General features: G+C 36.4%; 1 protein-coding gene and 2 long non-coding RNA genes across 3 annotated transcripts; all 3 read left to right on the plus strand.

Annotated features, from left to right (window-relative positions):
* The first annotated feature begins 20,504 nt into the window (after positions 1-20,504).
* LOC134669673 (uncharacterized) lies at positions 20,505-41,843 on the plus strand. The gene is made up of 2 exons (XR_010098933.1): positions 20,505-20,564; positions 41,780-41,843. It is a non-coding gene; the product is annotated as an uncharacterized LOC134669673 (long non-coding RNA).
* LOC134669264 (uncharacterized) lies at positions 26,237-26,505 on the plus strand. The gene is made up of 2 exons (XR_010098890.1): positions 26,237-26,276; positions 26,335-26,505. It is a non-coding gene; the product is annotated as an uncharacterized LOC134669264 (long non-coding RNA).
* A 4,670-nt stretch (positions 41,844-46,513) lies between the features above and the next one.
* On the plus strand, positions 46,514-48,744 carry LOC134669367 (putative nuclease HARBI1). Its single transcript, XM_063526884.1, has 7 exons — positions 46,514-46,798; positions 46,956-47,166; positions 47,431-47,561; positions 47,644-47,842; positions 47,955-48,099; positions 48,193-48,439; positions 48,526-48,744. Exons 2-7 carry the CDS (start codon positions 46,957-46,959, stop codon positions 48,659-48,661), a joined length of 1,068 nt encoding a protein of 355 aa, XP_063382954.1. The 5' UTR covers positions 46,514-46,798; position 46,956; the 3' UTR covers positions 48,662-48,744.
* The last annotated feature ends 23,345 nt before the right edge of the window (positions 48,745-72,089 follow it).

Genomic DNA, 72,089 nt, shown 5'->3' on the forward strand with positions numbered 1-72,089 from the left:
CTAGTTAGTGTCCATGTTGCATAACTAAATTAAGACAATTTTATTGCGTATGAAAGCAAAAAGTTGGGGTAATTTACATAGCTGTTGACACGGACGAGGGACAGTCCGATTTCTTTTACTTACCTAAACGAATCCGCCCCAAACTTTATTGCTATACGAAGAAACGAAATTTGCTATTTACTCTGAACCTTTTATAAAGAATACCATCTGGAAAATGATTACATCAGACAATCAAAAGGCATTCGTTAAGCCTCCCAGTTTCTTGTTGAAACAAAAGCAAATAACCTGAGAAAAGGGCCCAGAGTATTTACGAGCGGCATATTGCGTTATAAAAAATGATAGCGGTTTTCTCGGAGCTGCCTCGTTTGCCGCTTATCACCCCACTGACTGATAATGCAGACCGTAAAAGGCACCGACTTGACGAGATATATACTTAGGCTTATCTATTATTGATGAACTACACAGAAAAAATGCCTCTAAGAAGGATGGCTTCTTTGCTAAGCTTAAATTATGAAAAAGTGGAAATCTTTGCGGTATATAGGTACTTAAGTTTATCTCGCGTTCGCGGCCTCATACTCCCCCGTCAAGAAGGCATAGGGCGTTATGAAGGCATATTTTTAGGGTTCCGTACCTCAAAAGGAAAAAACGGAACCCTTATAGGATCACTCGTGCGTCTGTCTGTCCGTCCGTCTGTCACAGCCAATTTGCTCCGAAACTACTGGACCAATTAAGTTGAAATTTGGTACACATATGTAAATCTGTGACCCAAAGACGAATATGTAACGTCAACAAATGAATTTTAAACATAAGGGCTACTTTTGGGGGGTAAAAGATAAAATTTAAAAACAAAGTTTTGCAAACTATGTCGTGTTACATATCAAACGAAAGAGCTCATTGTGAGAATCTCAAATATATTTTTTTTATAAATTTACAATAAAAAATGTAGAAGTTATTCAAGAAATAAGACAAAAAATGACCATTCCCCCCCCTCTATCTCCGAAACTACAGGGTCTAAAATTCTGAAAAAAATACTCATAATAGTCCTTTACCTAACGATGACAGGAAAACCTGTTAGAAATCTACAGTCAAGCGTGAGTCGGATTTAAGAACAAAAATGCGGTTTAGGTTTTTTAGGGACACAGCCGCAATGGTTTAAGTGAAACGTGATGTAGACAGCTATTTGCGAAGGCCCTAGGCCGATATCCGCATAAGGCCGAAGGCCCGAAGCGTCCCGAAGAGGCGTGCCATTCCGACTCACGCTTGAAGCTAACTTCAAGCATGAGTCGGAATGACGACAAAAAATGCGACTACAGTTAGACCGTAAAAAGTCTGCAGCGATTTTGATAGCCCACGCAGTGCAAGTGTCATATTAAACGTCAAACTTCTATGAAATTATGACGTATTATTAACACAACTTACACTGCGTGGGCTATCATATCCGCTGCAGACTTTTAATGGTGTGACTATAGGCTGTATCTGGCACACAGCCGCATTGGTACAAGTGTAGTACTGATTGATTAGGTTACTATTGTTACGTGTTTTAAAAAGCACTAAACATCAGGGTGGCCAAAAATTAACTAAGTGTATTCCCGTTGCCAAAGTGCAACCCCGAAGTTGCGAGGAAAATTTGGCTGTTTCATACATTTTGGCTGGTCCGTTTTCTACGGGAGGATACATTTTTTTTCGCGATTTCGGGGTTGGGGTCCCATAGTAAAAGTTGTAAAGCTCAGTATAATCCGAAAACCTCCCCGGCTACGGGAATGCACTTATTTTTTGGCCACCCTGTAGGTATTATCTCTCTTCGGCCTTTTAAAACACTTGCGGAAGTTGTAGGAAGCGTGACTCGTCGGACGCTCCGAGCTATCAGCCCTAGGCGGAGCTCGGTCTTCAGTCTTCGCATTTGGACACCTTGTACTACTGTTCGGCATTTAATCTTCCTATCTAAGCTACATTGCATAGTTGCAGAGATAATATAAGCCACCACGCCAGAAAACTTCATGTTAAATCTGGTTTTTCAAGACGATTCACTCACGTCACGTTTGATGTACAAAAAAAAATTGTTGAAAATTGTGTGATGTACGGAACCCTTGAAACGCGAGTCCGAACTCGCACTTGACCAGTTTTTTTATTTATTCAGGCATTCTCTTCTATTATTACTGAGCTGAGTAAAAATAAGTTGGAAACTCGTTAATTTATAAAGAGAGGTGGCTAATAAAAAAGGTCATAAACTGCGTTTCTCAATGTCAGTTAATAACATTTTTTTCTTTTAATAAGTACCTACGTTATGTTTACACCGAAGAATTTTCATCTAACTGCCCTAAATAACGCATGCATTGCCAAGAATGCAAGAATGCCAGTGAACATAGACAGAATAAAATTTGATTACGTAAATTTTATTATTATTACGTAGTAATTATTTGTATCAAAACTCGTAAACAAAAATAAAATATTATATAATGATTTCGAATATAAGCAGTAGTAATCCACCCGCCCACGGTGGTCGGCGCGCCTTGTAAAGGCGGCCATAATTAAAAAAAATGTTAATTATCGTTGTTTTTTTTCGGGAATGAGTATATGATGTAACGAATATTGTTTTTAATAAAATAAAACACTTGTTTCAGTATATAACATGATAAGTATATTAAACTTTTCTCCATTAAAAATCACATCATAAAAAACCTGAAGTCTTTGTTAGTTTTAACTATTAATACATACTAAAAATGCATAAGAAACACTAAAACAAAATAACTAAACTAATACAAATAAATACCTAACCTAAAAATTGCCCCGATTCGCTGTCCGCGGGCAAAAAAAATTAAATACTAAATGGAAAAATCAATCATAAAGATCGAGTATACTTCTATAGAAAAGATAACAGTAAAGCAAACGAAAACAATAAGTGAAGCATTAAATTCTATTCAGTACTAGTTAATAAGCTTAATACGTTACAAGAAAGTGTAGTTTTTTTTTTACGCGGCAATTTCCTCTTGGAGGTTATTAATGGATCCGAGTTTAAAAGAAGCCTGTGAATAAGGTCTTCGTTGGTGTGGGTTCGTGACATTTTTCTGGTATGGTCTCGCCTGAACATCTTTATATTTTTATTTGTTGACTCAGCTGCCTCTTCGGACAGCTCTCCAATAGGAACTAGAGCGTTTTCTATAATGATGGCACCATGTATAAGCACTTTGTGTACTGATGAAGGCAAAGGATACCAGCCATATGCATCCATGAGTTGGCCAGCCGTTTTTGTGGCATATTCTTCAAATTTTCTTACATTGATTGTATAACCAGACGATATGCACTCCAAAATAGTTCCACACTGTTCAATAAGGCTTTGCTGGATACCTGTGATTTCAGCAGACACATCAGAGTGCTTAAAAAATTTCCTCGCAGTATTTCCATCGTTGGATGTGCCACTCCCTCCACTTCGTGGTTTGTCTACAATTAGACCCAACTTCTGCCGAAACTCATCCTGGATTTTTTTCTTTCTCAAAGCTATGTGCTTTTTATCCTCCTCTGATGTAGCGTACCATCTTTTTGTTTCAAGTTTGTACGATAAATGAATAAAATATTCATAAAACCGAATCCACGCATGCAACGGCGAGAGTCCAAATTCCAATTTACTAAAATCAATAGGCCTTTCTATGCTAGAAGGAACGTCTCTCATTTGAGTTGGCACAGCTTTACAAAGGGTGCACGTTGCATTGGAAGTGCCACTGAGTGCGGCACATATTTTCCCATCAAGCATGGTGAGTTGCAAACAGTGATTTATGTTTATTTCTTTGCCGTCTCCGTACTTCACTATCGTAGGCACAAGCTGCTCAATTTTTTCTTGAAAGTATGTTTGTTCGTTAACAGTCGAATCTTTAGTTTCTTTAATAAACTGAAATCGAATTGGCCGGCAGTATCTAGTCGACGATGGGCGCGGGTTTTTCCAAAGCAGCACGGCGTCATCCGATGATGAAGTGGTTGAAATCAATCGAAGAGGTACATACGATGTTACGAATAGGCTTCCGTCTCCGGTCACATCTGAACTGGCGAAGTTTTGCTTATATTCACTATGGCCAGTGCTTCCATCAAAACCCCACTTTCCTATTAACGTAACATCACCCATCGATTCCTCTGGTATAGTACTTAAAACTTCGTTTTGTAGTTCTACTATGCGAGATGCAGTATGATTCAATAAACTCTGCAATTCCACTTCGCCTGCTGATTCCGTAACTCTGATGATTTCTGGATAACATTTCTTCTTTGCTTTAAGAACTTTTTCATATGAAGGTAAAACAGGATTTTTTCGCGAGTTGATAAACTCACGCAGTAACAAATATTGATGCTTGGTGAGCTTAGCGCCTGTCAGAAGGGAAAGCACGTCGTCAGGGTTTATTTCTTTGGTCTCGTTGTCTGATGCCTTCGTTAAATCGCTGACCGCTGATCCATCAAGATCAGCTAGTGCTGCTAATCTTCTGCGTTTTGACCGCTTGCTACAAGCAGTAAACTCTTTTTTAGGTCGTCCAACTGCAGATGAGGTTCCCGGCGATGATGATTCTTGAACGAATTGAACAGTTGAGGACTTATCGGCCCCCGATTTTATTTTTGGCATATTAACACTTTGCTTTTTATTAAGCCACTCAGAATGTTTCTTGAGAACCGCAGACTTATTTCGCGAAGCGGATTTCCAAATAACTGTAATTCGTTCACAAATATACTTTATGATGTTATCCAAATTGTTGGTGTCCACGTTTTCAGCATCTGGTATCATTTCTATCACATGTTGCATAATTTGAAGACGTTTATCTTTGTCCGAACCACTGAAAGATAGCCAGAGTTCAAATATGAAGCCTCTTGTAAAGGATCCCACGTACTTATCATCTGAAAATAAAAAAAAAATAGTGAATTTCGTTACGTATTATTTTTGTAGCACTGCTACGAAGCCGGCTACGCAGGCGTAGCAGGCTTTTAAAAACTAAATACGCAAGTTTACGCAGCAAGACTTTCATGATTATAAATCTAGAAAAAATAAGCTTTAAACTGGTATAAATCTTGTCATTACGTTGGATTAATAAAATAACTAAAACTCCAAGTAAAGAAATAACATTTAAAACAAATCTCATTACAATTTGTCATGGCGTAGACCCTTTATTATTATTATGTTTTTCTAAAAAGAGTGAAAGTTAGGGTGATAAACAAAACTACATACCTGATTCTTGAAGCTCCATATTCATAATAATCAGTAAATACACAAATTCAGCAGAAATTCACCACTAATGACCGATCACTTAATTAGTTGCCGATAAGAGAGCGCGTACAACCGGGAGTTCAGTTCACTTTCGACGTTAATTAGAGAATGAAAATAATGAGTTATCCAGGATCTATTTATACCTCCTTAAAGTACATTTATTAGTGAATAATACTAATGCATTTGACACTTAAAAATAACACATAACATATTTTGAATTATGGCCTAGGGCCAGACCACCGTGCCGCCCCACGGTTCTATAAGAGAAATTATGCTAATTACGTTGCCCTGTACACAGCACACCTGTGTCGATAAGGTACCAATAGCTTAATAATTAGTAGTCCATAATTGGCAACACATTTGCCGCCTACGGTGAACGTAATAGATTCGGCAAAGCATACCTAATTAATCCGTCGGTCGGGGTTTTAACAAAGAAGCTATTTATAGTATTTATACTTACACAATAGTTTTAATACTACATTTTTTCCGAAGTTAGGGGGCGTTGTTTATAAAAAGGGAACTATCTAAGATAAATAGGTATCTATGAAAGCGGGTTTCATAGTGTTTTGGCAACTCTTTTTGATTAAATTATTTGTTTCTGCTTCCTACAGGTTGTCTGGAAGAGATCGATCTTTGGCGATTAGACCACCTATTGTCTGCTTCTATCTTTAGTTAATTTTTATTTATAAGAATTTACATTTGACGATTTGAAGGTGTGCCTATTGGCAACAAAAAAAAAATGCATTAAATACCCCATAAAAAATGATAATAATATTATTATTGCAATTAAGATAAATATTGTATCATCCTGTGTATATTAAGCTCACGCTATTATGTATTTCGAGGAGGAGGCCTATACCCAGACAGGGGTTCCTATCAAAGAAAACGACAATGAAGCAATTCAACAATAGTATACTTAATAAATAACTTATGTGATGGGAAATAAATGGCTTATAATAATAATAATAAAAAATGACGCCTTATAAATGACAGGGCTCGAAAGACCCGAGAGTTTTAAAACGGAGATACAAATAAAAAATAATTATGTATTTCAGAAGTTAATATATTATCATTTGCCATTGAAAAAAGAAACATTATAAATAATATGTAGTTACTGATAATCAAAAACAATCCCATTACATATTCTGCCCAAATAATCCAAATATAGGTATCGGAAACACAACAACTCACGAGATTATTATCCGAACAGATGTCCCTTATGTCTCATTTCAATCGGTCAAACTATCAAAGAGACTTTCGCATTTATCACATCAGTGAATAGCGATCCAGAATGCCCATCGAATTGAGTGGGCAACGATAAAGTAAATAGCTTTCTAACAAACAATAACAAACTCCTCTCTAGTCGTAATGGAGCTATTTCGTATTAACTGGATTATTTTCTCATTTCTCGAATTATTCGGATACGATCAATCTTCCAGACGTTTCGATTTGACTTTACCTCTTGATTTTTAAGACCGACATCGTTTAAGATTTGTGTACGTGCTTTTAGAACTAAATGGCTTCGTCACTTCGGAAAACTTTGCAAAGAATAAGGGGAGAGTTACGGTCTGATCTGAAATTTAAGATTTTCTAAAGACACGATATGGATCGGATATATCAGAGGCAAAAGTGGCGTTATTGGTTGAAGAAACATTGCAAATTTTTGACATTGGTAACTTAAAGTTCGAATCAGGCCGTTGCGCGTTGGTCTTAGCGCAAAAGTTATTTTTTTTAATAAATCGATTTCGGTTATTTACTCATTCAGTATCACATTTCTTACTTAAGTTGGAAAACTTATACAAAAGACAATACTTATTACAGGTACAAACTCATCAAACAAAAACGATTTAAATCAACTTTACGTTTTTTTTAAATTCAAATAACAACTGTGGCTGTGGCTCCAATGTTGACGAGCTGGGCCACCACGGCTTGTCCTGCCAGAGAAGCGCGGGCCGCATCTCTCGCCATGCCTCCCTGAATGATGTCATCCGGAGGGCGCTTGCTTCCGTTAGCGTGCCGGCCATACTTGAGCCGAACGGTATCGCACGTGACGACGGCAAGCGGCCCGACGGAATGACACTTATTCCGTGGAGGCTGGGGAGGACGCTTGTATGGGACGCCACCTGCGTTGACACGCTCGCGCCGTCCCACCTACAGGCGACCTCCGTCAGGGCGGGAGCTGCGGCTACAACCGCAGAACAGAACAAGCGGCGCAAATATGCTGTCCTCGGTGAGGGATACATATTTGCGGCATTTGGCGTAGAGACTTTGGGACCGTGGGGCCTGACGCAAAAGCCTTATTTAAGGAAATGTCCCAGCGTCTCATCGACACCACAGGTGACCAGAGGGCTGGCAGCTACCTCGGCCAGAGAATAAGCCTGGCCATCCAAAAAGGAAACGCTGCCAGCCTCCTGGGCACCATAACAAACGAAGGTGACCCCGGGGAGCATTTTTTACCTATAAGTTAATTTAAGATCTGTTAAATTTTAGTTTTAATTTTAATGTTGTTTTTATTATCATTTTATTTGTTATTGGTAAATAAACCATTATAGAATAACAACTAGGTTGTTTCTATAAAAACTGCACTAAATGCGTTTCGTCGTAAAAACGAAACGTATCAGTGATCGAACACTCCACTAGAAATTGTGACTGTTTTTCCCGGCGCCTCTATGTAAATGAAGTACAGTTCGATACTCTTGAATATTTATGAAATGCTGAAATAGTAAACAAGTAGGTAATAGGCGGTTCGGATACATTTACACATTGTCGATAGCGCGTTTACCATTAACCCGTTAGCTATATCTCTGAATATTATGAATATTATTGTAAGATCACCAAGGCACCGTGCGAAGACTAGTTTTGACTAAAAAAATCGTCGTTTTAACTACGTTGAACCAAGAAACTATGTGATAACTAGTTTCGTAAGATTTAAAACAATTAATAATAATTAACGAAAATGATTTCTAACCAAGGCCAATATACGCTGCAGACGACTAACTTTCGGTAGCTTAGTTGTTCGGACGGCGGCCTTATTTCCAAGAGATGCGAGTTTGAGTTTGAGACTTAGAGCATTTAGTAACTGGAGACGTCATGGCTGTCATTTTCTGTTCAAAACAGTCTGCCAATTTTTGCGGGGGTGGGGGGGGGGGGGGAATCAATGTCAAATGTATTGCTATTTCTACATGATTTGTACGTAACGCACAAATGGCCATGTCAGTCCCAACAAAAGTTTGTACAATTATTGTGCAAAGTTTTCGGCAGAAGCTCTTAAAGGCGACTCCGGTTCCGGTTAATGCTCTAAGGTTTGAGATATTGAATTTGTCACTTTTTTCTTTTATTTTCTAACATAAACAGTTGATGTTAAGGGCCCCCCCACATATGGCGTCTTTCGAGCGTCGGCGTCTACAAACTGTTATTTATCATGCAATGTTTGTATGTAATGTGTGTTTTTATTAATTACAATTACAACACACATTACATACAAACATTGCTTTAAATAAACTGCAATAATAATTTCTGTAGCTACAGTATAATAGTGAACATAAACCGCAGTTCATCGCAAATACACATTAAATAACGTTGTCTTTGCTTTTATTTGCTAGCAGTTGTTATAATATAATTCACATGAACTTAAATTCTAATTCAAGCTTACCTTTTTATAAAAGTCTGAACGATGTCATATTGTTATTATTCGCGCGTGCGTCTCGCTCCCGCTAACACATGTCCGAACATGTACGAGTGAAATGCAAGCGCGAATGATATTATTTTGACTTTAAAATGTAAGTTTGAATAGGCTCGTTCTAGTAAAATGAGGTAACAACGTTGAAAGGTAACGGCACAGTGTGGTTTCTGACATATCAGGTGTTTTATGTAACCGGAAAATAGAAAATATTAAATAAATTGCGGAAGAAACTCTTATGCTCCAGGCAATATCAGTAGTTTCTCTTGTGTTGGAAAGTCAGGTTAGTTGGTTGGTCAGTTGGTAGATTTTGGTAGACATTGCGGCAGTAATGCCGCGCTGCAAAATCGATTTTTTTTATTATTATGAATGGGCTTACTCATGGCCACAGACTAGCCGAGGCGTAGACGTGGCCTACGATGGAGTGAGTTTGCCCAGAAGGTGCCTGTTCACTCTTGATTTGAAGGTTGCCGGGTTATAAGAACACGGAAATATAACGCCGGCAAGGAATTCCATTCCTTTCCATTTTACGGCAACAAGGTCCTACTGTATTACTGCAGCAGTAATAATAAATGAAAATCTTTATTTCAGGCAACTAGTGGCTCATAAATACCTTAAAACTAGCATACATAGAATGGTGGTATAGTCTGAATCCGAGGTCAGATGGCAGTCGCTTCCGTGACAATTTGTGCCTACGCTAATTCTCAGGATTAGTTGCCATTGAAGCAGTGGTGGCCGAGTGGATATGACGTCTGACTTTCAATCCGGAGGTCGCGGGTTCAAATCCTGGCTCGTACCAATGAGTTTTTCGGAACTTATGTACGAAATATCATTTGATATTTACCACTAGCTTTTCGGTGAAGGAAAACATCGTGAGGAAACCTGCATACATCTGCGAAGAAATTCAAAGGTGTATGTGAAGTCCCCAATCCGCATTGGGCTAGCGTGGGGACTATATAGCCCAAGCCCTCTCGCGCATGAGAGGAGGCCTGTGCTCAGCAGTGGGACGTATATAGGCTGAAATGATGATGATGATGATGAGTTGCCAAACGGACCCCAGGCTCCATGAGTCGTGGCAGATTGCCGGGATAACGCGAGGAAGAAGATGATGAGTCTGAATCCGAACGGTACCTTTACTCGTCACTGTACATAATTTCCTTATTGTAAGCATATGCGCCGAAAAACTACAAAAATATGTACTTTTATTAAAAAATCCTGCAATTATATTCTACGATATAGGTACTCGTGTAATAACACGTATTCGAAATTTTATTCACGTTAGCTATTTTTGTTTCTCACCCACATTATTTCTAAAAATAAAAAAAACAATCCGCACCAAACGCGTACCTACCTACTCTACAAATTAACGAATATTAACTACATTTTATCTTTTGCAGACCCTGCGTTCAATTCCTAAGGCCATTTGAATGCCAAGCTAAATATATCTTGTACATTATCTTCATTAAAACTAATTTCAGTTACCCAATAAACTTTAGCTGGCCATGAAGCCAATTCTATTTCAACAATTCAATAAGGTTTTCGTCTTATTTTGATAAGATCTTCGGTCATGTCGCCAGACACATACGGCTCGATTCGGGAAATGAATTAGACACTCACTAGATATGAAATAGTAAAGATATGTGTCATTCCACTGCAAAAGGTACCTTATAGCGGCTGGCGCCGCGATTCGGGAAATGAATTGGAGAGTCACTAGATAGGTATGAAATAGTAAAGATATGTGAGGTTCCACGGATAAAGGTACCTTATGGTGGCCGGCGCTTACGTCGCATAGCGCCGCAATAATATTGGAGCGGCGTTAATAATAGCGTAAGCGCCAACCGCCATAAGGTACCTTTAACCGTGGGACGACATATATCTTTACTATATCGTATCTAGTTAATCTCTAATTCATTTCCAGAATCGCGCCAATATTACGCACAAGTGCTAGCGAGATAACTTGTGAAACGACTCCTGAATGTATTACGTGAGGATCAATAGGCGTTAGCGGCTTAAGGTGCCGTTCGGATTCAAACTACACCAGCATTTTACTGCAGCAGTATTACAGCGCGATATTAATGCAGCAGTAATGCCTGTAGTTTGAATCCGAACGGTACTTTACGCTGAATAATGCTGCTGGACACCGGGAATGCACGCTCCGAGAGCGTCACTAGCGTGCAGCACTGCCATGTTGTGGCTAAACAGCGTATCTTATTACATAATTTCGTAGGTTTCTAGATTCTAGAATGCGTTTCTTGGCCCTGGGGTCAAGGTCCTATAATAAGATGAAAACCATATCGAATTGGCAAAACATAATCAGCTTCCATCTCAAGTTACAGGTTAGAATGGAACTGTTAATTGACTGTGGGCCCGATTCGGATTTTGAAATAGACATCTATTAGATATATTTTAGACATCACCAAGATACGATAACGATATGTTTAAGATCTAACTTGTCAAATTTGACATTTGCGCGATTCTGGAGATACTCTTGAACGATTTCCACAGGATATGACTTAGAGATCCGATTCACATCTAATAGACTCTATCTAACGTAAAAGTGACATTGGTTGCCCGAATTACGCTGCAAAAGAGAACTATTTGATGTCTAAACTATAACGTATCTAGAATGGATCTAGTACGTGTCGTCTCTTGTGAATCTCTTGAAGTTCGAATACGGCAGTGTAACGGTTTTCGAATTGAATGTCTGCACGTTAGACTATTAGTTTACAGAGTTCCGGTCCCGTGATGAATTAACTGTGTATGTTAGCTATTCAATAGCTTGTCAGTCTCAATGCTATTTGATGCTGTACAGAGCATATGATTCGGTCAAATTGTGTTTTTAAAAAACAAATTATAGCCAGCATTTGATGAATGTAGTATGATACCTTTGGGTATGGTGCTTTACGCACACTAGTGTCCAATCCCCCCCTCCTGACGCTACCCCCCTTTTTAGCATGAAATATGTCCCATTTGATAGTTTTTTTTATTTTTTGTCGTCGAGAGCCAAGTTCAATACAAAAATTATGCTTGGCTGTGGGGTTCGCCGCAAAAAGAATGGAGATTTAAATCTATTTCTTTGCTTTATTGGATACCTATAACAATTGCTGTTATTTAAAAAAAAATGTGAGATCTTAAAGTAGGTTAGATTTGGCTTGGCCAGTTTTTATCAGAATTACAAAATATATATGTTGAATAACTTTATAAAATGACTGATGTAATGAAAACTGGCCAAGTCAAATCTAACCTACTTTAAGATCTCACTTTTTTTTTGTAAATAACAGCTATTGTTATAGGTATCCAATAAAGCAAAGAAATAGATTTTAATACTTGTTTATAATGTTATTTTGTTCCTATAAATACATATTTGGATTTTGCATAGAACTTGGCACTCATTTAAATCTCCATTCTTTTTGCGGCGAACCCCACAGCCAAGCATAATTTTTGTATTGAACTTGGCTCTCCTTTTTTACATTTATGTTTTTGATGGGATAAAATAAAACCAGCAACTATTGTAATCTAGATGAAATTTAATAGGTATTCTAACTCTAACCACCCAATTCGCAGACGTATTTTAACTAACTTTAGCAAATAAGTATTATTCCTTGTTCGTCAAATAAGTTCAAAGCGGTCAGAAAAAAACACTAACTTTTATTAGCCTAAAATCGATAGAGCTAAATGGATTTAAAACCAGCCTGGCTGGATCGCAAAGGGACCCATTACTTACCCCGCTTTAAAACTCTGCCACCGACATGATTTATACAGCAATCGTAGATTGTTTTTCACTCTTTTACTCGCCCGTCCCGTCTATTTTGAAATGTTGCTCGCATTCCGTTTGACCGTGAAAACGTACATTAAAAATTGCCGTTGGAAGTTGGGTCGGTGTTTTTGGTAACATTTTTATATGGACCAAAAAATACGCACGGCTTGGTTTTAATTTGACGCCGGCTATGGATTGCGGATTGATATGACTTGTTTTTAGTTAGTTGGTGTTTTTATTGTTATTGAATGTAAAATTTGATTCAAGGATTCAAAAATTAGTAGGGTTTTTGTTTAAATACACCAAACCAGTTAGTAAAAGGTTAAAATATAGGTATATTTTGTACAACGGTCAGCATCAATGTTTTTGTTTTAGTTTTAAAGTTATGGTTTTTTTTTTATAAATGAGCAAGAATACTTTGGTTAAATACTTATTTAATATTACAACTTTGTCGTAGCTAAATTACGACTTTGTAGATCGTCAATAAGCGTTTCAGCTGGCCTAGCCAAGGTTACAATCGTTATCGCTTCGACAACGAAAAGTATTATGTCTCTCTATCACTCTCCCATATTAGTGTGACAGTGACAGTTGCGTTTCGATCGCTAGGGAGCGTAAGCGATTGGCATCTTAGCTACGCGGCCAGGTATTACAAAGATTCAAGACAAAACAACCTATTGATACTCGTCAGAATGAACTGAGAATGCGATCCCATTAGTCTGAAAAACTCACTTATATTCAACGTGGTACCTGTTCCCTACAAAGACGGGAATCAACATAGACATTGATCAAACACAAAGGCAACTTGTCGATCTCGGTCCCCATCTCGGTATTTTAATGTGGAAAAGAAACTGATTTTTTAAAAGTAAATCCTATCATTTTTGTGCACAGGTGGTACGTGGGCATTTTCACCTAAAAACTTTTTTACGAAAATCTATTAACTTTTTGGCTATTTCTACTAAAAGAAAAAAATGTTTCAAACAAATTGCACCGTTAGGTACATAACTCACACCCAAAATTGGAATGAAAATCTGGGGGCACTTTATCTTTATCTCATTGGACACTCGTGATTCTGAGTCTAAATAACCCAAAAGTTAGTGGTTTAATTAAAAGTTAATGTTAGCATTTCTTCTGAAAATCCACTCATACAATCCACATTTTGTACAATAATTATAATAAGTTGAGAAATTATTAATTATGTGCAACAATGATTTTACAATCAAAATCAGTTAAATTTGGATAACAGAGAAGCGTTACTGCTGGGTGCATCGCGTGACACTATCAATTCTTATGATGAATTACGTGGCTTGTGTTGCTGCGTTATTCTCGCGATTGAAACAATTCGTTAGACATTTTATCACGGAGATTAAAATCACTGTTGCTCGTTTCTCTGAATGCTGCATCAGTAAATAAACAGAAAAATAAAACGTGTGAGCAACGATAAACAAGATGTCAAAAACCAAAATCCTATCGTAAATCACCACTATGTAATGACATCTTTTGTTCTGAAAGCCTTTGTGAAAATATAGTGAAAATAATGAAATTTTTATCGCCCGAACCTATGAAAAAAATGTTGTTTGTCAACGAAACCCGATGCGGGCCGTCGTGTCATTCGTTTTGTTAATCCACAGTTGTCCAACGTCTGATTGCAAAATTGTTTAGTCATAATATTTGTAAATTCGAAAAAAGATAATTTCATCCAATTCCGCTACTTACTTATTTGTAGTGCTGTGTTCCTGATGCTAAGTAAATTCCCCACCGACCTCAATGATGCACTGGGTTAGTTAATATCAACAAATATGATAGGTATAATGGGTCTCAGGACGGTATAATGAGGGGATAGCATTTTATTCTTTAACATCAACATCATTTCAGGGTTCATGCTTAAAAACAATTATAATGTGGTTTTCTGTAAGGTGCAGAAGGTACATCCTAAGTTGGGTTGCTCCAGATTCGACCGAGTTGACATTTCGCAATGCCCTGTGTCTCTTTTGCCTGGGTTCAAAATCCCCAAACGGACCGTACGCCTATTTGCCACCGTCTCGATATAAAAAACTGGAGCCTAACTTTAGAAGTTGTAAGTTTTATTACCTCCGCTTACTTCCTACTACTCCCTAGCGTATAGGTAGTTTGGCCTGTATCAATGTTTCATTAGTGTATTGGGTTTTTGATTACCCCGTGCCCTGAGGACGCATACTATCAATACTAATCAATTTTTCATTTTGTGGCATTTCGCTACATGTTTAACTTAACAACGTGAGTCATTTTTCGTTCAGCTGCCGGACTTACATTTACGCTTGTAACGAAACAAAAACAGTGTGAAAATAGTCGATAGTGAGCTGTGCGTCATGCGTTAGATTTATATCCGGGCCGGGTTTTTATTAAAAACGGCATTTCGTATACGTTTAGAGTACGAAATGGGTTTGAGTAGTCGTAATCGGAATAGCATTGGGGTAAATTGAGCTGAGTCAGGCCTCTTTGTTTCGTACGTTAGTCGATTACGATACTAGTATGTTGACATAGATCTGACTCTGTGGAATCGTATTGAAGAGTATTACATACTTTTATAGCCTTTTTATGATTAAAATTGTAATGGATTTGCTTATTTATTTTATTAACCATATTCTTAAAAATTTACTTTAGCTATGATAGAAAATTATTTAAAGAAACTAAATAACAATTCTATTTATTTATTTTTAAACTTTATTGCACATACAAAAAGTACAACAGGCGGATTTTACTGTTAAGCTGAACTAAATTTAATAAAGTAAGATTTTATTTAATGAACTCGTACCTACATGTACCTAAATTCACCTCAGGTAATCCTACTGCATTAGCATCACTTTGGTTTTAGTTTTTGAAATACAGGCAGAAAATGCATAGTTATTACAAACTTAAAACAAACAATTATTAAGTTAACAAAAAAATATTCAGCTTCAAAGAATAAACTAATTAGAAATTACCTTTGCAAATTAACTTTACAAGCAGGCTTCACATAATCCTAGGCAAAGCAAATTAAATTGAACAACCTCTAGGTTTAATCAGAGACGGCAGTTAAGGTACCGTTTCGCATTCATGGCTTAGTCAGAGGAACCATTCTTATAATGAAATTCCCCCTAACAGTCCGCGGAATTGAGACCCGGTGAAACTGCGAAATCTTCGCTAATGGCGCGAAACCGCGTAACCTAATGTTACGTGGCGAACGTACGTAGTCTGCAGGCATAACAACAGTTCCAGTACGTTGACTTCCTAAGTTCTATATGTTAAACACTAAAGCTCTCTCAATCGAGATTTAGTCAAATAAATAGAAAACGTAGGTATTTACACTTTTAGGTGGCCACTGACGAGCCTTCAAACAGTCCAATTAGCGTCGCTGTAATCCAAAATCGGTCCGTGAATGTCAAAAACGTACAATGTTTAATAATAGGATGCCGTCCATTTGGATGCATCCATCGTAACGGAATCCATTTGGAAGGCTCGTCAGTGGCCTGCATTTCAGTTGTTAACATATGATAGCTTTGACAGTTCGACATGATGTTTCAATGGTTTGAAACGTCGTGAGTGGTGTTAGTGTGCCTCGAGCGGTCTCAGCCTCTCATTGGTCATACTTTTTCCCTGCCTAATCATATTTTTCTACAAAACTATGACCGAAACATTTCTTGCGTGTTTTGATATCATTAAACTTCTTCCAGGTATTAAGGAAGAGGAAAAATTGAACAAATCAAACGTTTATCAGACATATTCTACGCAAGCACTAATATAATATTATTTTCTTTATTTATCTTTCTTCTTAGGCTAGGTCATTTTATAATATGAATATAAAAGTAAAATATAAAAACATGATGCATTATGACACAATAACAATATAAATGAGTTGTATTCTATTCACAAATTAAGTCGGCTTTCTTAAGGATTAAATTCTCTTTCGGTCTAATATAGAAGCTTAAAATTGTAATAATTAGTTCGGATGTAAGGTTTTTGTTAATTTTACCCTTTTATTTAAAATATTGTCAGACAATGTCGAATAACAAAAGAAATTGAATACGATACATTGCATAGTTAAATTACTGCATAATGTATAACTACAATGTGATCTTAGAGTTCCTTCGCACAGGCTATACGCTACGCACACTTTCACAATTAAATTTCTCGGAAAGACCCACGATAAGAGCTACTTGGAATCTAAAAGAAATAAAAAAACAAAATGGATAGCGATTATTGGTGTTGTGGATTTGTTCTTTGGTTTTTCTTTTGCGTAAAATTATTTACTTATTAGGGTTCCGTACCCAAAGGGTAAAACGGGACCCTAAAATTACTAAGACTTCGCTGTCCGTCCGTCCGATAGTTGAAATTTTCACAGATGATGTATTTTTGTTGCCGCTATAACAACAAATACTAAAAACAGAATAAAATAAAGATTTAAATGGGGCTCCCATACAACAAACGTGATTTTTGACCAAAGTTAAGCAACGTCGGGAGTGGTCAGTACTTGGATGGGTGACCGTTTTTTTTTTGCTTTTTTTTTGTTTTTTTTTGCATTATGGTACGGAACCCTTCGTGCGCGAGTCCGACTCGCACTTGCCCGGTTTTCGTTTTTAAATAGCGAATTCAGTTTAGTAAATGAATATTATGAATAAATTTGACTTTTTTTTAATGAATAACTTTGGGATTTGATATGTTTTTGCCAACCGAGCGAAATATAGTCTAAGGATCGAATAGAGGTCCACTTCTCATGTTGGTTAGTTCTATAGTTCTCACGAATCGAAATATCTCCCGAGATCTGCGTTCGGGTTGTTTTGATTTCTTGTTTAACTTATGAATAAGTACAAGATTTTCTTCAAATGACAATACTTTTAATAGTTATTTGTTATACAAGGGTGCAAAGTTGTATTTTAACCGAGTGTGGAATTGAAATACGAGCTAGCGAATGGATTCTAGGGTTGAACTACGAGCCAGCGAATGGATTCTATGGTTCATAAATAGAATCCTGAGCGAAGCGAGTGGTTCAAAAATAGAATCCTGAGCGTAGCGAGTGTTGCAACACACGAGACATAAAATAACTTTGCAGCCGTGTGTAACACAAATCTTTTCACCTCACTAATGCGAGGAAAAAAAAGAAAAACAACAGAAATATGTAAAATCAGACTAACTAGAATCTAGTTAATAAAGTCTGATTTTACATATTTCTAGTTACTAGAACACAAATCGGCAGGAAATCTCATGTAGGTACAGTCAGCAAAACCATTAGCTAACTATTAACAGATATGTAGAGTTGGACCAAGATAAGTCTGCAACGATTTTGAAAGCACACGCAATGCAAGTGTTATTTATACGTCATAATTTCATAGAAGTTTGACGTTTCAAATAACACTCACTGCGTGGGCTATCAAAATAGTTGCTGACTTATCTTGGTCTAACTCTATGCGGGGATAATATGGATAGTTAATATATTATAATATAATAGGTAAAATAATTCAATTATTGCGGAACAGACATTTTAGTAGGTATTTATGTATTTAATTAAATATCTGAACTTTCCCTTCGTCCCCTGCGGGGGCGTAACGATAAAATTGTGATCTGATAACCACAATAAAGAATAAAATGTCAGATTTTTAATATTAAATTACATAAACTAATAATAAAAGCGTTTTGTACACATATTCAATTACACAAACGGGTCTACCGCGATATAATTTCATTGTTTTTACCTTTAATTCCGACGTTTCAGCAATAAACATTAAACTTTAACGGGTAGCTGCAATTTCTTTGGCTACCCCGAACATTTTTATAAACTAATTTCGGGTAGTTTAGTGTTGTTTTATTAATATCTCCGTTGACATTTGTTGGGACGTCAGTCTTACCGTGACCACAGCTGGTGCAACTCAGCTGAAACGTCGGAATTAAAGGTAAAAACAATGAAATTATATCGCGGTAGACCCGTTTGTGTAATTGAATAAAAGCGTTTTTGTTCATTTTAGGTATCGTTAAACCTTTGAAGTACAGTCAAGGAATTTAAATTCCGACCCATTTCGTACTTTGTCACAGTGACAACCGTATGAGGTCTCTAGCGGCTTTCATATTGATTGTCACTGTGACAAAGTACGAAATGGGTCGGAATATAAATTCCTTGACTGTACTTAAAATTAAAATTGCAAGAAATGTCGATAGTTTATCGATAAGACTGTATCGACATGGCCACAGCAAGGTGGAGTCACATTGTTAATCGTACAAAAGTGGTAACAGTGGCAGCTCGCTTAGACGGCGTTTTTAGGTAGAATCATGTAATAAAATTATTTGCACTATGTTTTTAATTGAATACAATTCAGTATAAAATTATTTTGCGTCCTCATTTGATTTGATTTGACCAAACAATTTAATAGGAGAAAATTGTCCTGTCTGGACTGGCCTATTGATGTTATTTTGTTTAAAAAAGTATCTAATAACACGTTCGGATTTCAAATATTCTTTGCACTCTTGTGAATAAAATGCAGATTTGCTATCTGTTATTAAATAATAAAAAAGGGCTTTCCGAGCTAATGGGGTGAAAACAACATTTATCATTGTACAAGTCAAACTTAAGAGATTCAAAACCAATAAAGGTACTCTTTAAATAATACTAATGAACAACAATTGCATATTATAATATGTAATAGACAGTTGCATCCCGTAATGTACACACGAGACAATAGCGAGCATTTAACGTCTAATAAATCAACAAGCAAGATTAATAGCAATTTCCATTATTATGTTTGTGTAATGATTCAATTGTCGTTAGAATTATAGCTACGCAATGCGGACTGCAAAGTGCCTACCACGAAAGCACAGAATAAGTAATAGTATTATCATACAGAACGGACACGCACCGCCCCGCACCGACTCGGATTACCTCGCCCCGCGACTGAGTTCTGACGGACTCCTGACATACGCTCAGTTCGGCTAGCGACGCCGCGACGCGATGACGCAACGTTCAAAATGCCGGTGTATTGTGCGATGTACGGGCACCTACTTATTGTAGAAATGAATAATAATATAGTTTTCCAAAGAGACGAAATATGTATCAGTAAATAAGGCTATACTTTTGCGTAAAAATAATAATATCATATGAATTAAAACACGTTCGTTGAATTTGTGAATGTTAAGCCAACATTTAATATTTAAAGTACCTAAGGTAACTAGACCTTCTAGACACAGATATTCCCCGTAAATGTTTTATTTTTAGTTTAACACTCTTTTCACAAAAAAGAACTTGTTGGTCGCGGACCATTCGCGTTTGATTTTTAATTAAATTTTAAGAATTTAAGAATTAATTATGTTATGTATGTATTTTATATAAAATAATCAATAGGCATCAACAATAAGGTACATTTAATAATGGCGTGTTGAAAGTCAAAGTACGTGCAGGACTATAAACTGACAAAGCCAATTCAACAATTTGAGCGAAATAAAACATAAACCTATATTTTGTTTTTTTTACGTATTTCGGTCGAATTATGCAACGCAGCGGGCCGCTCGTCGTGTCCTTCGGCCGGCCTCGGCAAGCCTCGGCTTCGCCTTCCCCGCGCCGCGCGCCGCACGAGTCAGCCCTAAGCCACTTACTCACACAATGACGCGTGTACAGGCGTGCCGTGCACACATATAAACGCAAATGATTTTCGATGTATGGCGTGTCCGCCCTGTGCCGAAAGCTTGCATATTCGAGCGATAGAGACGTAGAAAAGAAGTTTCGATTTTCGTTTTGCGCGATACGGCCTCAGTGCCCACATGACATGCCTAATAATTTACAGATTCCAGGACGATCTAACAGTTATCTCGATTCGCAGTTATACAATACAGTTTAAAATATACCTACTCTTTATTGCACACCTCAATAAAAGAAAACAGAAATACAAGCAGAGGTAAACAACAGGCGGTCGTATTGCTAGAAACATACAAAAATATATTATTTTTTATTCAAATACTCTCCAGATTTCACAACAATCTCAGAGAGAACAATCTCCAGATTTTTTTTACATCTGCATTTAAAAACTAAGTTGATTTTTGTTTATTTTATTTACATAGTTTTTTTCATAAATAAATCCTCAATACTAAATTATCGTTTTTACATACGACATAGGTAATACGGACGGTCAATCGCGGACGGTCTAGAACGCAAAATGACTACTTACTGTAATAGTTTGTCTATATCGCTATTAGTCTACATTGCAAACGGTCTAGAACGCAAAATTACCACTTTTTGTATCACCACATTTTACATACGTAGGTTAGGTTCGTTAGGTATCTTCAAATGGCCGAAGGGCAAACAGCACAGAATAGGAGCCCCGCGGAAGCGGGGCTCCGTCAACATCGCTATAAAGTTAAGATAAAACGGAAAAAATAATGTGGGCATTTTGCGTTCTAGACCGTTTGCGATGTAGATTAATAGCGATATAGACAAATATTACAGTAGTCCTTTTACGTTTTAGAACCCGCAAATAACCCGGTAATACAAAAGAAAAATAGTTTTTTATCATATAAATATTAGGCCTCACCTCAACCTTAATATTTTCACGTACCGGCATTTCCCACCTTTGCCTTCCCCCGTTTTTACCAACAGGAATCATTGCAAGGAATTCTTTTGACTCCGCTTTCTGCATATTCATGCTTTCACTTAAATAAAGCGGACGGAATAAGAGGAATTAACATTAAAAGAGTCCACTCCCCGTGTCCTTTGTTAGACTTGAATGCTTTTCGACTTTGAGATTCCAAATGTGACGCTTCATTCTGCAATGTTTGAAAAAAAGGGAAAATGGGATTCACTACTTCGGACGAGGCTTGAACTCGCGACTCTGGGATACAAGCTCGTTGACTTACTGACTGAGCCACGGCAGCGAATATGTACACCATATCATATCGCCATCTACTTTGAGACTGTTATACTCCTTTTTACGGTTCCGTGTCCAAAGGGTAAAAACGAGACCCTATTTCTAAGACTCCGCTGTCTGTCTGTCTGTCTCACCTGAATGTGTCTCGCGAACCGTGATAGCTAGACAGTTGAAATTTTCACAGATGATGTATTTCTGTTGCCGCTATAACAACAGTTACAAAAAAGTACGGAACCCTCGGTGGGTGAGTCCGATTCTCACTTTTGTCCAATTTTTTTCTTCATCCTGTGACTAATTTTTTTTAATTATAATTATTCTACATAGTGATGTATCAAGGTAACCGCAAAAAAAGGATAATACATTAAATTTCATTTATTATTCTACATATTTATTATAATCATTTTCAAGGTACCATTAAGAGAGAGAACAAATATTAAAGCGACAAATGCACATACAAGAATTTACTGTCACAAAGCCAGAAGTAACCACTACCGAAAACTATTAAAACCAGGCTTCCACTTACAATAAACTTTGAAATATGATTCACTTACCAGTTCTGTAATGTACCCCATAAAAACTGACGCAGCACGCAATGACTTTAGACATGTAACGAGCGATCCCATGGATCAGTGGATTATAACGAACCAGATATAAACTTAATTACACTAACTCTAAGACCTTAAGCTTAAGCCCCCAAATGACAGAGTGGGATGGATCTGTACAACGACTAATGACCCTGGAAAATATCGCTTTGTGGGGACGGACGCTTTAAGAAAGTCAAAGGAAAAAAGTCGAGTCATAATGAGAAGTGGAGACTTGGAAGCCTCTAAACGTATTGTGTTGCTTCGAGCCGTACCAATGGGTAATCCTTTATTTATTTTTTATTTACACAATAATGTTAGGACGGGGGTGAATGCGCACGTGTTTTGATTTATTTCATCTTGATATGTTTTGAATAAGACTTAAGAATAATTCGGTCTTTGTCATTGATATAAAATATTTTTTTTTCGGTTTATAATACCTATATTTTTAAGCCCTACTGCAAATCCTTTTGCACGTGTTTTGATTTGGTTCATCTTGAAATGTTTTTAGTAAGACTAAAGTCGATGTTATTGTATTTGTTTGGGGTTCTTATGCCCACCTGCCGATTTCTGGCGCCCCCTTTTTATGAAAGATCAAACCAAGATGGTAAGTATTATTCAACTGATAGTTCGGTACCAGGAGGGTATTATTTCGTAATCACTGAAATCATAAAAGCACAGGGATGAAATACATCAAACAGACAAATACCGAAAAGAGGATCGGTATATTTTGGTTGTAAAAACAAATCATCATTTAAATAGACTTCCTATATAAATAAATTACAAAAAAAAAACTACTCTAAACTACTTACTAATCCGCGAAATATCATTTGATATTTACCATTTGCTTTTCGGTGAAGGAAAGCATCGTGAGGAAACCGGACTTATCCCAATAAAGCCCTTACCCTCTGGGTTGGAAGACTTGGAAGGTCACATGGCAGTCTCTTTCATAAAAACTAGTGCCTACGTCAATTCCCGGGATTAGTTGTTAAGCGTACCTCAGGCTTCCATGAGCCATGGCAAAATGCCGGGATAACGCGAAGAAGATGATGAATTCAATTATTTAAAAAAAACTTAAATACCGAGTGAAGTTAAAGTACCTACTTTAGTTATAAACTAATCAAGCCCGCTCGAGCCTGTACTTTGAAAATTGTACCGCAAATTGCCAGTACATCAACTTGCATGTTAGATTATAATTTATACAGGGAAACAAAGTTACGAGGATAGTTTTAAAATGACAGCACCCCGAAGTTCCTTGCTGAGCGTGCAACAACTTTTAATTTGATTAGGTCCTGTCTTATGTAACTGTAACAAGCTTTAGTTAGAACTTCTTCTAACTAACACTTTTGTTTCTCTGAACTAGTTGGCGTTAACTTGTTTGCACCCGAGTTCACCCGACATTGCGCAGCTGCGGATGATTTTTCTATGTCGGTTTAGAATTACTTTTCTTAGCGACATTCGAATACTAGAGTTTAAAAGCTGACTCATTATTTAGCTTCTTTAATATTAATCTATTTGCCGATGGTTTGGCTATAATTTAATTTTTAATATGAAATTACAATACCATTGATAAGTAAATGCATATTAATAATGCTACCAGAATTCATTATATTCATGTTTGTAAGCTGAATTATTAAGCTGTTGTTATTTGAGGAATGTTTAGTTCCTATTTAATTATTTAGATTGTTAGTACAGTGGCGTTCAAAAGTGCATGGATAGATGTCGACCGTAATGCCTTAATATTACGGCTGAAACATGTTCATGCACTTTTGTCAGTACATAGAAATGTACCTACAAATATTGCCGTTCAGCGCGTCAATGTTGCCAGCTTTCTAGGCACACTGCCACAAGGCACCGAGTTGGGGCCAGCTTTTTATTTAAAAGTTAAGTTGTAGTTTTAGTTTTAATCGTTCCCCATTTTTTTGTTTTATGTTGTTTCCTTTTATAATTATTTATATATGATATTATACCTATTAAGTTTAGATCAAATGAACGTCAATAATAGATGACTTTAAGAGCTAGTGTATATTCAGCGAAAATTTATAGTTATAGGGATATTATCCAATTATGTATCCAACGCGACACCGTGTTTAAAAACGTCTGTAAGTTTGCGGTACTTACGCAAGCTGTCAGCAAATTTATTAAATAGAATCAGTATCTACCTAAAGTCAATAGGTAAATAGTCGTAGTAAACTATAAAACCGTTCTCCTGAACAACTATGATGATTATTATACCAAAATTCCATATAAACAACTTTAAGAGATGGTAGAGGTAATTCTACTACATAATTATTTGAGAATAAACTTTGTACAGTACTAATAGTAAGTATCTTGGGTACCTAATGATCATATATTCGGCGTAACCGATAATTTCCAGTCGATATCCTAATTCTGATGCTGGATAACTCCGGACGGGTCGGTATCTCGATATTCCAAACGGAAGCACGTTATACGCCAATTGGGTTAACCCTAACGCGGCGCAGTTTCATATTGACTAGAAAATCCAGGAGATTGTTTCACTTTTTTAAAAAGCGTTGAAGAGGAATATTATCTCTCAGTCTTTCCGAAGTGTTGCTGATCACATAGCTGATTTAATTTTTGAGCGGCTACTTCCACATCCGATTGATGTTAAGGCGGTTATTGTTAATATTTTTAGTAGGTATACTATAAGTGACCAGAAAATTACACCTATAGTTGGTTTTTTTTTGCATTAGAAATTAGGTAAACAATCTTGAAGTGTCTTTTAATTGAAAAACACATTTTAAAAATATGTTGCGGCAAATATGTAACAATTATGACCCTAATACGATAATTTAAGTATATTCTTCTGCTTTCATAAGTAATAGTTTTTGAATTTTAAAAAGCGTTTTTCAATTAAAAGACATGTCAAGATCGCTTACCTTCTTGCAAGTTCTTTCTAATGCTAAAAAAAACGAACTATAGGTTATATAGGTCAATAAATAATGAGATGACATAAATAATAGAACACAGTGTGAAAAATTACAAATCAGTTAATTCGTAAGCAACTTGCAGTAATTTTACTTAACCACTAGCCTGCCTAATAGTGATAAACAACCGGTTTCAGTTGGTTTTATTTAAGCTGCAAATACCGAAACCAGAATGGTTAGTAAATTTATATATTTTCGGCAAATTGTTTACACAGGTACCTATTATTGCACAAATATATACAACATACAGAATACGTACAGAGTGCCTCAATTCTGTAATTACAACTAAATAAATTGAACGCAAACTGTAAAGATTTATAACTATTTAATAGTGGCATGTATATTTTGAGAAGCTTCACCAAAGTATATAAAAAATTATCAAACCTCTTAAGAGGGAAGTATAGCACTACGTACTTGTCCATACAAAAAGAGATAACGTTTTTCCACTTCTAAATATTTTTCATTCTCCATGAGTTTTAAGTATGTTATTGGCACAATGAAAAACTAGGATTATAGGCTTTTCGTTTTAAAAATATTGCAATACAAAAAAAATTGCGAATCCTATAAACTTAGAATATATTATGCTGAAACGATCCACATCAAAATCAAAGTGATTTGTTAATATTTAGTTAAGAGTAAACCGTGTACTCCCGAAATGGAAATTTTATGAAAAAAGTTTCTTTTGTCAGTAGCTAGGTATACTTCGCTCTTAAATAAGTTTTTACTGTAATTTAACAGTTCATTTGCTTACAAAGCTATAAACTAAAGCCACATTAAAGTCATAAAAATCCGGTTTCGGCGTATTCACTTCTCTACGCAGTTTTATTTGCTCTGCAATTGGTATTCGCCGCTGCACACTAAAAGGTTACATGGTTGGGATTTGCGGCATGACATCACACCAGCCATTTCCTTAGCGAAGGGAAATTGTCTTCCTTCGGCTTTCGCCGGGCGTTTTTTTGTTTGATTTACATGGACCCGAGCCCGGTATTACCGTGCCGAGCCAGCATAAAAATATGTACAAAAGTATACTTTATTGAAATTCATACACCTTTTTGAAAATTGCGAGGCGGTATCGGTATGTAGGGTAAAAAAGCGGCCAAGTGCGAGTCGGACTCGCCCATGAAGGGTTCTGTAGCAGCAAGTAACATAATAAAATTGCGGTTTACGATTTATGACGATTAAAAAAAACTACTTACTAGATCTCGTTCAAACCAATGGTAATGTATATCATATATATTTTTTAGTTTTATCATTCTCTTATTTTAGAAGTTACAGGGGGGGGGGACACACATTTTACCACTTTGGAAGTGTCTCTCGCGCAAACTATTCAGTTTAGAAAAAAATGATATTAGATACCTCAATATCCTTTTTGAAGACCTATCCATAGATACTCCACCCGTATGGGTTTGATGAAAAAAAAATTTTTGAGTTTCAGTTCTAAGTATAGGGAACCCCCAAAATTTATAGTTTTTTTTTCTATTTTTGTGTGAAAATCTTAATGCGGTTCACAGAATACATCTACTTACCAAGTTTCAACAGTATAGTTCTTATAGCTTCGGAAAAAAGTGGCTGTGACATACGGACGGACAGACAGACATGACGAATCTATAAGGCTTCCGTTTTTTTGCCATTTGGCTTCTTCTTCTTCTTCTTCCTCGATTCCTCATGACTGAGGGTCGCGACCACATGAGGTCGTTATTTTGTGCACCAAGGCTCTCCATTCTCCATTTGGCTACGGAACCCTAAAAAGCGGCTTTTACGTAAAATAGTTCGCTTTTTCTTGGTATAAAACTATGCGGTAATTAAAATTGTTTTACATTGTTACGAATATAGTTAATTTTTGTATAATAACGCCTGGGTAAAACTAACGGCTGCACAATCTTACGGTGTCATAATTGTAAAATTTAATTAAGTTATCGTAAAAAGTTTCTCAAACAATGAAAAAAGTTGGAAGAAACTTTACATTACCGAAGCTACTTAAATATTTTTCAGGGTTAGCGGACAAAACGAATTCCTGATAATACGAAGACAATTCGTATGCTCCTTTTGCGAAAGGCAAAACATGTACGGGTAAGTTCATGCTTCACTCGCTACAATTTTCCAGAATTCCTTGAGACATCCCGCCACATTTGACATAAAATGACGAGAAATGAGACGTAGAACCGGTGGGCTGTAAAATTCATTTCAACATTTTCTCATACTAGTGCGACAGAATATACTCGTATTGTATTTGCAAACTGAATCGGTAATAAAAAAAAACTTTATAATTGTGTGTCGGACGTAACTCAGGCCTGACTGAGTCTTTAAAATCTCGCCAATATAATTCAAATCGCCAATAACAGTCTATTGTACATAAACATTGTATAAACCGTCTACTTATTTCGAGGCACAAAAAGTTAAAATGCACGGACACCTTTGTCCGGAACAACATTTATTTTTATCATGGTTATTAGTCAATCCATCCTATATAAAATCAGCTGTCATAATATCCCTATACCCATACTCCCCCTACCCCTATTTCTATTTCCTGTACTCGTATGAACAACGGAACTGAATACCTATTTGTTTGTCATAATGCGGTTGCGGTTAGCGTGGCTTGGTCGCGAGGGAGATGGACGGTCTATTCCTTAATCGATATTAAACTTTAGTGAGACATATTTTAAATTGTTTATACGACAACGGTTTCACTCACTTGAATTTTTAGTCGCTATTGGCGACATGTTTGTTGGCGACGGGCCCGAAACATGTCGCCAATAGCGACTAAAAATTCAAGTGAGTGAAACCGTTGTCGTATAAACGGTCTATTTCTTATTGTATGTAAGTAATTACTAATTAAGTAAGAACAGGTGCTCTGTCTCAAGTTCGTGATAATACACAGCACACTCGTACTAGATGTGTAGACTTCGGAAGACATGGGATTTTATCTGACATTTTACAATACATCTCGTGCTCCATTACGACACCCTGTGCTATAATAAGCACATTTACGTAACTACGTCGAAAATTAAACGGGCCATATGTAGCTACTGAAAATAGTGAAAACACGTGCGAATAGGTAATTCGCAATAGGTAATTTGCAACTTGGTCACTCGTTGCGAATTTCCTATTTTTCACACTTGCATCTAAATAACTCTTACGGTTTAAGTAACTCACGTTTTGTTACCCACTCGCGCAACAATGTCTCGGTGAGTGTGAGTACTTTTAAGCTCTAAGAGTGCTGAGCACCGGTTTACGTTGCTAACATATCGCTGGCCCAATATTACAGGGTTCTATGTTACATTTTGCAAGATAGTTAAAATTCGACTTAATGTCGCTGTGATAATGTTCAAATTTCAGTTCGATAAAAGTGAAACATAGAACCCTGTAATATTGGGCCAGCGATATCGGGGGAGTGAGTTAAATCGTTTATTATTTTAATGTTATTATGACTGAGTTCAAATTCAGTCATAGACTCCATTGTCTGAGTCTTAGTCCGCAGTATTCAGTCATATAAATTTAGATCTACAATAATTCATCGTCTTCATTTTAGTTGCATGAACAACGGTTAGGCTAGGTAATTTAGTGCTGCAAGGATTAGGCTGGCAGCTCATAAAATAATCACCAACTTATTTTGAAACTATCCTTACTTACCTCCATTTTCAGCGTGAATAATGTTTTTCATTATTCGGTATCTAAGCCGCTTTCAAAGATTAGGCATACTTATAAATTAAATTTACACATCACATACTGCTGTTACCGATGCACTCTACATTAGATTAAGCTTTATCGGATGTGTAATTAGCTCAGAGGGTTAGGCCAAACACGAAACACCAAAATTAGAAATTTCGTTATCTGCCTCTCTATCACTCTTGTACATTGAAACGAATTCGAATACATCCCGTATGCTATATGATCAATTTGTTAACTAATTTAGTTTCAAATCGATTAACCCAATTCTCAGAAACTAAAGTTTGGAGCTCTTACATTACAGTACGTAGAAAGTTCCTTCGAGTAGGTGTAGTATCTGCGGAATGTTCACAAAAGTATTTTACTGAAATTATCCAGTGATACTGTTTAATTAAATTTACGGGGACAAAAATACCGTGGGCGGGAAAGTTTAAAAATACCGCTCGTCGCATTTTTTAAATTTTGGCCAGATTCTCTCAAGCGTAGCTTCATAGCTTGTTACTATCAGGTTGTTGTTCAGCCTCAACATCGGTACAGTCAGCAGCAAAAGTTGCTAAGCGGGCCAGGTGTTCAAAATGATGTTGATGCGACTTTGTGGTTAAGAGAATAAAGCGTGTCAATGTAATTTTGAACACCTCGCCCGCCTTAGCAATGTCTGCTGCTGACTATACCTATCGAAATTTCATTATTTGTCTCTCAATATCGAAGTTACGATTTTCGATGTTTGCAGTACACTGATGATTCTTTACAATGAGTTTTTCGGAACTTGTTTTCCATATTTTAATACAAAACTTCCGTGAGACATCATCATTGGCCACAGCATCTTGACGATGATTGTAACAATCATCTGTCACTTGTCGCGACAGTTTATCAAGAAGAAGAGGTCGTTGCGCCGCAGAGTGAAACACAGGCCATATGAAATAAATATAATTAGGTATCAAAACGGGTCACTCACGTATTTTAAAATTGCTCGACATTCCTTGTTTTTATAAATCGTGATAGAAAATGTACAGTAAAGTCAGCACGGTGAGATTAATTGATATAATAAAATAACGTATAACAACTGTAAAGTAGAAATGACAGGAAACGACAAGTATTGCTGCAATGCAACTATAAAACACGCGTATTCGGGAAACGAGATAATCACAAGATCTAGAAACGATATAGAGATCAACTAGATTTACATTAGATATCGACTAGATGTGACTTGGATATCTAAGTCATAACTTGTCGAAATCGTTTAAGAGGATCTCCAGAATCGCGGAAACGTCAAATTTGACATATCTATCTTGTCGAAATCGTTCAAGAGGACCTCCAGAATCGCGGAAACGTCAAATTTGACATATCTATCTTACAAATATCTTTAAATTATCCATATCGTAACTTGTTGAGGTCTGGTACAGATCTAATACATTTTCAGAATCGAGCCGAAAGAGTGTTTCCTGATATCGGAAACGAACTTGCACGTGTTCATAAACAGTTTAATGGTATTGGTGAATATTTGAATATGAACCGCAATCTCAACATACATATAACATTCGTACGCTCCCGCTAGATATAAAAGCGAAATGGCCCGTTTACACTTCAATGTCATCTAGTTCTCGGCTTTAGTTTCAAGTTTATTAAGCAATCAAGTCTATCGAGTCGTGTACACACCGTCACTTCTGCTGCGCTCATTCTAAGTGCAACACATACTTTTGAAAACTTATTCAATTTTACGCCTTGTTTCCTGGCAACAGGGTTCACGATCGCATAAATTTTCAGAGGTAGTTTGTGCACGTATGGGGAGCACCGCAGATTTGCGTTGCTCGTACGTCTTCATTAACTATCGTCTGCGTGCAGGCGGTGGCTCCTGTGTGTAAATTAAGATTGAAACATAAATTTATTCACTTATCTTTTCTTTCGATGAAATGTGGTTTAAATAAAAGTTCGCCAGTGAATAAAAGAGCCTTACGGCCTGATTCGAACTGTAATATACGTCAAATATTAGGTCTAGATACGATATGGATCGGTTATGTCGAAAGTTACGTTTTTGTCTGAAGAAACGTCACTTTTGACACTGATATATCCGCCATATTCGGTCCATATCGTATCTAGACCTAATAATTATCGTTAGGTACGTTAGGTACGTCATTGAAGTTCGAATAAGGCTGTAGGTAAATCAGTACTCGGCTATGCAAAATATGACAGTGTCTTTCTTCAAAGAATATTAAATTTATTATTTTCTCGTATTCTTATTTATGTTTCTTTTTTGGTTGTTGATACTGTTCCAGAGCTTCGTTATTGATTAACGTAAGCAAAATATTTACACAAGCCTTTTCCCAACTTTGTTGGTATCTGTTCGTAAGCAAAGCATTCAATTTATTTTGTCCCACTTTCCGTATTTACCTACGATATTTTCGTAATATTGTAATGTAAAATAATTTTTCATCTCTCCTGTTCGGAAAGTTTACCTTTCATAGGCAGATAACCGGGTGGAAAATTGCATTTCCCACCCTAGGGTGGAAAGTAATTTTATTTTTTATTTTTACTTCGAGCAACGGCTAACAGCAATATATGCCATATTATAAGCTCTCATATCAGCTTCCGCATGGCTGAAATTGGCGCCGTTTACATTTTCAAGTGATTCGAGTGACTTATAGTTATGTGGTTTACCTATATATCTGTTAAGAATTTGTTCTAAAGAATTATACTTACCAATAATAAACCTACATTCCTCGTGTTTAACTTTCCTCATAGTCGAAATGAAAAGTAGAGTGTTTAACTCGGGTAAAAGTAACCATCTCACCCTCGAACTATCGGTGCTCTCTCTTCGTTCGAGCGCCAAAATATCTCGGGTGAAATGGTTCACTTTCCACCCTTGGTTAACAATCTACTATTGCCTATCTAGTTATGGATTCATTAAAATCGTCTTGACGATTGGCCCTAACTATAAAGAAAAATTTTGTTACTTGGTCTATCAAAAGACTCAGTCACGCAAATGATACCTATAGTTTTATTTATTTTCTAACGATCTTAAGCTATTCAGAGCCAGACAGACCGTAAGCAATGAAGAGAAAGTCTCACAAAAGATAATATTCATTAAAATTAAGAATTAAAGCAATAACCGCCGTAGCTGTTTAAGAAGTGTAACACTCTTGCGGTAGATGTCGCTAGGGTCCCCTTGATCCATAAATGGTGGAAAGATTTGCTGGCTATAGATGAGGTCTTGGGGTCTCAGATGGCAGAGCGCTGAAGTATCGATCCAGAGGCCGTGAGTTCAAGTCTCACCAAAAATTGTAATTTTTCCATTTTATTCTAAGCATAATACAGCATCGTTCGCAGACGTTTCTGCTTGTTAAAAATTAAAATTTATGCAATGTCACCAATTAAGCGGGCTAGATTTCTAATTCGTCTTGCCACAGCTTAGTGTGTCGTGTCTTGACAAACTGTCCGTTATTAGAGAACGGTTAATAAATAGAAACAAGATGAATGAAGGTTAACCTTGTCAGGCTCAGTTAATTTCATCTGGAGACTGTCGCCGCAGTTTGCAAGCGCGGTTTAGCAGTAGGGAACTTGATTGGGTCATAGAAGTTTATTTTTAGAACCCTAAGCAATATTTCGCAGTGTAAATATGTAGGTTATAATGAGCAACTTTTAATATGGAACCAACCACGAAATTGAAAAAAGAAATTGACCTATATAATCATCTCCCAAAAAATTTCTAGGGGTTAAAAAACATCTTTTTAAAAGTTATATTGGTGAATATTATAATTGGCCAAAATGGCGCTAGCGCATAGTATATTTTGTTTTTATGATTTCTCTACCACACGCACAGGAAGACCATGACAATGATGTTCAGAAGGTCCAGAAGTGAGAGGCGAATTTATAGACATACCTATTAAATTGTGGAATTTGCTCCCATCATCTACATTCCATAACAAAAGAAGCTCTAATTATTACAGAACTCGTGAAGCATTTATCCTTGGGCTCAGTTTTTATCAAGTGAACCTAGGGTTTATAAAGCTTGAACACAGTAAAATGTGGGCACAAGTAAATGCTTATATATTTTTATTTATACAATATGGAAACTTCTTAGTATTATAAATAAAAACTATTTGATATCCTGAATAAAAACTATTATGACAGCATTCCACTTTGATCATTTGTTTTCACGATGGCGAGCTCTGAACACAAGAAACGTGAAATTATTTTGCGCAAACATACTGAAAATCCTCATTTAAGTTATAGGGCATTAGCAAAACTTTTAAAATTACCGCAATCTTCCGTATGTTTAGTTTTAAAAAGGTTCCGAGAACGATTGACAGTAGATCGCAAGCCGGGAAGTGCAGGTAAGCAAGGCGCAAAGGATAAAAAAAAAGAAGCCCATGTCTTGCGACTTTTTACAGCGAATCCGAAGTTATCGTCCCGTGATGTCGCAAAAAAGGTCAAAATGTCGCAGTCATATGTACAGAAAACTAAGTCAAGAGCTGGATTAAAGTCGTTCAAAGCACAAGCTGCACCCAATCGCGACGCTAAGCAAAATCTGTCTGCAAAACAGAGATCACGAAAGTTGTACGACAATTACTTGACAAAATTTGGATGCGTTGTATTGGATGATGAAACGTACATCAAAGCAGACTTCAAGCAGATACCGGGGCAAGAATTTTATACTTCTAAGAATCGTAAGGATGCCCCAGAAGATTGCAAGATAAAAAAGAGATCGAAGTTTCCAAAAAAAATTCTTTTATGGCAAGCTATTTGTAGTTGTGGTAAAAGAAGTCGTTCATTCGTAACAACAGGCACAGTAAACGGTGAAATCTACAAAAAAGAATGTTTGCAAAAGCGTCTACTGCCCTTTTTACGCAGTCATAGCTCACAGCCATTATTTTGGCCAGACCTTGCGAGCTGTCACTACTCTAAAGCAGTAGTTGAGTGGTATAAACATAACGATGTCGCAGTGGTACCTAAAGAGTGCAATCCTCCAAATTGTCCTGAACTGAGGCCGATTGAAGAATATTGGTCAATTATGAAAGGGATTCTAAAAAAAGGAGGCGGAGAAGTTAAATCGGCAGCTGAATTGCAAAACAAATGGAAATGGGCTTGCAAAAGATATCCTGATAGTGCTGTGCAAGACTTAATGAGCCGGATTCGACGCAAAGCACGCAGTATGGCATATAAAAAGCAAATTTAATAATTGTATATATTTGTAAAAATGGTTATTAGTCTAGTAAATAAATGCAATAAAAATTTCCTTGAAATATGTTCAATAACATTTTTATTTTTGTTACTTTATGTGCCCATGTTTTACTGTGTTCAAGCTTTATATCCTTAACTTGTCATCAATCAATTATACTATATTTATATTCTGATTAGCGATGACATTCAGCTAAAAAGTCCAAAAAATATTCAAGAAAATCCCGTGTCCAATGACTACCCTCTTAACTAATCCTGCGACATAGGTTTTCAATTATTAGTTTATACCTATGTGCCTACTGTTTGCTTGTGAACTGCGCCGTGTCGCCACAGTGCCCCGTCCCTCGTCCGTTTGATAAATTGACGTCCCTAGGCTGTGACGTATTAATATTAACCTAAACATCCTGTTAGCTCGAGCATCTATCTGATACTACCAATAAAGCCTTTTTTGTTTGAAATATTGTTGAGGCTTAGGGCCCGATTCGGATTTTGAAATAGACATCTATTAGATATTACCAATTTATTTTAGACATCACCAAGATACGATAACGATATGTTCTAATCTAACCTGTCAAAATTGACATGCGATTCTTGAACGATTTCCACAGGATATGACTTAGAGATCCAAGTCACATCTAATAGATGTCTTACTCTATCTAACGTAAAAGTGACATTGGTTGCCCGAATTGCATTGCAAAAAAGAACTAGTTGATATCTAAACTATAAAATATCTAGAATGGATCTAGTACGTGTCGTCTCTTGTAAACATCTTGAAGATCGAATACGGCAGTTAGTTCTTACTTATTTCGCAAAATGACAGGATCAGGCGATAATTTCTCTCTAACTCGTGTCGGGTTCATGTAAAATATAGTTAATTTATGAAACAAATAAGACAATATGCCTTATATATAAGTAGGTATCTCATTACTTACCCTAGTTCATATATACCCCGACTGCAAAATAATCCGTTCTGATTGCGGAATTTTGTAGGCTGTGACAGGTATCTTCCCGAATTTTACACGATTCTGCGAAACGAGTCAAATCAGACTTTTATAAACAACCAACTTCTACTTACTTCTAAAATCACCTAGCAATTTAACCTTCCGTATGCTTCGCATTTCGCCGGTTTCTTCGAACAAGCCGTAGCTAGTAAGGAACGACACTTATATAGTGTTTTAGGTATCCACACTAAAACTAACTCAGGACTTTGATCTGTCAAATTGCAGCGGTCTGTAATTCAAGACCTCTCTGTCAACTTTAGAATGATCGTACTGATCCATTACCCTCTACTCCTGGACTTAGATTCTTAGTCAGAAACTCAAATGTTAGTGCTCGGAATTTCATAAACTTAGATGGCTCTCAATGGTGCCAAGAATTTGTGTCCCTGTTGAATTGTTAGCCAAAGTTTCACACACAACAGATGCTCCGAGCCGCCAGTTGAAGGCCTAGCCACTTAGCAATCGAATATATTGCAAATCGATTTCCACCCACGGTCATATCCGTAAGTTATGGCACGCTTGTGACGTTATGAAAGTCAATATAAAGTACCTGTATAATAAAGTTTATTATATATTATCAGTATTATTTAAAACTAGCCACCCGCCCCGAATTCGCACGAGTTACACAAAACATTAACAAATTACAATTATATAATAACAATAATATATAATTTGTCACACCTAATTATACAGACAGATGCGGTGGGGGACTTTATGTACCGAGTAAAAATTTGCTAGTTTGCGATATTTTAAGCACTGTTGTAGTACATACATAATAGTTATAAATCTGAAAGCCTATCCAAGTGGCAATAACGCTAAACGAAAATTTAAAAATGTACTTAAAAGTCTAATACCTCAGGCAGTTTGATAAAATTCGTTTCTTTTCATTTTTAAAAACTCTCGCAAAATAAATGCCTACTGTAATATCAAAACTCAGTTTCAATTGAAAGTCCTACATAAATGACGTCGTATTTTCAGTCGGATGTTCATTTGGCATCCCAGATTTTGAATGCGGTCGCCAATTTCAAGATGGTCGCTATTTCAATCTCGCCAAGCCACTCCGAGCTCGAATCATAATTTTATCAGGTCACTTTAGAGTTGTAATATTATTGAGAATAATAATCTTTATACTATGTCATGCTCATGGTACTTACTGGAAGCATATTTATGTAAAATGTAATTTACAGAATGCATTTTAATTTCGACGTAAAAACAGAATGCTGCTGTGTCACAACTCAAAATTGTACTGCCTCCACTTATGAAATCGTGTTGTGCAGTTCAGTAAACATAATTATTTTTATATAGCCAGCATTTATTTGGAACGTGTCGTAAACGTATTCATAGCAAAGTTTGGTAAAAATCGCAGCATTAAGGATGACTCACGCTAGACCGGACCGTGCCCGGGCCGAGGCGTCCGACATGTCATTTTCTATGACGGCTGATTGATGATCACATGGTGCTTTACCATAGAAAACGAAGCTCCGGAAGCTCTGGCCCGGCCTCAGCCAGGTCTAACGTGAGTCATTCTTTTAAATAAACACTTAAAAAATCATCATCTCCACATTTCCAGTGAAAACCTACTACCTAGTAGTAATATTTTTTCTTTGAAAGATACTAAATGACTTCAGCAGCTTAAATATAAATATTTAAGATTGGATATACTCATACAACAATGATATTGTAAGAACATGGTTATCTTAATCCAATGCTGGAATCAGCATTTTTATAATGGCTCTTAAAGTTTGTACTGACGCAATAACTAGTTTTCACATAGGTAATTACATAGTGCTACTTAACTTAAAGTGGCTTGCCAATTAAGTAATTTTGTTCAGGCAAAGTACTGTGAAACCAACTCTGAAACTATATAATCGATATCGACAATGCCTGGAGTATAAACGTCGCTGTAATATGTAAATACACAAATTCATCCAGCACCCACCACATAAGGCTTGCGACACATTGCTGTAAAAACTTTAAAAATACAGAGTACAAGAAGATTATTTAAACAGACTAGATATTTAATCTAAAGCAAATTTTTTACATTAACATTTATATATTTGGAATTTCACAACCGAGACAGAAAATATTCATGATTAATTGACGACGACGCGACGGTTTAACTAGTAAGTATATTGAAGTTATAATTATAAACAAGACAACTTTACTACAAGTTTGATCATTTTCAGAATCTGCTTATATTTTGTGTTAAATTTGCATTTTAGTCATATTTTAAAGTACCTATTTCTTTGACGTAAAACTTTATGCGCTTTCACTTTGCATTGGTGTGCCAGTATATTTATTTACTTATGTAAGACGTTAATCGGGGAATTAGTTCTATTTGCCGGATCACTAATACCTACCGGAACACATAATTATATTTCAACTATGCACAGGGTTAAGTAATTTCGTCGTATTGCTGATATTCCAGGCGTGACTAAGGAAGTACCTACTTCTTTCTCAAAGTATTCTACAGCATAATATAATATAGAAACTAGTAGTAAGTATCTCGAGACCTAGTAATAAGTTACGTTAATCCATGGCACACGGTTCCTGGATTAAACTGCAAGCAAAGTGACTCTTTAATGACTGCGTTAGACGAATTAACTGTACATTAGATATAGAAAAAGCAGGCTGTCTTTTTTGGGTAATACCTATTTCGAGGAGATTAGATAATTTTAGGTAGGTTTTTTTAAATTAAAGCTACTTTTATGCACGCATAGTAATGGCAGTTGGATTAAAATGTTAACAGAACGATGTTGTGGCCGCTTTTGAATCAAAGGAGCTCTTTGGCGTCCGTTTGCTCGTTGGGACGATGCATTCGGAAGATTGCGGGCTACATCTGGATGAGATTAGCTCAAACGGTGTATATGTCGCAGTAAGATAGATAAAGCCGTTATATAGTTATAACCCTAGGGATATAATTATATGTCGTAACATAGTTATATGAAAGCGATTCATTACTATCTTACTAGGGATATAACTATAATACGTCCTTAGTTTAGTGATATAGTTATATTACTGGATTAAGTTTAGTGAAATAAATTGTAGGTACCTAGGAGTGCGGCGGTGCGGCGGAGGTATAGTTATATTCCTAGGGATATAGTTATATGCCGTATATTACGTATTATAATCATACTTACGTATATATTTATACTTACGTATAAAGTTGTAGATAAAAGCTCCGGAATCTTATCTTTGGTGATGTAGATAGTAGGTATATTAAGGAAAACAGGAAATAAAAATACTGTTACTTTGCAACTGTCTTGCAAACTGTACCCACTTTCATTGCGTGCATTGCAGTGGCAGTTTCATAGGTATGCTTTTGAAAATATTAATATCAATCAAATACGTTCTAAGGGTATGTCGTGCCTTTTATGCAATTGCAATAAATAGACACACGAGATAGTTATGTGACTAGTTCTATGCTGATATTTCCTGGTATTTCTCGTCTATACATGGTGTAACATGAGTAAACCGAATAATTTTAACAGCGTATTCCTGATCATATTTAGAGACAAAAATGTCCTATAAACTTTTTTGAAATTTGCCTAGTTTCAGAGATATTATTAATTTAAAAAAATTATTGTTACAAAGTGTAAAAGGCCTTTTTGATGGTGATGTTGCTGCTATGGGACGTAGTCTAAATATCCTTATTGATAGGTAGATGTCAAAAAGTGACAAGTAACACTTTGCAAAAAGTAGGTTTTACGAAAAAAAAATGTAAAATTCGATTTTAAGTGACAAGTTTACCAATAACATTTATTTTTTATGTACAAAATACATTCAAAAAATTGAAAAAACAAAACAACAAAAAATTTTTTTTTTGGCGAAATTGACCTAAACTCATTAATTTTTTTACTTCTTTTGACCTCAGAAATGCGTGGTTAAAATTATTCGGTTTCCTCATGTTACACCGTGTATAATATATGTATGAGCAGAAACTTACCCAAGTTAAAATTTACAAAAAATGGTTACTCTCTTACCTATAATTATTAGGTATATTAAGTTATACATTTAAGTATTAAAAAGTCTTAACACAACAAGATGTTTTCTAATAAAACAATAAAAACTTGACACGCGAGAACGTTATTAAAGTGATTAGAGTGCAAAAAGTACTTATAAGTAAAAACTTTCCAATTAACCATCTAGAACAAAATTGCCAAGGGCAGCAAAAACATTAGATTTCATTAGCAAAATGGCGTCTACTTTGTTCTAACTTAGCCTTATATATTTTAAGACTTGCATCTTGGTAGCCAGGCGGGAAATTTGAGAATTTTCGAAAGAATTATATCCTCCTGTTGTTACCTACCGCTTGCGCCGAACAATAGAGAGTTACCTGTCATGGTAAATGCAAAATCGCACTTAGTGACCGCGCGTTGCTAATAATATCAGCCTACATGCCTACTGCCTCGGCCGACAATTTAACGGAGTTTATTGATTGTCTCAGTGAAATTAGTGCAATAATCGAGAGTAATAGTGATGTCATCATCATCATCATCTCAGCCACAAGACGTCCACTGCTGAACATAGGCCTCCCCCTTGGACCTCCATTCGTACCGGTTGGAAGCCACCCGCATCCAGCGTCTTCCGGCGGCTTTAACAAGGTCGTCCGTCCATCTTGTGGGTGGACGTCCTACGCTGCGTTTGCTAGTCCGTGGTCTCCACTCGAGCACTTTTCGACCCCATCGGCCATCTTCTCTGCGCGCAATGTGGCCTGCCCATTGACACTTCAGCTTGCTAATCCGGTGAGCTATGTCGGTGACTTTAGTTCGTCTACGGATCTCCTCATTTCTGATTCGATCACGCAGAGAAACTCCGAGCATAGCCCTCTCCATAGCTCGTTGAGGATTTCGGAGCCGTAAGTCATCGCTGGTAACACACATTGATTAAAGACTTTCGTCTTGAGGCACTGAGGTATGACGGACGAAAAGACATTACGTAGTTTCCCGAACGCTGCCCAACCGAGTTGGATTCGGCGGTTGACCTCCTTCTCGAAGTTGGACCTACCTAATTGGACTACTTGTCCTAGGTAGATGTACGAGTCAACAACTTCGAGTACCGAGTTCCCAACAGAGACTGGGATGGGCACAACATTGGCATTTGACATAAGTTTCGTCTTGTCCATGTTCATTTTCAAGCCCACCCGTTGTGAAACTCGGTTGAGGTCATCGAGCATCATGCTGAGTTCCTCCATCGACTTCGACATCGAATAGTGATGTGGAAGCCGTTTATATACTCGGGGATTTTAACTCGCATCCAGGTGAGCAGTTTTACTCTGAACTTATGAACTTCAGTCATGAACAGAATTGGTCGTGCGTAGATATAGATTTGTTACCGGCAAATATCTACACTTTTGTAAGTGAAGAGCATGGCTGCCGACGCTGGCTGGATCATTGCATAGCGACTAGTGCGGCGCGGCAAGTAGTTGTGAATACCTATGTTTTAGATAAGGATGTTTACTGGTCTGACCACTTGCCATTGTTGGTTGAATGTAATATTACAAATATTGTGCCTAAGATTATAACTCCTCCTGTAGCCTGTAACAAAGTAGTCTGGGGCGAAAGGGATAGTAAACAAATAGAACAGTTTCATGAATATTGCAATTCAAAATTTAGAGACATTAATTTTCCTTCCCTGTTCGCTGGTTGCGCAGATAAATTATGCTTTGATCAACATCATAGATCACTTTTGGATATTATGTACTCAAATATAACATGTATACTTACGGAGCGGAGCTCCGCGGAGGGCGCGCGACTTTCCCATAATGCGCCTAAAAGTAGGAAGCATAAGTACATACCCGGCTGGAACAAGCACGTCAGTTGTGCTCACAGGGAGGCACGGCGAAGTTATCTAGTTAATGTGGTTATCGAGCGGTAAACCGGTTTCCGGAGATATTTACACTAAAATGTACGAATCTAAAAGAATTTTCAAATCTAAATTAAAATATTGTCAAACTAATCAAGATCAGATCCGAATGGATATTATTGCGCAACTACATTCTAGTAAAAAGTTTGGTAAATTTTGGAACTGCAGCGCTTCGGGAATGTTCACGGAGGGACGGATCGATGGCTTCCACGCGATCATCAGGAAGCGGTGCAGCTCGCTGTTGAGGCGGTGGTGCGCCAGCTCGAATACCATCCTGTGCATGTTGGCCGACCGGTGGGACTCACCATGGCTGAAGCACTGGGTGCAGCTACATGCCCCATTATGTAAAAATCTGTTTTAATGTTAATGTTTTGTTTGTACTAACCCTAGATTTAAGCATTAGTATGTTACTAACACATATGGACTTTTGGTTCGAAATAAAATATTATTGATTGATTGATTGATTGAAATTATGCAACTACAGTTCATTTACTGCCATCTTTCGTCAGAAGATTAACATTGTTTGAACGCCATTTGACTTTGATCCTTATTCTTTGACTGATATGTGTTAACTTTTTAAATATTAATAAGGTTGTGGCGCCATCGCTCGAAAACATGGAACCATACCTTTGGCCTATAGTCGAGGAGATGGCGTGAATATTAATATTTAATAAGTTAACATATATCAGTGAAAGAATAAGGATCAAAGTCAAATGGCGTTCTAACAGTTATATGTTCTTTCGAAAGATGGCAGTAAATTTACAGTGGCTACATAATTTACTTAGATAATCCGTCTCTATAGACTTTATTCTCTTTGGCGAACTGACGCTTGTCACGCAATAATTAAGGACCTTACACTATGATGATAAAATATTGTATATCTGCTATTGACGCCTTATTGCGTCATTTGCATCTCACGCTGCGGTTACAATACAATACAATACAATACAAATACTCTTTATTGCACACCTCAATAAAATAAGACAATACAAAAGAAAACAGAAATACAGGCAGAGGTAAACAACAGGCGGTCTTATCGCTAAAAAGCGATCTCTTCCAGACAACCTTTGGGTAGCGGAAATTAATAAATTTACATATGTCAGTAGGTGATTGCAAGTGCAATGAAAGAAACTTATCACTAAATACATCGAAAACAGACAAATTACCATGCAAAAAATAAAAATAAACAGAATAAAAATACATATACAATACATAAACATACTTACATAGACATACATAAATAAATACACATATTATATATAATATAATATAATATAATATAATATAATATAATATAGCAGTGTCAGCCATAGAGAAAGAGTAACCAGATAAAAGCATTAAGGAAGAGATAAGAAATGGAGTTTAAGTAGTCTCTTAAAAGAATTAGGAGACTGAGCGCACCTTAGGTCAAGAGGCAGAGAATTCCAAAGTCGAACAGCTTGAAAAGTATAGGAATTATTATAGTATTTTGAAGCGGAAGAGGGTACAGAAAGAATTAACTTCTGGGCGGACCTAGCGGAACAGAGATAACTGAAGCGATTTTTGAGATAGCGTGGAGTTGCAGGGTTGAAAAGAATAGAATATAGAAGGGACAAAACGTGAAAGTTACGACGGAAGCGGATAGGGAGCCACTTGAGCTGTGAACGGAAGTGAGAAACATGGTCATATTTGCGTAACCCAAATATAAACCGAATGCAGACATTTTGGATACGCTCAAGCTTATTAAGTTGCGGTTACCGCTGCGATCAGCGCGTAAAAATGTATGGCAATTAGATTAGGTACCTATACTATTTAACGCATCTCGTATACAAGGCTTGCATCCTCGCATCAACTGTGCGCGCTATATAGCGACAGGATAGAAGGACGCAAAAATCTGCGCGATCAGAGCACAATACATTACAAGCGCAGATGTTTTACGCAAATTAATTTTACCACGTACTTAACATAATCTGAGCGCACCCTTTAGTAAGAGTAGACAAAAATAGTTCCAAACAAGCGTCTTTATCAATAACAATAGATTTAAATTCACACGCACGGATCCGTGTCTAAAGCATACGAGGGGTTAACCCTTTGTACTTATTCTGAAATATAAAGCTTACTCTTATTTTTCTAGGAATCCTGTGACATTTGTCATTTGATCGCTCAATAAAATAAAAATGGAATCGGTAAAAACAGACGCCCCAGGACACCATTGTTCCGTAAACGGGAAAAAATGACTATGGGACGTAGCACACATTACGCATTCCTCACCATTCGGGACGAAACGCGAACATTCAGATGGCTCATACCGTGAAAAATAACATAAATTACCTGGTAGAATGTACAGGTACAAATTACGATACCTACTTGCGCCGTCTATTTATTTCATAATTTGTGTTCACGTAATTAGGTATATTATAGCATCAACGATGTCTACCTTGTATAATATTACCAAACCTATTTTTAACAAACTGTTATTTAAAAACTTGCTCTGCTAGTTACTGATTAGGTATATTGGTAAGGCTTACATCAATACAAATACAAATACAGGATTCGTACATCGCCCTCTGAAGGTCAGTAAATGAAATCCCATCAAAAACATTACGTGTAAAAAGATGCAAGTCTCGCAACGCATTTTTTTTACTACAAAAAGGTTTTGAGATGTAATGTGAAACCAAGTCGGTTATTTTAGTCAGTGCTGTGGTGTTAAATCCGTATCAATAAGATATCCTTAATTTTTAATGAATATAATGACTGTCACTGAAAATTCAGGGTTCTAGCTTTAGCCAGCACAAAATTACAGGACGTCAAAAATAGCCTGAATCGCTTCGAGAAAAGGATGGTACGGCCGTGCCTCTTTGTTTTGCTCGACTTGGCGGGGCCGTGCCCTCAGATCCCTTTTGAACTTGGTAGGTAAGTAAGTAAATAATATCGCCAGACAGTCAAACAGGTTAAACAATATTTAAAGAGAGTTATTGATAAAGACGCTTGTTTGGAATTATTTTTGTCTACTCTTACTGAAGGGTGCGCTCAGATTATGTTAAGTACGTGGTAAAATCAATTTGCGTAAAACATCTGCGCTTGTAATGTATTGTGCTCTGATCGCGCAGATTTTTGCGTCCTTCTATCCTGTCGCTATATAGCGCGCACAGTTGATGCGAGGATGCAAGCCTTGTATACGAGTTGCGTTAAATAGTATAGGTACCTAATCTAATTGCCATACATTTTTACGCGCTGATCGCAGCGGTAACCGCAGCGTGAGATGCAAATGACGCAATAATGCGTCAATAGCAGATATACAATATTTTATCATCATAGTGTAAGGTCCTTAATTATTGCGTGACAAGCGTCAGTTCGCCAAAGAGAATAAAGTCGATAGAGACGGATTGTCTAAGTAAATTATGTAGCCACTGTAAATTTACTGCCATCTTTCGACAGAACATAAAACTGTTAGAACGCCATTTGACTTTGATCCTTATTCTTTCACTGATATGTGTTAACTTATTAAATATTAATATTCACGCCATCTCCTCGACTATAGGCCAAAGGTATGGTTCCATGTTTTCGAGCGATGGCGCCACAACCTTATTAATATTTAAAAAGTTAACACATATCAGTTAAAGAATAAGGATCAAAGTCAAATGGCGTTCAAACAATGTTAATGTTCTGACGAGAGATGGCAGTAAATGAACTGTAGCTGCATAATTTACCATGACAGTAACTCTCTATTGTTCGGCGCAAGCGGTAGGTAACAACCGGGGCATATAATTCTTTCCAAAAATTCTCAAATGTCCCGCCTGGCTACTAAGATGCAAGTCTTAAAATATATAAGGCTAAGTTAGAACAAAGTGGACGCCATTTTGCTAATGAAATCTAATGTTTTTGCTGCCCTTGGCAATTTTGTTCTAGATGGTTAATTGGAAAGTTTTTACTTACAAGTACTTTTTGCACTCTAATCACTTTAATAACGTTCTCGCGTGTCAAGTTTTTATTGTTTTATTAGGAAACATCTTGTTGTGTTACGACTTTTTAATACTTAAATATATAACTTAATATACCTAATAATTATAGGTAAGAGAGTAACCAATTTTTGTAAATTTTAACTTGGGTAAGTTTCTGCTCATACATATATTATATAGACGAGAAATACCAGGAAATATCAGCATAGAACTCAGTCACATAACTATCTCGTGTGTCTATTTATTGCAATTGCATAAAAGGCACGACATACCTTTAGAACGTATTTGATTGATATTAATATTTTCAAAAGCATACCTATGAAACTGCCACTGCAATGCACGCAATGAAAGTGGGTACAGTTTGCAAGACAGTTGCAAAGTAATAGTATTTTTATTTCCTGTTTTTCTTAATATACCTACGTAGATAGTAGGTATATTAATCACAAAAGATAAGATTCTGGAGCTTTTATCTACAACTTTATACGTAAGTATAAATATAGGCTGTCGAACAACTTTGTCAGTAGAAAAGGGCGAAAAATTAAAATTCTATGGGACGATAACCCTTCGCGCCTACATTTTGTTAAAATTGCCGCTTTTTTGTAGGAAATGGCTTGACAGATTTTAGTTCTGTTGCAGGTTGATACAAAAAAAATTGAGAATACAAATTAAATTACGGCTAAAAATTACACCTACTAAACTTAAACTAAAAATGTACACACATGAACCGCTCACTACCGGTCCCGGCGCGAAGGTGCCCATCACAAAATACGAGTATTGTGTTGTGCCTTGTATTTTCCCGCGCAGCGCAAACATTTCTCTCGAAATGCCCTAATACCAATGAAAGTCTGCAAATATTCATTTTTCTTCGGCATCGGCTGCCGAAATTGTATTTTTCCCAGGGAATTCGCTTTTGATACGTTAACCCTTCATGACAAACAACCTATGTGTAGAGCTAACAGGTATTTGCAGGGTTACTTGGAAAATGTATTTAGTAACATGTTTTATGATAAAAAGCCTTGAGCCTCTTTTCTAAGCCTTATATTAGATACAATTGAATCAAATACATTATTGAATAAGCCCTGAAGCTGAGCAAGTACTTAGATACTACAAAAATTTATAAGCATAATCTTTAGTTTCTTTTACGTACCTAGTTTAATCTTGTCCTGATCCCTTTGTTTCTATAGAGTTTTTCATGCACAGGTGTATGTTAAGAAATATGTCTTTGTATAGGTAGTCATTAATTTTTATAAAAAACTATTGTTAAGTACGCAGCTCCAGTACAATTGTATAATGTAAATCACTCAGTCATATGTCATATACATATATTTATTATATAAATTAACAATTGGTGTAGAAAATAATACAATAAAATGCCTGGTATCGTCTCTGGCTGAAAATCATAATTTTCTATTTGGCGACAACAAAATACGGTAGATAGGTCGTGGGACAATAAAATTCATAATTAACGTAACAAATATTTAAGAGCGCAAGGGAAATTTACGGTCCTTAAATTCCAAAATTTTAACGTGAAATAATTTAAGCAAAGAACAAATTATTTCATCTTTCATTCTCTTGAGTTCACTCTCATAAGTGTCGTCTAATTGAAAAGTTTGAGGCCCTTAAAATATTTTATGTCATAATAAGTAGCGTGAAAGGGCTGAATGATATAACTTTTAAGGAAGAAACGGTGGGAAAGAAAGTTTTAAAAGAATCTGTATTATACAAGCTGAACAACGAGTGGAAAATAATGTTAGCCTTAAATTGTCGTTTTTTGTATTTTAAGAGGTGAAGCGGTATTCGAGCTACAGCTCTGCACGGTTAGCACATGATGGGCGCGACAGTCGACAGGCGAGAAAACGCCGCGACATAGAGCTCTCTCGCGAATCGGTAGCATAAGATCCGCGCGACAACCCGCTCTCCCGCGGACATATGTCAAAGCGACAAAATTTTGTCGCTTGACAGTCCACGCGGGATACTCTCGAAACTCGTAGCACAAATGCACTTTGGGCGACAAAATATCCCGCGTTTCAACGTCAAAATGAGAGAAACTGTCTTCGAGACATTAAGCTAGCGAGACGCTCTCGACTCAAACAAAAAGTAAGTTTTCCGTGTTTTCTTATTAATTACACACTAGGTATTGCATTTAATATTATTATGAATCGTTATATTGTTCGTTATATTGTGAATTCGTTACATACCATTGCGTTATAAATGTTATGAATTCAACAAAATTGTATTTCTTTGTATTTTTCAGAATGGCCTTTTTTCTTTTAATCAATGAAGAGATCCGGCAAAGGAAACTTCAGCGGAGGAGGTTGCGGGACGCTAACAACCCCTTCGAGTTGCCGGATCAGGAATTTCAGCATTTATACAGAATAAATAAGGATATGGGCCTGTACCTGATTCGGCAGCTCGAAGGGACATTGGGAGAGACCGCCGCTCACAGCATCCCCGTCCATGTCCAGGTATGATTCCATTACCTTTTTTGACTCCAATTTTGATGTAGGTATAGCTTACTATGATGTCAAACTTATTAGGTGCACCTAACGTCGCCCTACATTAAATTTGTAAATGGAGATACAGAAATGTAAAATAACCGTCTATTAAAATCTACAATTATGTACTTACTAATAAAAAAAGAATAATTAAAGAAAGACGGCAATACCCAATAGGTAGTTTAATTTGAAGATCATGTCTAAAAGCAGTAAATAAATAAATAATTTGTGCAGGTTTTATCATCTGTGATGTTCATGGCTGCCGGGAGCTACCAGAGGGGTGTGGGCCAAGACCACAACCTTTGCATGGCTCAGACAACCATGTCCAAATATCTGGGCAGGGTCGTGGATGCGATCAACCGACAGTGAGTAGTAACTTGAACACTGCTTAAGTTGAACAAAATAGATTTTTATATAAGTACTTAACTGTATGCAATTTATTTGTAGATTGAAAAATCGGTGGATTGTTTTCCCTGGCACCGAGGCTGGAAGGCAAAATGTGTCCGCCGGATTCCGGGAAAAATTCGGAGTCCCGGATGTACTGGGGGCAGTGGATTGCACGCATGTGGCCATATTTCCACCGCCGCGGCCACATGGCGTGCAATTCATAAATAGAAAAGGAATTCACACCCTAAATGTGCAGTTGGTGAGTCAAGTCATCTTTAACCAAATAAAATAAATACCTAAACTATTGTAGTTGGTACCTACGCTTTGGAAAGTTCTGAATCTAACATCAAAAAATTTCGTACCTTCCTCAGGTAGCAGACGTGGATTGCAAAATATTAAATGTTAATGCGCAATTCCCCGGCCGAGTGCATGACACATATATATACCGCCAATCAGTTATTAGAGACGAAATGCGCCGCCTACACGGACAGCGCATAGGGCGTTATTTTCTTTTGGGTATGATTTATAATTTAATTACAATTATTTCTTTATTAACTTAAATACAAGTTGAATTGCATTACAATATTTGTTTGATATGTATAACTACAGGAGATTCCGGCTACCCATTAGAGCCCTGGCTGATGACGCCGGTGTTGCACGCCGACCCACACTCGCCACAGGACCGCTACACGCGCTGGCACTGCCAGGCCCGGAACGTAGTGGAGCGCACCAACGGCTACCTCAAGGGTTCTTTGAGATGCTTGGGGTTGGACAGGCGCCTCCACTACACGCCAGAAAAATCCTGCAGCCTGATTTATGCGTGCTGCACCGTGTATAACATCATGAAGTACTTTGGGTAATATTTTTATCAGTACCTATAGCTATTTGTAGGTTGAAAATCTCGTACGTACCTATAATATATTTACTACGATTATTTTGCAGGGTCGAGTTGAGGGAAGAGGTAGCAGAGCCAATCGAAGACGAAGATAACTACGGCCAAAATTTTGATGACGCTGCGGCGCTTATGCGCGTAGCAAACGAACGCCGAGAGCGATTAATTATACAGTATTTTTCTTAAGGAAAACTTTCATTTCAGCTACATTATCTAAAACCTTACATCAAGGGTATATCTATGCAAAGTAAAACTATACTTAAATTGTACGCGCCTCTAATATTCTGTTTTTAGTATTTGTTGTTTAGCTAAGTTTTTAGTGCTTACTGAGTGGAGACCATTTCAGCCTCAGATCTTTATCTTTGATATGTCTCTTTGTGTTTTGTATACTTCTTGTTTCACATTTTATGTTATTTTTTTGTTATGCATTTTTTAATGGAATGATGTGTTGCCTGAATAAATATTTTTCTATTCTATTCTAATAGTATTCTATTCTAGTATTTGTTGAAATAAATCATCAGTGAAAATTTCAACTGTCTAGCTATCACGGTTCATGAGACAGACAGACGGACGGACGGACGGACAGTGGAGTCTTAGTAATAGAGTCCCGTTTTTACCCTCTGGGTACGGAACCCTAAAAATAAGTCCCGCCTAGTTTCTTGCGCCGGTGTAGTTATGTTCCAAACCGTGGTATAGGTTGGGAACGATGGTAGGGTTTTTCATTCATAAATGCATTGTAATATGCCTAAAGGCTCCTCTTCACGTTGGGCCAACGCCAAAGCCAACGAGGGACGCAGCCATCCAGTAGAATGAGATAGCAATATCACTTGCTCCCTCTAACGCATAAAGGCGTCCCTCGTTGGCGTTGGCCCAACGTGAAGAGGAGCCTTAAGGAGCATTCCACGGGCTGTCCCGTACAAACGCATTTTATTTCCTGTGTTGCGAATTTTTTTCGGCATTTAAAGCGGGCGATTATATTTCTGTGCATATTTTTGACCATTTGTCATAGGAAAGCAAACTCTTATACCTGCAAATTCGCGTTTGTACGGGACAAACGGTAGACAATTTATGGAATGCTCCCTAAATCGAAAGAATCGGATACCTTCAAATCTACGGGTTTAAAAAAAATCTTCACAATGTATTCATATATAGTATAATCATCTAATCAGCCGTTCATTTTGGCATTTGTGTTTGTTAGAAAGAGACAAAATAACATAACACAATAACATAACATAAATAATATTTGTTGTAACTAATAACAATTATGGATCTATATTAGGGTGATTCACTTTTGTATGGAGAAAAAGAAGTTGTAATATTTTTCCTGACTTTGCTCACCAATGGAGTCTCCCCACACTAAAAACTATCTATTACAATTTTCAAAATAATCGAATAACGTTTAGAGGTTGAACAAGTTGAAAAGGTAGAGTGAGAACCCCATACATTGCGTGAAAATGAACTATGTTCTAAAATGACAAAATATAATAAACTGATACTAAAATCGAACGAGAAAACTGAATTTTGCCTCTAAAACACGATAATCCTTTGGAAACAGGCGGAAAAACTGAAAAATCTTAATTAGAACATTTATCGAGTAACCAAAATCCAAGTTTACTACTAATTTTAAAATTTATTTATATGTAGAAGGTTCAGTATCACACTACTCTCCGCTTTGATGGTAGCCGCTTAAACCATTTTCTACCCTCCGATGTAGAGTCGTTGGTTATTTGAAAAATCTTTGTTGATGTTGTGCAACCTCTAAATGTAGACCGATTTTAATTTTTTTTAACGTATAATATTTTTTTATCAGTTAGAACAAGAATTCGAGCAAAGGCAGATGAAAATCGAAAATTTGGAAAAATGAAACTCCCTAATCTATATGTCACTGTAAAAGCCCGAAGTACGGCAGAACCTAGGATTTACCGGTAAAAACTAGGATTTACCGGTAAATCCTAGGTTTCGCCGTACTTCGGGCTTTTACAGTAACATATATATGGATTCGAATTAAATAAATAAGTAATTGAAAACTAAATTAAAAATTTAAATTTTCGAAGGGCGTCCGCCGGTTTCTTTTTAACTGCCTTTTCAGCAATATATTTTTTATTCGTTGTTCTGTGACCAGCTCCTGAAACAAATTTCATAATATTAACCAAATAAATGGCTTTCATATAATAGATTTCTAAAAACAATACCTATACTGTTTAAGCAACTAACAGATAGACAGACGTGATGAAACTCTTAAGGATTCTGTTTTTACAATTCTGGCTAGGGATTTTTACATGCCTTAAGGCTAACTTTAATTTTAATAAGATTCAAAGACAGCGTCAAGATACGTGAAAGATAACTTGACATCAAGCTGAGGGGAGACCTTTTCAGTGACGTTTATGTTTTACACTAATAAAAGTGTTGTATGGTGTAAGCGTCCTGAATAAATTTAATTTCTTCTTTGTTCTTCTACTTCTTCTCAATAATAACTAAATAAGTTGCACACGGTGCACAAAGCCTACCTTCAGGTGTAGCGTCTGCTGCTTTTGGCCGGCTACAAACTGCGAGGTGGGCTTGGTCGCAGCATCCAGCGCGCGGGCCGGCCGGCGCCGTCTCTTCGCGCGCGGCGGGGTGCCCTGGGTGGCCGCCTGCGCCTGGGTCCCTGAACCGCTGGGTCTCGGTGAAGACTCGGTGCATGGGAGTTGAGGACTAGCCATGAGAGTCTCCATCTGTAAATAATAATAGTAGAGATGGTAACTCATTATGAATGAAATAAATAACTTAAGCTTAGGTAATAGGTAATTATGGTTTAAGCATTTAATACATATTCATATTTTTATTATACCTACTTAAGGGTCATTCTAAGTTAAGAGGTATTAATAGTGTCCACGATACATATCCATACTTTATTTAACCATTTTAAATAAATTATGGTAATTTCCCTTAAAAGATTGCATTTCCTCTATAGACAGTCAATCTCAACTAATTAATTAATTCAGTTTTGTCACAATTGCACCTCAAACATGCAAAAAGTCTCTCCCCGCCTGTCCCTTTTTACAACAATATTTCATTAATTATATCCAGATGTAATTCCCATAAATCCGTTAAATTTGGTACACTTCATAGATTAAAACAAATATTGATTGTAATGTTATTAAGAAAAATCCTTTATATTTTTCTTTTTATTATGAGTTTGACATAAATAATTTATATATTTATAAATTATTTATGTCAAACTTTGTCCCCCAAATTCTATGTCTCCTACCCTGGCCTTTACCTATGTAAATGTAAAAATATTGTGTTTAAGATTTTAATTATTGTGATTTAATCCCAATAGCAATACATTTGATCCAACACTAACAACAGTCATCTTTTTGTTCCGATCGTCAGTCATTTTGGTCATTGACATCTTTACTTGACAATGTTGTTTTATAAAAGTGGTATCTCCCCTTATTTCAAAATTATTTATAGAAATACTTAATTTTATTTGTATATTTACTATAGTTTATATAAATACTTCATTTACAATAAATACCTACTTTCACTGAGTTTCAATACCATTCTAAAATGGTAAAAAATTAAAACAATGACTGGTCAGCTTACAAATATACATAAAAGAGTTGTTTCAATTAAAATATTGTATAATTAGATCAACATTTATGAAGTGCCACTTTTTCATATAAGCGATTACCTCTTAACTTAGAATGGCCCTTAACTTACTTAAATACAAATAATATAAGTTAAATAAAAGTGTGTAAAAATGTACTTACATTTTGCTCGCCTACACCGGTTTCTCCCTCCACCGAGAGCCCCACAGCACACTCCCGGCCAATAATGCCCAATATTTGTTGGGAGAGTGCGGAGGGTTCAGGAACCAACGCAGCGTTTCCTGTTTTGGCTCTTGCCATCCGGGCTCGAGCTGCTTCATCTCGAGCCTTTTTTTTGAGATCACGCCATGTCTATAAAAAGACAATACATAAATATTGTTATTTGGCTATAACTCTGATTCTTGATATATTGATACAAAATGATATAATGAACTTGATATAAAAAACGAAAGGAAAACTACTTTTGTATTTAGTACTTACGTGCTTCCATTGCTCCACACTTTTTTGAGGGCCCAGCTCTGTCAATAGCGCCTGGAGTTTGGCCCACTCAGCGTCCATACTTTGGGCGCCGAGTGGGCTGGTGTATTCACCTACGGCGAATAGCGGGTTGGCGGCCATGTAGTCCACCAACCCTTTTATTTGAACATTCGTGCTCCGAACTCTAAAACAGCATTCATAAAATTCAATGAAGGTCTAATATTGTGAAAATAAGAAATTCTCTTTAAAATAAAACGATGGGTAGAACACTATTACGACTAAAATATTAAGTTTGAGATTAGACTTACACTTTTCGCTTCTTGTTAGTCGAACTCGCCATTGTTCACGGAAGATTTGAATAAAAGTAAGTTTAAAATTCCCCGTTGCTCTAAAACTTTTAAAAGTGCCTGTTTAAAATTTGACACTGACATTTCCAACTTAAAAAAAAAATTGGCTATCTCTTAATCTTAATACTGCGAGAACGGGACAAAGTTATCGTGGCTAGTGACGTCCGTTTTTAAGGCTGACTATTCACGCTTTTTCCAATTATTTTTGTACCGATTCAGTGTTGCAACAAAAAAAAAGTTTGTTCCATGTGTAAATGGCCACCCCGGCTAAGTCGCGCGCGGGATGGCTTTCTCTCGTGGAACTCTTTTCTCGATGTGCGAACTCATGCTACCAAAATCGAGAAATTGACAGATAGAGCTATAAATTTGTGACAGGCGACTGCTGTGTCTCGCGGCGCGAGTTATCCCGCGGGTAATCATGTGCTAACCGTGCTGCTAAAGCTAAAGTCTGTTCTTGATTTGACATTAACTTGATTTTACTTTTAGTGCATATTTAAGAAACTTTATAATAGATCTTCAAAATTGAATATACATATTTTAATATTATAATGGTATACATTTCGAATGCTTGCACTTGCGCAAATGCTTTAGTTAACGCATTGAGGCTCTGTGACAGTAGAATTTTATGAAATTTTAGTACATAGATTTGAACAGATTAAGGTCCAGCTATAGCGGCTATGGATAGTAGCGTATATGTAGTAGCCTACAAGGCGTGTCAATAGCGGAACTTAAAATATATTAGGTAAGTTGTAATAGAACAAAATGGTATTAGGTACCATGTTTTCGGACGGTTGAACCTTGCGTTTAGGTGCCAAATTTAATTGTGGTGTTAAAAATGTTATAGTCCGCCTCTAACATTGTCGCTATCGAATTCAGCAAAAGTGTCATCACATAACACTACCTACTTATATCATGCACTGTTATTGAATCAAGTAGAAATTGCCAACTAGTTTTATATGTATACCTTAAACTAAAGCCAATTCTGTGGAAGCAATAGCAATATCTACGTCACGAACTACAAGCAAGTCATTAAGTCTCACCATTCTGAGTTCCACATACAAAACGGCTAAACTTTCGGTAACTTGCCAGTACGTTACTGCCTTATAGAAACAGGGAATTAGATACGAGTACAAACTTGGATACCTAACGAAGCCTGTCTGACTTGGACTTGGAGTTAGACAACACGATACCTAGTAACTACTGTAAGTAGTCATATTCCTGCCTGGACAGTTCTAAAATGCACCCGAGTGTCCCGAGTGCATGCATGATAAATGTATAATATTAACTATATTTATGACAAATCAGTTGAATTATCAAAATCTAGCAATTTATCATAAATAAAGGGAAGGAATTACGCTTAAAAATAATGAAAACGGAGTCACATAAGTTCGTTCCAAATAAAGTTTCAGATATAGGTTATGTTCCTTCGCAACATTTATATAAATAAATAAATAAATAAATAAATATTGAGGACATCTTGTATTTTGTTTACTTTTAAAAACGTTATGAAAAATATTATAATTCTATACTTACCATCAATTCACGAAATAAAAGCACGCGCGCTTTTTATATGAGAATTTAAATAAACCTGTTCGAATATTTTTTAAGTATACTTGAGATTTAATTTCGTGGCATACCTACTTGACAAGTCAAATACTTTGCAATTTAAATTAAATTCGATAATCATCAATACTTACTGTTCAGTTTTCTGGTTTAAAAAGAACCGATTCCAGTATAACGCTGCTGGATAACTTGCAATAGCACTGAAAAGTTGAAATCGGTTTTACGTGACTAAGTTTCAGTAGACGCATGACCACATAGCACGTTCAAATAGTTGCTAGTGTTGCCACTTGCTACCCTGATCACAAAACTAGTGTCACGTAATCTGGAAAGCAGTCTGATTTCTTACACGCCGCACGGTGGTCTGGCCCTAGGCCATAATTCAAAATATGTTATGTGTTATTTTTAAGTGTCAAATGCATTAGTATTATTCACTAATAAATGTACTTTAAGGAGGTATAAATAGATCCTGGATAACTCATTATTTTCATTCTCTAATTAACGTCGAAAGTGAACTGAACTCCCGGTTGTACGCGCTCTCTTATCGGCAACTAATTAAGTGATCGGTCATTAGTGGTGAATTTCTGCTGAATTTGTGTATTTACTGATTATTATGAATATGGAGCTTCAAGAATCAGGTATGTAGTTTTGTTTATCACCCTAACTTTCACTCTTTTTAGAAAAACATAATAATAATAAAGGGTCTACGCCATGACAAATTGTAATGAGATTTGTTTTAAATGTTATTTCTTTACTTGGAGTTTTAGTTATTTTATTAATCCAACGTAATGACAAGATTTATACCAGTTTAAAGCTTATTTTTTCTAGATTTATAATCATGAAAGTCTTGCTGCGTAAACTTGCGTATTTAGTTTTTAAAAGCCTGCTACGCCTGCGTAGCCGGCTTCGTAGCAGTGCTACAAAAATAATACGTAACGAAATTCACTATTTTTTTTTTATTTTCAGATGATAAGTACGTGGGATCCTTTACAAGAGGCTTCATATTTGAACTCTGGCTATCTTTCAGTGGTTCGGACAAAGATAAACGTCTTCAAATTATGCAACATGTGATAGAAATGATACCAGATGCTGAAAACGTGGACACCAACAATTTGGATAACATCATAAAGTATATTTGTGAACGAATTACAGTTATTTGGAAATCCGCTTCGCGAAATAAGTCTGCGGTTCTCAAGAAACATTCTGAGTGGCTTAATAAAAAGCAAAGTGTTAATATGCCAAAAATAAAATCGGGGGCCGATAAGTCCTCAACTGTTCAATTCGTTCAAGAATCATCATCGCCGGGAACCTCATCTGCAGTTGGACGACCTAAAAAAGAGTTTACTGCTTGTAGCAAGCGGTCAAAACGCAGAAGATTAGCAGCACTAGCTGATCTTGATGGATCAGCGGTCAGCGATTTAACGAAGGCATCAGACAACGAGACCAAAGAAATAAACCCTGACGACGTGCTTTCCCTTCTGACAGGCGCTAAGCTCACCAAGCATCAATATTTGTTACTGCGTGAGTTTATCAACTCGCGAAAAAATCCTGTTTTACCTTCATATGAAAAAGTTCTTAAAGCAAAGAAGAAATGTTATCCAGAAATCATCAGAGTTACGGAATCAGCAGGCGAAGTGGAATTGCAGAGTTTATTGAATCATACTGCATCTCGCATAGTAGAACTACAAAACGAAGTTTTAAGTACTATACCAGAGGAATCGATGGGTGATGTTACGTTAATAGGAAAGTGGGGTTTTGATGGAAGCACTGGCCATAGTGAATATAAGCAAAACTTCGCCAGTTCAGATGTGACCGGAGACGGAAGCCTATTCGTAACATCGTATGTACCTCTTCGATTGATTTCAACCACTTCATCATCGGATGACGCCGTGCTGCTTTGGAAAAACCCGCGCCCATCGTCGACTAGATACTGCCGGCCAATTCGATTTCAGTTTATTAAAGAAACTAAAGATTCGACTGTTAACGAACAAACATACTTTCAAGAAAAAATTGAGCAGCTTGTGCCTACGATAGTGAAGTACGGAGACGGCAAAGAAATAAACATAAATCACTGTTTGCAACTCACCATGCTTGATGGGAAAATATGTGCCGCACTCAGTGGCACTTCCAATGCAACGTGCACCCTTTGTAAAGCTGTGCCAACTCAAATGAGAGACGTTCCTTCTAGCATAGAAAGGCCTATTGATTTTAGTAAATTGGAATTTGGACTCTCGCCGTTGCATGCGTGGATTCGGTTTTATGAATATTTTATTCATTTATCGTACAAACTTGAAACAAAAAGATGGTACGCTACATCAGAGGAGGATAAAAAGCACATAGCTTTGAGAAAGAAAAAAATCCAGGATGAGTTTCGGCAGAAGTTGGGTCTAATTGTAGACAAACCACGAAGTGGAGGGAGTGGCACATCCAACGATGGAAATACTGCGAGGAAATTTTTTAAGCACTCTGATGTGTCTGCTGAAATCACAGGTATCCAGCAAAGCCTTATTGAACAGTGTGGAACTATTTTGGAGTGCATATCGTCTGGTTATACAATCAATGTAAGAAAATTTGAAGAATATGCCACAAAAACGGCTGGCCAACTCATGGATGCATATGGCTGGTATCCTTTGCCTTCATCAGTACACAAAGTGCTTATACATGGTGCCATCATTATAGAAAACGCTCTAGTTCCTATTGGAGAGCTGTCCGAAGAGGCAGCTGAGTCAACAAATAAAAATATAAAGATGTTCAGGCGAGACCATACCAGAAAAATGTCACGAACCCACACCAACGAAGACCTTATTCACAGGCTTCTTTTAAACTCGGATCCATTAATAACCTCCAAGAGGAAATTGCCGCGTAAAAAAAAAACTACACTTTCTTGTAACGTATTAAGCTTATTAACTAGTACTGAATAGAATTTAATGCTTCACTTATTGTTTTCGTTTGCTTTACTGTTATCTTTTCTATAGAAGTATACTCGATCTTTATGATTGATTTTTCCATTTAGTATTTAATTTTTTTTGCCCGCGGACAGCGAATCGGGGCAATTTTTAGGTTAGGTATTTATTTGTATTAGTTTAGTTATTTTGTTTTAGTGTTTCTTATGCATTTTTAGTATGTATTAATAGTTAAAACTAACAAAGACTTCAGGTTTTTTATGATGTGATTTTTAATGGAGAAAAGTTTAATATACTTATCATGTTATATACTGAAACAAGTGTTTTATTTTATTAAAAACAATATTCGTTACATCATATACTCATTCCCGAAAAAAAACAACGATAATTAACATTTTTTTTAATTATGGCCGCCTTTACAAGGCGCGCCGACCACCGTGCGCCGCCAGAAAGTCGCTCTCATACCATGGAAGTTACGCGGTCATTTCGCTGTAGGATATTTCAACAATTATTGGCAATATCGTCCCAATGGACTGAAGCCATAATTTTAAAAGAATGAATGAAAACCTGTTAACGGTCTTAGGAATATTATTAACAATACTTATTGCCTCGGTCTCTTGAATGGTAATCTTTTAGGTCAAATAAGACAAAAGTAATTAAACATCCACTAAAATTAGCTGACCTCGATGTCTGACCTACTCTAGTCTTTTATTATAATAGAGAGTATTCATAATGAAATTAATTTTGCTATCAAACGAAACAATTGGGTCGAGTTGTATTTATTAGGCAAGCTTGGATGATTATATTGACTAGGTATGAAAGGCAATTTGAGTATTGTATCTATATCTAGGAATATATTTATTAAATAGCGGCTCTGTGAGCCGAAGGCTTATCATTTTAAAAGAATACAAAAATTGAATTGACGAAAATGACAATTTAACTATAGAAACTGGTCACAAAATGTTGTCTATAATCGGTTGACAAATGCGTCCTGTAAAGGAAAATATCAGAATAGCCTGACATACGAAAACCTTTTTATATAGGTACCTACCTGAGCTGAAACGGAGAGACATCGCTCGCTCGCGCTTTGTGTTCACTCTGTCAATTATCCGCTGAAGGAAATAATCCACCAAATCAGCCAAATAATTTAAAAAGGAAGGTACAGTAATCCATCAAAATATTGGTTTCGGATGATTTTATCAAGGCAAAAAGAATTTGTGAAATCTATTACGGGATCAACAAACTTTTTTTAACGAAATCCATCTAAAGTTTCAAAGTTCAAACAAAACTTTAACCGATTTCCTTGACGACAGTTTAGTGTATCATTTGGTGAGGAGATATTTTATGGAGATGATTTAAATCATTTATACAAGTTACATTACTACTGAGGCCGGAAAATTAGGTATTGCCGAGTTATAAGCGCGTGGTACTGCGCGGTGTAGGCATTGACATACAGCGTACCTAAGTGATGACGTGCGGCTCGGCCCACTTAGGCCGGTAATATTATAAGAAACCCCATAATTGGCGTGTTTGCATTTGTATTGCAGTCTAACTATTACTTTTATCACGCACTTTAAAGTACGTAACACCCTAACATCCATTTCTTGCTAGTACCTTACATAACCATAGCTCAGTTGGCGACTTTTTTCTGCAAAGAAAGAAATATTTGTGTACCATTGGACAATTGGACATAGTAGGTATTAGTTCTAGTTATACATTCTAGTTATAAATAGTAGCACAGTTTAATTTTAAATCGATGTAACTATCTGAATTTTTCATTAATTGTCACGTTGCATTATGGAATTCAATAAATCTGTCTTTCTACGAAGGTACATGAAATTTTAAAATGGTTTATCTTCATTGATAGGCACCTGTAACGTTATATATCCGGGTAAAGAAATCCACCCATTGATGTAGGCATTCTTCGCCATAATTACACCGAACAAAGAAAATGTCTATACGAAGATGTTTTCCAATTTGTCTTCGGTATTGTTGATTGTGACGGGCCAATTTCTTTCCTAGTTAGTCGTGATCTGCTTTGTCATATTTTCGTCGCAGCCGTGGCTTTATTAGCCGACTGATCCAACATTAACTGAACAGGATACAACGTGCAGCGGTGATAGGAATCATTTGTTTTCTGGCAGAGTACACTTATCTTTGGCATATTACAATGTGCGAGGAAAAAATACAGAATTTTCATTTGTTTTATAGTGTTTAATGAGGTTTTTAGTTAATAAACGGTGTTAGAATTTTATGTAAGTATGTACTTATATTTAAATCTAACACTTCTTTTATAGTATTGTCAAACTTCGATCTTAACAAAGGAACTCAATAAATAGGTACCTACTAATGGAATATAAATGTGCATGTTATATTTTAACCATTTTTATCTGTCTTCTAACTCGTAATTTTTTCTAAGGAATACTTTACCCGGCGTTAGGATGTCTATATACTGGTGTTGGTGATAATCTCAAAGTTTACCCTATTTAAAAGGCAAACTTGAACTTGAACTTTTAAAGTGCTCTTGGGAATATTTTAATGACATTTTTATCGCAGTTCAAAAAACATTTTATTTTATCCTAGGTCCCGAGGAAGTATAAAGCGTCATTATTATAATAAGTTTTTTATGACAAACCTAAAATGAAAACAAGATTACATAGTACCTAAAGGAGGCACAGGAATGAAGTATATTATAGTAGTACAAAGGAATAATTTTTTTTCTAAATATCGTTCAGTGACTGCGCTTTGACACTTGCACTCACAGTCATTACAACCGTGTTGACAATGGCGTTAAATTACTCGTAGCTTGACCGAAATATTGCAGGTGCAGAAATAGGATTTTCTAAAAAAAGTTAAATAATAAATGTCGCTGGTGCGCTGTCGTGAGGTGCGCCGGAAATGGATTTTCTTACAATATTAACGGCCTAGTCGCACGTTACTACATGTAAAGCACAACATTACAGCCCAAAGCACACCACGCCGTACTTTGAAATTTAATTTTTTTATTAAATTTAAGTCGCTTTGCCGCGCAGTTTTATTAAAAATAGCACTTTACATAAATGTAGTTTTATTCCGCCATCATAATTTATATACGTACATAAATCAATGAATTCATTAATAATTTTCCATGCAATTTCCTAGTTCACTGTACCTACCTATGTGTTGGATTTTATGATTTTAAACATGAAAACGAGACTACCTACCAACCTATCTAATGATTTGATATTAAATATCAAATCATTATCATCGTAACTAAATAAATTGGAATTGTAATATTTATAAATACAATACAACATTTGTAGGTATATTCCTAAATAGTACAAAATTTGTATTCCTAAATATTACAGTTCCGAATTATTAAGTTACTAAGCACGATATCCGGTAAAGCTGAACTCAGTGACCAATTTAAAAATACATCTTATTATTTATTTTTTTCATAAATAAAGGAAATGCACAAAGAATTTTCGAAAAGAACATTCAAACGCGAATTCCATTGTCATTTAAAGCAGGCATTTACCCACAAATGTAAAAAATGAGATTTCTGAGCATTCGCGGAATGCTCCGAAGCTTTGTCTCACCTCGGTCCATACATCACAGTGTTAGTTATCTGTTCCCGCGACGTTGATGGATGCTCACCTAAACAAACCAACTGAAAAGCCGTTTGTTTCAAAACTCGGAGTATTTGCTAAATTAACACGTTTTTGGATACAAAAACAGGGAAATTACGTTACATTGTTTTGGCGTGTTCCGCTTTTGTTTCTTTAACGACTTTATTTAAAATAGTGGACAGTTTAGAAAGTTTTACGTTTACAATATTGATTAAATTAAAGCGTGTCAATTCATTTTCACAGTTGCTGGACATAATATTGAATTTTTTTTTTCGATGACACCGTCGTTTGGTTATAAAAAAAAACAATTATTACTTCTATGTATCATCCTATTGTACATGTACAAGCGCGATATGCTTAGAAATGTAAAAAAAAATTACACAAAAAAGAGACAATTATTTTTGAAATCATACAATATTAGTAATGGGGTCCAATGGGTCCATGCCGCAGGCCGAACTGTTTGACGAGGCATTATTTCCATAGGTTTTTTTATACTGTATTTATAGGTAGGTACTAATTTATTTAATTTTTAATTCTAATGTTGTTTAACGTAATGTAATATGAATAAAGACTTTCTTATTAGTGATTTATAAAAAAAATATTTTATTATTTTTAGTTGTTTTTTATTTTATTTTATTTTAGTTTACAATTTAATAATGTGTAAAAATCGTAAATGCTTAAATCAATATTTTTAGATAGTTACTTACCTATCGTTATTTACAATTGTATTGTTATGATACAACGGCGCGTGCACTAATCAGTTCGAGTTCGTATTATATCAGTATCAAAATCTTAGCACATTTTAAAACCAGGACATCGAACTAAGCGATATTTCCTTGAAGTTATCGGAACCCAACAGAAGCGTCCTGTATAACTAATTGGATATTAATTTGAGCTCTTGCGAAGGTTGCGGCATCTCCTGACGTTATCGTGATTGATCGCCCATGTGTAGCCAAGGAAAGCTTAAATATAGGTCTATGAGGCCAAGTTTCCTAGATTTTGAAAGAAAAACACACACGGTACACGGTAGCTAGGGTGTACTGTCAAAGAAACATTAATGTTCTATTCGAGTGTATTGCAAAATATACAGACATAGACATAGACATAGAACAATTTAATTCAACATCACATGAAATGACAGAGTTAACAAATAGTGTAACACATTTTTACAGATATAAATCTTAAATTTAAAAATAATTGCAAAATGATTGCATAATTAAACGTAGTTAGAATGGGGCGTATCGACGGCTATAATAGTACATTACTACAGAGGCCGGGACAAAAGGGGTTGCCGGCCGAAGACATATAGACGGCCGAGCGAAGCGAGGCCGGATAGGTCTGAGCGCGGGCAACCCCATTTCCCGCCGAGGTATGTATAGTGCTTTTCTCAAACATGCAATGAAATAAATAAAATAAAAAATCCACGAAACCCAAGTTTTATTTATAGAAAAAACTAAAAGTAAACTACACCCAAAATATAACCAACACGTACCTATATCATTATCACGCGTATGTTTTACACGAGTCGTGTATTTTTACTACCCGTATATTTTCATGTATCTTTGATTTTTTCGCCTTGTATCCGCCTGACTGTCATTTTCGTCACAAAGGTTTACATAGTCTTTCATGTTGATATCATGTTTCACATACATCGTTGCTTTATGCATGGAGTAAATAAGTATAATTTCCACAGTGTTGACGAATTTGTACTTACATTCATTTAAAATATGCCACAAAACTATTTCTAATAAACTGTAAGCCATTTTTCTTAGTTTCTCAAATAATAAAATTGCCATAAGCAACCATATACATACTTCGTCTTTGACTTGGCGGCAGATGCAGCAAGTTATTTAAAATCAATTCTGCTTACGCTGCCAATTCCAACACATACGATTACAATTAATATTAATTTCATTATTTCGTCGGAACTCATATTAAAGTCAAAAAATCAACAACGCACCATAAATCCAATAAAACAGAATGAATATTTTTCAACTTTACCTCCATAACAATTAAAAAAAATCACTACGCGTGTTTGAGTAGACCTTTTTACCGCTAACGTTTAGATGAAATATTTTAAATATTTTTATTTATAATTTAAAATTATAGAATGTATTATTTATTAAGTTCATGTTGATTTTATACTAATAAAACTGCAAATTATAGCAAACATTGTTTTTTGTTTTTTTTTTTATAGGCGTAGTGGCAGAGTGTCATTACGAACCATAAAGCAATAACTGCCTCTAGTTTTTTTTAATGGATGAATGCCACGATGCTGTGTCACAAATATCTGTGAAATGAAAATTAAAAAAGAGGACTTTGCCGGCCTAGGCCTGCAAGATGTGTATGAAATTCCATTAACGACCTTTTGTCCTAGCCGCACCTGAAACGTCATACTTCGCAGCCTATTATAAGGAACATAACATCAATATTTCATTGCATGTTTGAGAAAACATTTTTATTATAATATCAGTTGCAATAACGCTTATTTTATTGTACTGAATTCATACACATATATATCGTCGTTATACAGGGTGATCAATCCAAATGGGTCAGTATGGAGAAGTCAGAAACTATGAGAGATAGCAAAATCTGTTCTTAGGAACCATGGCTTCGATTTTAAATTTAATAATAATGGCATTAATTTTTTTTTTTAAATCTATCATACATAACCGGGATTCGAACATGGTCAATATTCTTGTTGTTTGTTTGTATGGCAACTTTTAAACGATACGTGATAGGTGGGGGGTGCTCGACCAAATATCATAGAGGGCCCCAAGACAAAACAAAGTACATTAAAAAAAATCAAAATGGCCGACTTTTTTTTTAATTTTTTCAAGTTGGTCCGAGCGCGCTGAGATTCGGCATGCGGCGAACCTGGGGGCCCAAGATTACAATATCAAAAAAATATTTTTGAAAAAATTCAAAATGGCGGCGGACACGGGCAAAGTAAAATTTTCAAGTAGGTTAAGCGAGCCCGAAGGGCGAGATTCATGCCGGGAGGCCGAAGGCTGACCCCGGTGGAAGGCCGAATGCCCTGAGCCTCCACCCCGACTCCCAAAACGCGAGGCCGAAGGCCGAACTGCGTGAATTCGGTGCTTCCAAGCGTTCTACCAAGTCAACTGTCTTGATGACCGAAGCCGGCGGGCCGAATGCCCCACGGCGAAGCGTCGAGGCTTGCAAAGGCCGAAGGCCGAGCTCTGCGTAGGGTCGAAGGCCCGAAGCGCCACACGAGAGGGGGAAGTTGGAGCTTAAACACGACCCAACACTTTTCCTATTGGGAGTCAATTTTTGGGCGTCGGCTCCACCCCGACGCCCTTCGGCCCTCCACCGGGGTCGGCCTTCGGCCTCCCGGCCTGAAGCTCGCCCTTCGGGCTCGCTTAACCTACTTGGAAATTTGTCTTTGCCCGTGTCCGCCGCCATTTTGGATTTTTCCAAAAATATTTTTTTGACATTGTAATCTTGGGCCCCCAGGTTCGCCGCATGCCGAATCTCAGCGCGCTCGGACCAACTTGAAAAAATTAAAAAAAAAGTCGGCCATTTTGATTTTTTTTAATGTACTTTGTTTTGTCTTGGGGCCCTCTATGATATTTGGTCGAGCACCCCCCACCTATTACGCATCGTTTAAAAGTTTCCATACAAATAAACAACAAGAATACTGTCCATGTTCGAATCCCGGTTATGTATGATAGATTTAAAAAAAAATTGAATGCCATTATTATTAAATCTAAAATCGGAGCCATGGTTCCTAAGAACAGATTTCGCTATCTCTTATAGTTTCTGACTTCTCCATACTGACCCATTTAGATTGATCACCCTGTATATATCGTTGTCTGAGTACCCACAACACAAGCCTTCTTGAGCTTACTGTGGGACTTAGTCAATCTGTGTAAGAATGTCCTATAATATTTATTTATTTATTTATATAAGTCTACAGCATACGCTAACACACTTTCATGCATAACAAACAAATAGAAATGGCGTAATTGTCGTAAAACAATTAACTTTTGACTAATTATAGCTTTATAACTATGTACAATTTCGTACATAGTCACAGTGACAATCAATGTGATCTCATAGTATTGTCACTGTGACAAGCAAACCCTGTTATGAATGTTGCAGTTTATTGAAAATAAGGGTTGGCAAAAATACGTTGGGAACGGGTGCCGAAGTTGAGGTAGGATTTTAGTTTTTTTTACTTTAAATAATTTTTTCGCAGCTTTTACTTTTACAAATGTTTGTGTATATTCGTTGTCTTAGTAGCGGAAAAATTTTATATCAAAAGTTTTGAATTTGAAGAGACAAAACAAAAAAAAAACATCAAATGGTAAGTAAATCAAACGAAAATTCGAATATGGAATGAGTTACTTACCTATCGTTATTTACAATTGTATTGTTATGATACAACGGCGCGTGCACTAATCAGTTCGAGTTCGTATTATATCAGTATCAAAATCTTAGCACATTTTAAAACCAGGACATCGAACTAAGCGATATTTCCTTGAAGTTATCGGAACCCAACAGAAGCGTCCTGTATAACTAATTGGATATTAATTTGAGCTCTTGCGAAGGTTGCGGCATCTCCTGACGTTATCGTGATTGATCGCCCATGTGTAGCCAAGGAAAGCTTAAATATAGGTCTATGAGGCCAAGTTTCCTAGATTTTGAAAGAAAAACACACACGGTACACGGTAGCTAGGGTGTACTGTCAAAGAAACATTAATGTTCCATTCGAGTGTATTGCAAAATATACAGACATAGACATAGACATAGAACAATTTAATTCAACATCACATGAAATGACAGAGTTAACAAATAGTGTAACACATTTTTACAGATATAAATCTTAAATTTAAAAATAATTGCAAAATGATTGCATAATTAAACGTAGTTAGAATGGGGCGTATCGACGGCTATAATAGTACATTACTACAGAGGCCGGGACAAAAGGGGTTGCCGGCCGAAGACATATAGACGGCCGAGCGAAGCGAGGCCGGATAGGTCTGAGCGCGGGCAACCCCATTTCCCGCCGAGGTATGTATAGTGCTTTTCTCAAACATGCAATGAAATAAATAAAATAAAAAATCCACGAAACCCAAGTTTTATTTATAGAAAAAACTAAAAGTAAACTACACCCAAAATATAACCAACACGTACCTATATCATTATCACGCGTATGTTTTACACGAGTCGTGTATTTTTACTACCCGTATATTTTCATGTATCTTTGATTTTTTCGCCTTGTATCCGCCTGACTGTCATTTTCGTCACAAAGGTTTACATAGTCTTTCATGTTGATATCATGTTTCACATACATCGTTGCTTTATGCATGGAGTAAATAAGTATAATTTCCACAGTGTTGACGAATTTGTACTTACATTCATTTAAAATATGCCACAAAACTATTTCTAATAAACTGTAAGCCATTTTTCTTAGTTTCTCAAATAATAAAATTGCCATAAGCAACCATATACATACTTCGTCTTTGACTTGGCGGCAGATGCAGCAAGTTATTTAAAATCAATTCTGCTTACGCTGCCAATTCCAACACATACGATTACAATTAATATTAATTTCATTATTTCGTCGGAACTCATATTAAAGTCAAAAAATCAACAACGCACCATAAATCCAATAAAACAGAATGAATATTTTTCAACTTTACCTCCATAACAATTAAAAAAAATCACTACGCGTGTTTGAGTAGACCTTTTTACCGCTAACGTTTAGATGAAATATTTTAAATATTTTTATTTATAATTTAAAATTATAGAATGTATTATTTATTAAGTTCATGTTGATTTTATACTAATAAAACTGCAAATTATAGCAAACATTGTTTTTTGTTTTTTTTTTTATAGGCGTAGTGGCAGAGTGTCATTACGAACCATAAAGCAATAACTGCCTCTAGTTTTTTTTAATGGATGAATGCCACGATGCTGTGTCACAAATATCTGTGAAATGAAAATTAAAAAAGAGGACTTTGCCGGCCTAGGCCTGCAAGATGTGTATGAAATTCCATTAACGACCTTTTGTCCTAGCCGCACCTGAAACGTCATACTTCGCAGCCTATTATAAGGAACATAACATCAATATTTCATTGCATGTTTGAGAAAACATTTTTATTATAATATCAGTTGCAATAACGCTTATTTTATTGTACTGAATTCATACACATATATATCGTCGTTATACAGGGTGATCAATCCAAATGGGTCAGTATGGAGAAGTCAGAAACTATGAGAGATAGCAAAATCTGTTCTTAGGAACCATGGCTTCGATTTTAAATTTAATAATAATGGCATTAATTTTTTTTTTTAAATCTATCATACATAACCGGGATTCGAACATGGTCAATATTCTTGTTGTTTGTTTGTATGGCAACTTTTAAACGATACGTGATAGGTGGGGGGTGCTCGACCAAATATCATAGAGGGCCCCAAGACAAAACAAAGTACATTAAAAAAAATCAAAATGGCCGACTTTTTTTTTAATTTTTTCAAGTTGGTCCGAGCGCGCTGAGATTCGGCATGCGGCGAACCTGGGGGCCCAAGATTACAATATCAAAAAAATATTTTTGAAAAAATTCAAAATGGCGGCGGACACGGGCAAAGTAAAATTTTCAAGTAGGTTAAGCGAGCCCGAAGGGCGAGATTCATGCCGGGAGGCCGAAGGCTGACCCCGGTGGAAGGCCGAATGCCCTGAGCCTCCACCCCGACTCCCAAAACGCGAGGCCGAAGGCCGAACTGCGTGAATTCGGTGCTTCCAAGCGTTCTACCAAGTCAACTGTCTTGATGACCGAAGCCGGCGGGCCGAATGCCCCACGGCGAAGCGTCGAGGCTTGCAAAGGCCGAAGGCCGAGCTCTGCGTAGGGTCGAAGGCCCGAAGCGCCACACGAGAGGGGGAAGTTGGAGCTTAAACACGACCCAACACTTTTCCTATTGGGAGTCAATTTTTGGGCGTCGGCTCCACCCCGATATAGATGTACTTTGCAAAATGCATATTACTTCATACGAGAAAAAATATTGTCTCGCCAACTGAGGCGGTCAAATTTAGTGCCTAGCTATAAAAACAAAATTACGCTTCGACTTTGCCAAAGTAAATTATAGATACGCGTAAAGCGGTCACTACAACTCTTATGTAAGTGCAAGAAATGGGCACGCTGTTTAGTCTAGAAACTAATGAGAGTAATAACGCTGAAACTAGGGAACTGATACTGCCTTATTGTCTTGGAACGAAATTGTTCCACCGGAAAAGAAATGGCGATGAGGGTATGAAACCTAAAATGTTGATTCAACATTTTTCTTCTGAAGAGCTTTGTATTGTCTCTTGTTTTTTCATCATAATGGAACGACTGGTGTGAAATTCTGCTAATGGTCTACTACAAACAGGCCGATGCCGGCGTGACTTGGACCACTTCCAGTTAGCTTTGGACATTGGCCAATTGAATCCTCTTGTTTTAATCCATATGGAATGACGATTGGGAATGGTTTGATTTAGTTCAATCATAATAATATTCAGCATTGAACGGGTAATTAAGGTTACATCACACAGACTTGTCTTATAAATGTACTTATTGTTATGATATGAAAACAAAGGGTGAACTTAAACTTTTGAACGGTACTGTAGGTTTACATGACTGAGTTAAAATTAGATAACTGCCAAATCGAGAAAATTAAGCACGACCAGGAAAGCCTTTTAAAGCTGGTGAAGTAAATATATTTTTGGACATCAGCTGTGAGTTAGAAAGCTGTTGTAGCATAAGTATATTAACTAAAACATACAATTTTAGCGCACCAGTAGCGAAAACTGTACTCAACCTACAGCAATAATAATGAAGCTGCAAAACAAAGCAATAATAGTCAAAAGTTTAAAACTTTCAACTTAGGTTCGTAAAGTGCTCATTCCCGCACTAGTATAGGTTTGATAATTTTACAGATTAAAAGACGAGCATTTTATTGAACCTAATTTGGAAGCCAATTCATCAAAGAAAATGTCTGTTAGAAAATATTATTTATTCAATATTTGATATCCAATTTTATTGGTGTCATTAAAAATGTTATATTTACTTACATTTGTGCGACAGTTTCATCTCATTAGTCATACCTGTACAAATTACTTTAATACAAATTGCAGTAAATTTTCAGTAATCCCAATCGCATGGAACCAAAAATTCTCAACTTTTTATTCGTCAAGCTGTTAAATAAGTACTACTTACGCGTTGATAAATACCTCTAACACAGTAACCTACTTTTATCGATATTAATTGATATTAAACTTTCGTGATCAGTGCATGAGTTGCAGTCGCCGCGAGCACTCGAGCCTGAGGAAGGACCCCCGACGGCCCCAAAACATGTCGCCAATAGCGACTAAAAATTCAAATGAGTGAAACCGTTGTCGTATAAACAACCTACTTTTATATTAGTATAAATATCTGAAACATAGGCCGTTTTGTATTACTGCTAGATAAACTGCCACTTGCCCTTATAGAGCCTGCAATCATATAATAGGCTTAATATCTCTCTAATAACGTTAACTTTAACAGCCGAAAAACATTACATTAAACCCATAGTTAACAAAGCTGCAACAGAACAATTAAAACAAGTTTGGTAGTTTCCAGGTTTCATTATTCCATTACATTTGCGGTTACCCATCTAAGAGACAAATGCAGCAGTTAATTGGCTTAGCATTCCAGAGGATTCTAGAAATATGGAGTTGCTGAAGGAATTAACGAACCTAGGAAGTGTATTCGAATTTCTAAATTATTATATTTGATTTGATGATTTTCTCATAACAATGGCGCCCAACGTGGGGCCTGAATCGCGGTCCATCTACTTCGCACACAAAATAAGTATTTAAGATCGCAAATAAGTTCAAATTGATGTCATATTTATGGAATGTGAATATGCCTCTCGACCGCGGATCACGTTAAGGATTGTTCTTTCAGTTCTTTGGCAACTGTTAACTAACAGGGGTTACAATAATTTTCTGTTTTATGTACTACATAATAAATACCCCTATAAAAAATAATAGTCTAAGACATCTGAAATATTTTTTTGAGGTAACAATATATCAATGAAGCTAATTTGTGTTGTTTTATTGTAGGTATATGTATGTAGGTATTTAATAATATATTTTTGTAGGTATAGTTAGTTCCCCGACATAAGTAAGTTTCCACTTTTCTATGCAATTATTATGGCAACTTGGGTTGGGGCACCGACCGTACATAACTAATTTTAATGGTTAACATAGACTAAAACTTACGGTCTTGGTGTAAATGTAATCTTTCATTCAGCTCATATTAAATGAAGTACTTACTTACTTGGTTGGCGCGGTGACCCAAAGTGCATCACGATCACGCACACTTTGATCGGTCCAGAGCGGTATCCCGCTAGCTTTCGCCGACGCTAAGCTCACGAAAGTCACGAAGATCTGCCTCCACTCTATCTGCCCAACGGTATTTAGGATGACCAACAGGACAGCGCGGCGCCCAGCACGTAAATGAAGTACCTAGTATAACACATCTAAAACATCTTCATATACATAAATTAATATGTGACGTCCCACGGTCAAAGGTACCTTATGGCGGGTATGGAGTTATGCATACCCCAGTAATCTACAATAAATAAGCTATCGATAACACAAAAGATCAACCTCCTAAGTTGCGTAGTTACAGAGATATGATTTTTTGAAAATAATGTTGTGAATTGAGCAACTTTACGATAGAGAAGTTTTAAGTTTAGCCGCCTAAAAAACTATGTTCCTGAAGTAAGTTACATAGTTGACTACAAATAGTAATACCTTATATATCTGAGATTAAAAAAATGTTGCGACTTGTTCTGTAATGCAAATAGAAACCTTTGATATCGACTGATTTATATGTATACTAACCAATCTCTTGAAAATAAAGTTTTATTTCATTTTCACGATTGATTGCAATGAGCTCTCAAGATTTAAATTTTATCTATTAGAAAACGACACTGAGAGACAGTTTAAGCAAAAAACAATACCGATTTAGAGGTAAAAATTTATTTTTTAACTTTTTCATATAAAATCAGAAAATTGAATATTTTTACTTTTAATGTAACACACAATCAATTTTTCTGAGCACATATGAAAGAAATTCTGTCATTCAAATGAAATAAATCCTAAAACCCCAACTAAATACTATATTTAACCCCTTATGCCACTTTAAACTTACATAACAATAACAGTATTTGCTCCATACATTTACGAAAAGGTACCTTATGGAAATAAATCTCATAATACATCACTACAAAACATCAATCACATTGAAGTTTATCTTTTATGAATAGAAAATATTAATTTACATTAAACTGCCACAAATTTAATTAGTTCTTCGTCATAATAATCATAAAAAAGACCAATAATTTGTATGTAATGAAAAGGTACCTTGTGGTTAAGTTACATGATGAGGCATGATGATGATGGAACAGTTAGGATAAACTAATAATATTTTGGGGTAAAGATGGTATAAATCGTCTATTTCTTATCAATAATATATTTTGGTTGCCATTGAAGACAAGCGGCATTGAGGTTCAATGACCTCAGATATTCCATAAGGTAATGCGTCGGGTATTGGCATTTTTCAGCAAACCAATGGCTGATTTATTGCATGCGACCAAACCAAATGAAGATTATTCTAGTTAAGAAAGACTTGACGAGAGTAACTTTGGTATAATAGCAGGCTACTTGGATTTGTAATGTCGGTCAATGTACGGTTATAATATTTGCTAGGCGCCCCAACCAGAACTGAAATTATCAAATTAGTTTTGCGGAATGCTAATACAGTTCTCTACCAAACTTCTTTTCCCGTATTGACTAGTTTTTTTGGGAATTTTCAACCTTTTTTCCATAAGGTACCTTTTGTACTAAACTCTGAGACGACATTACTAGGCTTATAACTAACTTATAACAAAAATAAAAACAGGTAAACAAACGTTACGCATTAAGGTTTCAGATCACACAATAAAAAAAATTTGAGCATTTTTTCACCTCTTTACAAAACATTTCATATCTCCGAAACTAGAAACCCTCATAAGGTACCTTTTCCCGTGGAACGTCACATATCATTGCAGATGTTTAAGTCAAATATTAACTTTAA

The sequence above is a fragment of the Cydia fagiglandana genome, chromosome 12, assembly GCF_963556715.1.
Source record: "Cydia fagiglandana chromosome 12, ilCydFagi1.1, whole genome shotgun sequence".
In the NCBI taxonomy this organism is placed as follows: domain Eukaryota; kingdom Metazoa; phylum Arthropoda; class Insecta; order Lepidoptera; family Tortricidae; genus Cydia; species Cydia fagiglandana.

Bases quoted from the DNA above. Each gene is read 5' to 3' on its own strand.
- LOC134669367 (XM_063526884.1), top strand. From the start codon at position 46,957: ATGGCCTTTTTTCTTTTAATCAATGAAGAGATCCGGCAAAGGAAACTT. The intron at 47,167-47,430 runs GTATGATTCCAT...TAATTTGTGCAG, and splicing joins GCATCCCCGTCCATGTCCAG to GTTTTATCATCTGTGATGTT. The intron at 48,100-48,192 runs GTATGATTTATA...GTATAACTACAG, and splicing joins AGGGCGTTATTTTCTTTTGG to GAGATTCCGGCTACCCATTA.